The 72,089-nt window shown below is 45.0% G+C and overlaps 1 protein-coding gene across 4 annotated transcripts; it reads left to right on the plus strand.

Annotated features, from left to right (window-relative positions):
- Positions 1–35,881: 35,881 nt before the first annotated feature.
- Positions 35,882–42,099, plus strand: Myc (MYC proto-oncogene, bHLH transcription factor). Of its 4 annotated transcripts, none has more exons than XM_052747888.1 (3): positions 35,882–37,757; positions 39,317–40,088; positions 41,135–42,099. In XM_052747888.1, exons 2-3 carry the CDS (start codon positions 39,332–39,334, stop codon positions 41,692–41,694), a joined length of 1,317 nt encoding a protein of 438 aa, XP_052603848.1. In that variant the 5' UTR covers positions 35,882–37,757; positions 39,317–39,331; the 3' UTR covers positions 41,695–42,099. The 4 variants fall into 4 exon arrangements, with proteins under 4 accessions (XP_052603848.1, XP_052603849.1, XP_052603851.1 ...); XM_052747889.1 differs by having other exon boundaries at positions 39,320–40,088; XM_052747891.1 differs by lacking the exon at positions 35,882–37,757 and adding an exon at positions 37,767–39,109 and having other exon boundaries at positions 39,320–40,088.
- Positions 42,100–72,089: the final 29,990 nt, after the last annotated feature.

Genomic DNA, 72,089 nt, shown 5'->3' on the forward strand with positions numbered 1-72,089 from the left:
ATGATGGCCTGGAACCCCTGTCCTCTTGAATTCCTCCATGCTTGGCTCATGTCAAGTGTGGGTGTGTCTGTCTGACTGTCTGTGTCTGTATGACCCAAGTGAGCACAGATGTATGTAGGGGTTCGGGAGTGTTATGTAACAGTCTCCCCTACAATTAAAGCATTCCATCCTGCAAGGAGGTCAACAACAAAATAACAACAACAACAACAATGCAAATAGTTTCAAGAACTCCTTAAAACTGACTGAACACACTAGAACCTTCCCTGCCAGAGGAAGCACAGCCCAGCTGCAAAGAAGACTCTGAGATTAGACCAGAAGTCTGGAAGAAGCAGAAACCAGCTGAGCTGCCTACAAGAGATTTAGACTAACTGAGGCACCTGGAAAGGACATTCTCTGACCTACTGAGCTGCCTGAAAGCTGTACAGTGTTGCTCCAGGTTTCCTAACTTTCGTGAGCTGTCACCTGTGCTGGGGTGGGCCTTGATGATGCAATTGTCTTTGAGTCATTTTTGCTCCTGTAAGTAATCCCTCCCTCATATTCTTATAAGTCACCCCATCACCCATATTCCTGTAAGTAACCCCAATAAAACTCATCGGTTCACTAAGTTGGATTTGGGTGGTTATCCATACTTTGATCTGTCACGGGTTCCCTATCTGGGGTGAGTAGATGAGTGTGTTTCATCTCCCCAAGAAAAGTTTTGTTATACAATAAGGGGGTGCACTTCCATTCAGAAGCCAGAGGATCATGTCAGGTGTCACACCTCAGGAGACATCTACTTTGTATTTTGGAAACAATGGTCTCTCATTGGATTAGCAGTCACTGATTGGGCCAGGCTCGCAGGCAAGTGAGCCCCAAGGATTCTCCTCATCTCCACCCCTCTGACACTGGGATTACAAATCCAAGCCACCATACTGGGCCTTTTTTTATGTAGCTCCTGGGGATGGTCCTCGGGGCCTCATGCTTGCAGGACAAGCACATTATCACTGGAGCTATCTCCCCAGCCCCCTCATACTAAATTTTATTCCTACAAATTGCAGAAATAAAAAGAGGGATCAGCCAGGCGGTGGTGGCGCATGCCTTTTATCCCAGCACTCCGGAGGCAGAGGCAGGCGGATCTTTGTGAGTTCGAGGCCAGCCTGGTCTACAGAGTGAGATCCAGGAAAGGCGCAAAAGCTACACAGAGAAACCCCATCTCAGAAAAAAAAAAAAAAAGAGGGATCAACAATACCCAGCTTTCCTTTTCTTGGGTTAGTTGATTCCTCCAAGAAGAAGCCTTTTTGATCATGACCCACACAAGGAAGTTTACTCAAAGTGCTGGCAACACACATCTAGTCCATGGCAAGTATGGAAATCAAGTGAGGATGTTTTGATTTCTTTGGAAAGAATTGTTCCCCCATCCAAAAGAAGATATTTTCTCTTCTCTTTTTTTTTAAAAGAAGTTTTTTTTTAAGATTTATTTATTTATTATGTACACAGAAAAGGGAGCAAGATCTCATTACAGATGGTTGTGAGCCACCATGTGGGTGCTGGGAATTGAACTCAGGACCTCTGGAAGAGCAGCCGGTGCTCTTAACCTCTGAGCCATCTCTCCAGCCCCCTCTTCTCTTTTTTTTTTCTTTTATGCCATTCCTTTCTTCTTTCATTTTGGTTTTTGAGATAGATCTCACTATGATCTCCTCAAGCCAAAGGTATCCTCAAACTCAAAAACTTTCTGCCTCCACCTCCTGGGAGCTGGGAGTTACAGGCATTTGTCAGCACACTCAGCCAGACAGGCTTGCTTTGTGAACCTTACTCATTATCCTTTTTACTCATAGCATATTACAACAATCACAGAGTATAGCATCCCATTACAACTGAGAGATTCAAAGTAACAGCCACTATATGCAGTGGTTTTCAACCTGTGGGTCACGGCCCCTTTGAGTCCTGATACTGGATATCCTACGCATCAGATACCTACTTTACGGTTCCTAACAGTAGCAAAATTACAGTTATGAAGTAGAATAAAAATAATTTTATGATTGGGGGGTCACTGCAACATGAGAAACCGTATTAAAGGATCACAGCATTAGGAAGGGTGAGACCCACTGCTCTGACAGCTTGTGGCTTTGTGCCTATGGAATTAGGATTGGCTCCTCTGGCCAGCTCTGGCTTAGGATCTCATTAAGGCTACAGTCAAACATCTTCCAGGACCACGGTTATCATAATGCCTGACTTTGGCTGGAAAATCTATGCCAAAGAGGACTGTGTACATACGTAGCAAGTTGCTGCTGACTTTGGCCAATTCTGTATAATGTGGTCTCTCAAGGACTCCTTGCATATCCTGATAATGTGGCAGCTGGCTTCCCCAGAGCAAGAAAACCCAGAGACCAAAGCCAGACAGTCACAGTGGTGCATGCCTTTAATCCCAGCACTTCAGAGGTAGAGGCATGCTGATCTCTGTGAGTTTCAGGCCAGCCTGCTCTGTATAGCGACTTCCAGGACAGCCAGAGCATAAGGAGAGAGAGAGAGAGAGAGAGAGAGAGAGAGAGAGAGAGAGAGAGAGAGAGAGAGAGACTAAGTTATAGTATTTTACCTTTCCTGAGAAGCCATGCTCTGTCATTCTGTAGTGCTCCAGATAATCAACCCTGATTCTCCACTTGAAATTATACAGGACCAGATTATTCAATTCCTTTGCTGAGATTCTACTTAATATTAAAAATGAAAAGAACTAAAAAGCATTGGGGTCTCCTTAAGATTTTTTTTCCCTAGGGCCATGCAAACTAATAGACCTCCTGAGTGTAGAGTTACAAAAGATATCAAAACTTTCTATGAACACCTGGGTTGACTATATATATATTGCTTTTGTCCATATCACTGTAAGAGTGAGTGATGAACTGCTTTCAAAATAAAAATAGCATTAGTTCCCATATTAAGGTAACAGGGAAGGAAATCGCAACTTTCTTGAGATTGACATCCGTCTTTAGGTTGTGTGGTCATGTCCAACAGACATTAAAGAGAGATAATGTCCCCACAGCAGTGGTGTCTGATCTCATCTTTCAGTAGTCATTAAGCCAAGCCTGCTGTGCTGGATACATAAGGCAAGGCAGCAAACAAGACACATGCCCTGTCTCCAAAGAAACTGCCACCTAACTGAAATTGCTTATTCAAATTCTATTTATTTCTCTTATTAAAAAAATTATCAGGACCAGGGACATGACTGAGCAGGTAGAAGTGCTAGCCAGACACACAAGCCTGACCCCCCCGAGTCTGATCCTGGAAATCCCCATAAAAAGCTTGATATGGTAGCATGCACCTGAAATCCCAGCCCTCCTGATGTGAGGAGTAAGGCAGAGACAGCAGAATCAGCCAGAGGCATACAGAACAAGCAAACCTAGGATATACAGCATAGCAGAGGAAATGTGAAGACAGACTCTACCTTGCAATAAGGTAGAAGTTGAGAACTGACTCCCAAAAGTTGTCTTCTTAAACACACACACACACACACACACACACACACACACACACACACACACACACACACACACACTTAGCTGCCATATACCCAAGTCAAAGTTCACACCAAGATTTATCACACTGTTCCCTTTGCCAAGGAGATGTGTTTAAGTGAAAACTAATGGTGGCATGAATTCTCAGGAGAAACAGGCAAGGCTTCCTGAAGTTGTATTCACTGCAGTTGGTGTAGGATGCCTGCCCACAGTCTTTAGGAGCTTCATGGTACAAAGTATTCAGTACTTCTCTGGGGGATTGTCTTCAGGAGGATTTCTGAAATATAGAATGAAAAAAAAAGTGGGTGACAAGTTGTAACCCATTCCCCACACTTGACTTAAGGAAAAACACACTAATCCCTTGCCCTGCTCACTCAACCAGGACAAGCCTCTCCATGGTGTGACTACATTTTCTCTCTCCCTACCATGAGTCTAAAGCTGATGTGCATGTTTTCAAAGAGTAAGTTGGCAATGTGCCCATCTCAATGTAAATATCTTTTATTAAGTATAAACTATGCAGGATCCCAAAACACATCTAAATGTGCTCCTACAGATACTAGACCAGTTAAAAATCCCCAAATCAAAGTAGCTACCCACTTCTAAAAGGCCAAGGAGAGGACTATCAGACAAGGTTTCTGTTCAATAGCCAGTATCTGAACAGGGCATCTTACTGTGTGTGTTGGCATAATTTGAAGAGAATGGCGCTCTTCTGATTTTTATTTTTGGTTCACTTAAAAGGAAAACATTACTTTTAGCCTTAAGTTTCTCTGCCCTGGTCTCTATTCTGAAGACCACATCCTCTTTGAGGATTTGGACAGTTTCTGTGGAGCCATGTTTAAATTGAGTGAGTGAAAATCTAACTGCCTTTCATAAAAGTAGCATTGTTTTGCAGTCAGGTAATTCCAAGCTGGTTCAGCTTTTACTTTCCATGGGAATAGTCATTGAGGAAAAAAAGGACCTTTGTTGAATTTTGTTTTGTTTTGAGACTAGTCAATTGGTTCTTTCTACCTTTCATTTGGGGGTGCCAATCTTTCTGAAAACAACCACAAAATCCAGGCAGAAGTACTGAAAAGGGAAAGAAAGAAGGAATCTGTACACAAATCCAATTTGTCATTATCTGGAATTGATTTGTGTTTCCTGCCCCCAAACCTAGTATATAGTGGGATCCTGCCCAAGTTCTTATTTTATACGTTCTCAGTGTTCTGGATGCAGGGGAGTACTGAGGGAGCCATGGTGCCAAAGTCCTCTTTCCCAGCGGACACTGGGAACCCTGCTCCCTGAATTTCTTCTCAGGTGACTTCTTACCTGCAGACTTTCTGTGCCTATTCCTGTTTGGTTTCAGATAAGCCACTGAGGTAGCGATTGCTCTCAATTGGTCTGTTTATCAGTGCAGCTGTTTCAGCTTTCTGTAAGACACGGGATAGGTTCTCCGTTTATCTGTATATTGGAGTGTGTTCTTCAGGTGTGGACTTAACTTTGCCCTCCATTTCCGGCAGCAGTTCACCTTCCTTAACTTGGGTGTACATTGTTTGAGCATGCAACACACTCACAGAGAGAGAGAGAGAGAGAGAGAGAGAGAGAGAGAGAGAGAGAGAGAGAGAGAGAGAGAGAGAGAGAGAGAGAGAGAGAAGGGGAGAGAGGGAGGTACTCAGAGCTCAGCTTCAAAGTTTCTCCTTTCCCAGCTCACAAGCTCAACCACAGAAAGAGTCTAGGTTCCCTTAAAAGGAAAGGCATCCTAGACTGAGTACAGTCTGGGGAAGGAAAAGGCAAGGAATAAAGACAGAGAGACAGTGAGAATAGGGGAGCTCAGTGAATTAGAGAGCCAGAGACAAACAAGGAATAGAGTGAATGACCAGCATAGGGCTTTGCTCTTTCATCAGCCATTTACCTTCAGAGTTCAGTGGCACTTGAGAGCAACAGTTGCTGGTCTATCTGCCTCAAAAGACAACCTCCAGTTTTCCTTCAATCTGCAATGCGAGGATTCCAGAAGAGAGCTTGGCATCACGTAACTAAAATAACACGTGCTGTAAATAAATAGAATTGCCATTAGTGAATAAAAGCTGCAATTAAAGACTAAGTGAGTCGGGCGGTGGTGGCGCACACCTTTAATCCCAGCACTCAGGAGGCAGAGGCAGGCGCTATCTCTGTGAGTTCGAGGCCAGTCTGGGGTAGAAGAGTGAGTTCCAGGAAAGGCGCAAAGCTACACAGAGAAACCCTGTCTCAAAAAAAAAAAAAAAAGTGAACAAATATTGATACGTAATCCCTATAGGAATTTCAAGATGTTTAAGGATAAATACATAAAGTCTGGGCATTAATTGTCAGAGGAGTTGTTTCTGTCTTCAGGAATTGATATTCACTCTCTTAAGAGACTCTTAATTAAAGCAACATATAGAAACACAAAAAAAGTAAAAATGAAATATTAAAAAATAAAAGGAAATGCATAAATAAGGACAGAGTATGCGCTGTAAAATAAATTCTCTTACTTTCCCAACTGTGGGATACAGAGAACATTATTTTCTCTTCCTAACTGGAGAGGAGATTGGAGTTTGGACAATGAAGAGCTTGCTTAAAATTTTGTGAGTGTTTAGTAATAGACTCTCCTGTGACACCCACTCATTTTTCAATTAAAAAAAATGTTTTAATGTGATGGTTATCACCATGGTGCACAGGTGAAGAAGAGCTTTGTGTACTCAGTCCTCTCCATCACCTTTACACTGCTTCCCAGAACCAAACTCAGACTGTCATTCGCACACAGCAAGCATCTTTACCGATGGAGCCATCTCACTGGCCCCATTTGCCATTTCTCACAAATGAATGGGAATCCAGCACTGTAAAGCGACTCCCTCCAGGCTAGTGAGTGAACTAGTAGCAGACCTCTCTGACTCAAGCCACGCCTGTTGTGCCAAAATGATTTCATGGCTGCACTGAAAACTCAGAAGTCAAAAGGTAAATAAATGCATAGAATGAGATGATGATCATCTAGGCCATCAGCCATGCAAGTCCTCAAGCGCAAAGGAAATACACATTTCTATTAGCCCAGATAAGCTAAGCTCTGCAGCAGCACTAAATAGATTGAGGTCTCCATGGCTTCACACAAATTCTTGATTCCTATTGACAAAACATAAATTGGAGGCCAAGCAACTCTAAACAATAGTTTTCTTTGGTAGCTAAAGATCTTCCCATCCTTGGAATGAGTCCATGTTGAGCCTAAATATGAAGAGAACAGAGGAAGGCCTGTGCTTTCCATTACCTGGACTTGGAAATGGCCTGCTGACCAAAGCTAATCACTGGCCCCTGCCTTTCTGTGAGGGAAACTGGAGGACATGCAAAGCCTCAAATACTAGCTGAGAAGGACTGCTCTCTGTGTTGTATTCTGGCTTTCCTTTCCATCACTGTTAAACTTTTAGTATCTGTGAAAAATGGACACTATGGAATTCCCTTGCAGCCACTGGAAGGGACCACTGCTAAACCAGTTGCAAAACACTTTCCACAGCTCAGATTCGTCACATAGGAATCTACAGAGCCCGCTGGGTCACCACTGCAACCTCAGAGATAAGGAAATGCAGGGCTTCCCATTACATTTTGTTTTGTTTTGTTTTTCAAGACAAGGTTTCTCTCCTGACTGCCCTGGAACTTGCTTTGCAGCTCAGGCTGGCCTCAAACTTTCAGAGATCTCCGTGCCTTTGCCTCCTGAGTGCTGGGATTACAGGCATGGGTCACCACACCCAGTTTCGCTCTCTACTCAGAAAAACTGATCACATCTGCCTTTTCAATCCATTGTACCTGACAGGAAAATTCTCATTTAAATTGTTTTAAAACTTTTTACTACTAATATTTTCAATTCCCAGTCACCTTCCTTTGTCAAGTCAGACATGCCCAGGGAGGATCTCCAAGAATAGTTTTCATGTATTCATTGGTAATTTCATACATGTATGCAATGTATCTCAGTCATATCTAAGACAAGGCACCCGCTCTCACTCTTCGATTTCCTTCAATGTCTCCTCCTCCCAGAGAAGGATCTTAGTAAGTCCTTGGGAAGATGTGCATCCAGTTTCAAGGGTCAAGTCACTGTAGAGGGTAGGACTTCTCTGCCTTGCCAACTTGATGCTTTGGAGATTCATAAGGCACTTGTAAGAGCCCTCTGGAAACCATGACAGAGGAGCACAAGCTGCTACTACGGAAAAGACATCCCCCTCACCCGCACTGTCATGAGAAGACATGAAGAAGGGGTCTTAGAAGAAATGATTTCAAGAGTAACAGCTTGAAGGCATTTGGCTCTGCATTTAAAAAGATAAACCCCCAAGACTAGAGAGATAGCTCAGTGTTTAAAGCACTTGTCATCTAAGAATGAAGCAGAATTCAGATTCCCAGAATCCACGTCAAACATGCCAGATGGGTGTGGCAGCCCACCTGTACTTCTAGCCTCAGAAAACAAAGACAGAAGGTCCTCAGAACAAGCTGACTCGTGGGATGAGCCATCCTGGTGAGCCCTGGGTTAGATTAAGAGACCTGCCTCAATGAATAAGATGGAAGAAATTGAGGATGATTCCGAACATCAACCTCTGGCCTCCACAAGCACAGTCACATATAGGCATGTGTGCCTACATATGCATGTATTCATGAAAACATACACACACACACACACACACACACACACACACACACACACACACACACGAAAATGGAAAAAGAAAATAATGAGGCACCCCCTTCCCAACAAAACATGAAACAAACACAAAGAAGAAAGAATCCGTAAGTGAACATGTGAATGGATTCGAGGACTCCCTAAGACAGAATTCACAGATGGTTCACAATGGGGAGATGACAACAAGAGACAGCCAGGAAATAAGGGAAGAAACTGCAGTTTCTTAAAGAAAGTCACTTGGAAGGAAGATGGTTAAACAGAGAAGCTACAAAGAAAACCGCGATGATAAGTGGAAACCCAGCCACGGCATTGCTGATTGGCTAGCTGATCTTGAAAATCAGGATACAGCACTGGAGTATGTCACCTACCAGTGTTGGTCCACAGAGGATGAGACAACCAGGTGCAGAGCTAAGGGAGACCTGGCTCTTGGAGGATTTCCTTTTACAGATGTTTTGTGTGTGGGAGATGGGATATTGTTTCACACTCTGTCCTGGTAACCCTAAGAGAGTCTATGCTGGTGGTGGTGGCTCTGTGGAATATTTTAATAGACAGATTATCCTGGAGATAGAATTCAGATCCAATGTTCACAGTTGGCCACTTGGCAAAGGGGATGCACTAAGAAAAGGAAGAAATTCTGGATGGGCTTACACTGCAGAAACCTAATGCAAAAGATCCCCAAAGATGTTCATTGTTTACAATGGTAGTACTATTGCTAACTACAAACTCATTGTTCCTTTCCAAAATAGTCCACCTCTGCAAGATGGAGCTGAGCTTGGAGACAAGACTGTGGTGTATTTTCTGCTCTGATGTTGACGAAAAAACTCAGGCTCCTACATTCTATCAAGGAGAACTTTACCACTGTTTGGAGGAAAGTATGGGATGATTCAACTGCACTCTCTAGAAAAACATTTTATTTGGGGGCATTCTCCACATATCACTCAGTCTGACTTCAAACTCACAGTCCTTCTGCCTCAGGCTCCTAGGTGCTGAGATTATAGGCATGTATTTCTGTTCTTATTTCCTTTCTACTATTGTAATACAATGGTCTGAACAAAACCTACTTGGGGAGGGAAAGACTTATTTGACTCACAATTCCAAGTCACGATCCATCATTAAGGGAAATCAGGGAAGGAACTCAAGACAGGAACCTGGAAGCAAGAACCACAAAGGAATTCTGATTGCTGGATCACTATCTGGTTCACTTAAAGGCTCATGCTGAGCTAGTGTTCTAATATAGCCTAGGATCCCCCTGCTTAGGGATGGTGCTGCCCACAATGGGCTGAGCCCTCCTGGTATATTAATTATCAACACAATCCCACACAGACAAGGCTGATCTAGGCAATTTCTTCATCAAAGTTTTCTCACTAAATGACTATAGGCTATTTCAGTCTGCCAAAGCTAACCAGAACAACCTCCACGCCTGTCTAAAAATGTAATTTATGGGTGTCAAGCTATCTCAGTGAATAAAGGCCCTTACCTTCAAGACTGACAGTTTAATTTTGATTCCCTGAACCCACACTGTAGAAAGAGAGAACCAGCTCTTCAAGTTGGAGAACCACATCCACTTGTACACTATGGCACATACCCACAAACACACGCAGACACACGCAGAAACGTACACACACACACACACCAAATATATAAACATGTCATCTTTTTAAAAGTCAAATCATGTCTTGAAGTGTACCATCCCTAAAAAAAGCATACAGTTTTGCATTTATAGGTATAAATTTGCATTTATAATTTATTATTAAAGTGTATTTGGTTTTATTGCTTTCTTGATCAGAGTATCAACTTATTATAATAGAAATATATTTATAAATTGCTACAAAATCTGCAATTTTTAAATTTAAATAGAAAATTACATTTTCTATTTTCTTTTTATTTATATATTTTTATTCCGTGCATTGGTGTTTTGCCATGGGGGTTGGGTCCCCTGGAACTGAAATTACAGACAGCTGTGAGCTGCCATGTGGGCTCTGGGACTTGAACCCAGGTCCTCTGGAAGAGCAGTCAGTGCTCTTAACCACTGAGCCATCTCTCCAGCCTCCTACATTTGCTATTTTCTTATTTTTCCAGAAAAGCTAAGTCCTTAGACCAGGGCTTCAGGGTCAAGGGGTCAGTGATGAAGACAAAGCAGAAGATGAAGAATTGCCTTCCACCCCCGGAAGCTTCATTATTTTCATTTACCCACATATAGCCAGACTCCGGTTAGGAGAGAGACCTCCAGTACTATTTCATTGTTTGCAGGCAACAAAAAGCTCCAACTGGCTTCAACTGTTTTGGCTCAAGTAACCAGAAACAACCACATAAGAAGAGTCTGTCTAGGGAGGAGGCCAACTCACAGGTCTGGGAGGAGGGGCAGAGTTTTGATGAGCTGACCACACACCTTGATCCATCTGCGCCTGAAGGAAATATATGATGGTGTAAGCAATAAATCCAAAGACTTTTTAGTGCGTTGTATCATGTGCTGTTTGCTTGGACAAGCTAGATGTTAGTTTCTATTGTTTACAGCTAAAAGAACCCTGGCCAGCCATAGGCTGAAATGCTTCTGCTTGGCTTACAGGCCAGGAGGAGCCATGGAAAAACAAGACTCTGAACCAAAGAAGGACAAAATCAGATGTTCCCATTAAAAGCATCAGGGTTCTTGGTTTCTTGGTCTTTCTGAAATGGCATTCGTTTATTTATTCCACTAATATGTGCCGTCTACTACATTAGTGGGGTCAGGTGGAAACACTTGAGAAGCAACAGTCAGGAAAGGTCTCTGTAGTGAGGTTTATATTTTAGGATAGGAAATAAAGACAATAGGGTTGGGGAGGTGGTTCAATAGGGAAGAGTGCTTGTTGCGCAAGCGTAAAGACCTAAGTTCAAATTCCTGAAATCTGCATAAAATAAAAGGTCAGGCGTGCCTTCGACCTCAGTGCTGGGGGAGGCAGAGACAAGAGGATCCCTGGGGCTTGCTTGACCATTAGCCCAATTTCAGATTCCATGAGAGACCCTGCCACAAGGGAATAAGGTAGACAGTAACAGAACACCACACCTGACATCCTCTTCTGGTCTCTATGCCTGTACGCCCACAGGAGCACCCACATATATACATATATACATGCTCATACACCACACATACATAACACCACACACACACACACACACACACACACACACACACACACACACACTACACACACTACACACCACACACCACACACCACACACCACACACCACACACCACACACACACACACACACACACAGAGAGAGAGAGAGAGAGAGAGAGAGAGAGAGAAGTCAAATTATAAGAAGTCTGGACATTGACCAAATGAGAAAGTTTGGTGAGTACAACTCCAACTTTCCAGGGGAAACCAGTTAGCTCCATAGTGATAAACCCTGAAAGAGAATCAGGCTCTTCCCAGATGCCATCTGTTTTCCTAGCACCAGTCCTGAAGGAGTGAATTTCCACTTGCCATTGAGGTGGGTATGCCATTGATTTTCATTAGCTAAGACATCAATAGACAGACTGAAAAGAGCTGAAGGAAGGATGGAGTTCCAGCTCTATCACCACTGAACCACCCACCCCTCAGTGTTCCTGAGTCATAATACTTCAACAACAGAAGGGGTTAGACAAGCAATACCTGCTTTCAGTGACTCCAAGAGCAACCAAGAGCATCATCAAGGTCTCCATTGTAGACACTGACCACTACTATTCTCTCTCTCTCTCTCTCTCTCTCTCTCTCTCTCTCTCTCTCTCTCTCTCTCTCTCTCTCTCTCTCTCTCTGTGTGTGTGTGTGTGTGTGTGTGTGTGTGTGTGTGTGTATGTGTGTGCTGAATTTGTTCTTAACTAATTCCATAGCTAAGATTTGTGAAGCAATTCCAATCCAATAGTTCTATCACATGAATATGTTCATCAGAGAAGAAGGTATTTCTTTTTTACTATTAGGCTTACTATTCATTTCCCTCTGGCTAGATTCCAGAGAACAGGGGTTCTCTCTGGTTCATCTCCTGGCCCAGGGTCTTGAAAATAGTCAGGCTCTTAGTGCTCAGCAAAATGAGGAATGAGTAAACGGATTTCTAAAGTGTGTACAGGGGAATCCAAGTAAAGTTATTGAAAACAGACATTTGATCAGAACTCAAGCGGGCTCTAAGAACTACAAAAATGGCATTAGAACAGTTCAGTCTGGAAGGAGTGGCGACAGATTGTCAAGGTAAGAGACTGTAGTCAGAAGAGAAGTCGAGAACCAGATTTAAAGTGGCATGGACAGGGTTTGGGAACACTCCAGAACAACCATCCAGCAAGACGGCTCAGTGGGGAAAGATGCTTGCCACCAAGCCTGATGGTGGAATTTTAGTCCTTAGAACCCACATGGAGGAAGGAAAGAGTTGACACCTGCAAGCTGTCCTCTGGCAACCAGCCAATCCACCAGTCTAAAAAATAGTCATTAAAATCATCTGCTGCGCCAGTCGGCAGTGGTGCACGCCTTTAATCCCAGCACTCGGGAGGCAGAGCCAGGCGGATCTTTGAGAGTTTGAGGACAGCCTGGGCTACAGAGCAAGATCCAGCACAGGCACCAAAACTAAACAGAGAAACCCTGTCTAAAAAAAAAAAAATCATCTACTGCACATGGCATCCCACCCCCAAGCACAGGGTTCTGGAGAAATACATTGCACAAACCAGACAAGCACTTCTCTAACCAAGTATTCAAACTCAGCATCATCAGACACAAGTGCACTCAGGTGTATGAGAACAGAACTTCATATCCACAGTATATTTCCCAAAACCTCACTATCTCACTATAATTGTGGGAAAAAATAGACATAAGAATGGAGGGAAACTCTACAAAGTACTCCTTGAAACTAAAATTCACAAAAAAAAAAAAAAAAAAAAAAAAAAAAACCTGGAAGACATTGTAGTATTTTGACCTGAACTCTGGAAAAGCAAAGGGACACTAATGCAAGGCCATTAGATCCTAGAACTCATGTGCAGTTTAATTAATAAGTGATGTACCAAGGCTGGTCTCTTAGATTTGGCAAACATACCACAGCAGCCTTATGGAGAATGAAAACAGGACAGGAAGTATGTTAACTTTCCAACTTTTCCATAAATTTTAAATTATTCCAAAATGATTTGAAATTTATTTTAATTAATTTCTTTAGAAAGCCAGGTATAGTGATGCACATCTGTAATCTCAGCTCTAGTGTGCTCCCCAGGTGAGGTGGAGGGCCCACTCTCCCATGTACTTCAATCAGTGAGGGGCAGGGCTAGCTTTCCCATTCTCATGACCCTGGAGCCAACAGGTAACAATCGGGAGGGGGGTGGGGGGTAGGGCATCTTTCCCTTACTCATGCCACCACATGGCAGATGGGGGAGGAGGGGCAGGACCAGCTCTCCTGCACTCACTCACTCCTGGCTGGCTTACCTGTACCCCTGCCAAGAGGGTCAGTTCTACTGTGCTGCCTGGGTGAGGGGCAGGGCCAGTTTTCCCACTCTCATAACCTCAGGGTCAGTTCTCCCATCTGCTACAGACAGCGAAGGGCAAGAGAAGGGGGAGGTCTTGTCTTCCTAGCCCACTCCACAATATGGCAGATGAGGGATGGGGCCAGATCTCTAACACACTTTCATGGGGGCAGATCTCCTGTGCAGCCAGGGTGAGGTGCAGACTTTCTCTTCTGAGTGATGCAGCCAATGAGGATCAGAGTCAGCTCTCCTACTCTTGGGACTCCATGACCAGCCTTGGTAAGGGACAAGCAAAGAGGGGGGTATCTCCCCCTTGCCCACACCACCACATGAAAAACAGGAGCTAGCTCTCCCACTCTCACGTCTTCACTCACGCCTTCCCCTGCACCCAGCCAACAGGGGCAACTCTATTGTCCTGAAGGAGCAATTTTTACACAGGAAGTTTACAACTCTCTCAGATATCACAGACCTGCTGGCAAGGTCAACTCAGAGCAGGTTTGGTCCCAGTGGGGCTTCTGAAAGGCAAAGTCATTTGTTCTCTGAACAGTCTGAATGGGAAAGCATGTCTAGCATCAGCCTTCCTCTTTTCTTAAAACGCTCATTAGGAGGCTGTTGCCATGCAAACTTCATGGAGAGCTAGACTAGAGAGCAAAGGGTCACAAAGTACCCAAGTGAGAAAACAGTGAAGTGAACCTGATTGCTGGATCCTTGGAATAATCTTTTTAAGTTTAAGAATAAAAATACGCATCCATAAATCTCTTCTTTGGAACTCAGCTTTCTCATCCATCCAATGGGGGGGCCTACAGGATACTGTCTTGTCCTTTATAATGCCATCTCTGTCACCCACTCCCCACTTAATAACAGCCTCAACTCTAAAACATTACATCCTTGGCATGGACTTGTTGCCCCAGGGACAAATTCTGCTGCTTCGGTCACTAAGGTTCTAAATTTAAAACTCCAGGTACCTCTCACCCTCCCCAGTGGAACTATTCCAGCACTGTTGTTCACACTACCCGCCTCCCTCAAGAACTATAGTTGTTTAGAAGCAAATCACTAGGGAGCAAGATAATGAGGCTTTGAAATTACCAACATTACTCAAGCTCAAAGCTCAGATGGCTGCATTCAGAGCTTCCCACTATGGAATGAGAGCGGCGTGGAGATGCCAAATGCTACACTTCCAGGGCTGGAAGGAGGGAAGGGCAGCTGGACCATTGCCGTCACTGCACAGATAGAAGAGAAGATGATGGCAGGCAAAGTGGGCGTGTCTACAGAGCCGTCCAGAAAAGGGAGCAACCCCCAAACCGTTTGGGTTCCTTACTTACCTGCACCCAAATGAGGACTCTGTGAGGTCATAGAACACAGGTTGTTGTTTTAGAAAGAGAGATTGAGTCTGTAGATTGTGGGCACCCAGAGTGTGGGTACTAAAGAGACTGATGCGTCACCCAGAAGGAGAAAGTCTTGTGTCGCCCAATTGAACTCCAGCTCTTGACTGGGTGTCTAAAGGCAAATCAGAACTTTTCTGCACTTCAGTTTTCTCCTCTACAAAATGGCTGCAAGGTAATATAGAAAAGGGATTTTTTTCCTCAGTCTCCACCACAAAGGAATAACAAATGCAATGATATGTATGTATGTGTGTGTTTGAGTGTACATGTGTACGTACGCATGCATTTGTGTATATGTGTGCTTGTCTGTATATATATTTATGCATGTGTCTGCATATATATGCTTGTGCCTAAATATATGTGCATGTGTCTACTTATGTATTTGCATATGTGTCTTTGTGTGTATGTGTATGTGTGTGTATATATACATGTGTGTGCACATGTGTGTACATATGTCTTTGTGTATATTCATGTGTCTTTGTGTGTCTGTGTGTATATGTATATATGAGTGTATGTATGTGGAGGCCAGAGTAGGACTTGGTATCTTTTTCTATCACTCTACTTTATTATCCTAAGACAGGAACCCTCACTAGAGCAGATGCTCACCATTTTTGGCTAGGCTAGCTGGCCACAATCTACTTATCTCTACCCCTAGATGCTAGCTTTGGGCAGCGTGGAATGCTGGAGATTTGAACTGAGGTCCTCATGCTTGCAGGACAAGTGTTCTTCCCCACTGTGCCACTTCCGCAACCCATTACTTCCTGCAGTTTGATCAATGTACAATGTACTCTTGCAGCTGGGCATGGTGGCGCATTGCCTTTAATTCCAACGCTGGGGAGGCCAAGTTGGGTGGATCTCTGAGTTCCAAGCCAGCCTGGTCTACAGAGAGAGTTTCTAGACAGCCAAGTCTACACAGAGAAATCCTGTCTCAAATAAAAAACAAAAACAAACAAACAAAAAAAAAAAAAACAGTGTATACTTGTATCAAAACATCAGACTGGATCTCCAAAACCTATACACAACCAAGTGTCAAATAAGTAAAAAAGGAACCGTGGTATGGATGTGGTGCTGGATCATGACACACAGCAGCCTACAGGTGAAATGAAAGAAGACACCAGGTGCTTGACACAGACCATGCCATTGAGCACATGGATACTGAAAGCTGCGTCAGGGACTGGCTTCCATTCCGCTCCAATATTTGACTTAACAATTTCTCAGTAGCCTCCCCGGAGCACTAACAGCTCTTGCTTGCCTCCCTGGTTTCTGGGCAACTCCCTTCCTCCCCCTTCCTTTCATTTTTTATTTTCTTTCCTTCCTTCTTTTTTCATCACAGGAAAAGTGTCAGGGTGTCACTTCAGACACACAACACTTCTGTGTGAGCAGCAAAGAAATCCATAGATGATTTGCTCCCAGAAGGTGACCTGCTAACTCAGGCACCTTGCTTTATGACCCATTCTTTACGGCTCATTCAGCTTAGCTTTACTCAATCCCCAGAGACAAGACCCAAATGCTGAGGGTGGGTGGGACTGTTTTTCCTTTAGGACAGAGATCCTCATGTTGATCTGAAACAGCAAAGAAATGGTAACATCCTAGTACGAACCGGTAGGGTGATGGCAGACGTCTGGTTTTGCTGTGCTTCGTTTATTATAGGCAATACTAAAGAACCTAATTCATTCTCCCAGCCAGGAAGACTTCATTTTGTTTTTCAAATTTCTATTACATGTATTTAGTGTGTGTGTGTGTGTGTGTGTGTGTGTGTGTGTGTGTGTGTGCCTTCACACCTATGCATGTAGACTATAGCATGAGTGTGGAGGCCAGAAGACAGATGTGTGGAGTTGCCTCCCTCCTTCCATCCTGTGGGTCCTGGGGACTAACTCAATACCTTTTTAGATACTACTTATTCTCTTTTCCCAGTGAATCCCTTTCCCCTAAGTCCAATAAGCCTCATAGTTACACTATTCCATCTTTCAAGACTTTTGGCGGGGGGAAGGTCAGTGATTCCACTATATACACCAAGCTGGCATCAAATTCAGAGACCCACCTATCTCTGCCTCTTTGGCCCTCCACACCTGGCTTCTCTAGTGTTCTTATCCATAAACGTGTTTGATGGCAAGAAGGCTTTGTACCTACAAATTCCAGCTCTGCATTTTATTTTATCTTTTTGCTGGGTCATCCAAAGATGTGTCTACTGGCCTGTTAGGGTACAGATGGGGTTAAGGAGACAACTATTGAAAGAAACATGGAAGCATGTGAGTAGTAAGAAGTAGCGTTTATTGAGCACTTAATATGTAGCAAACAATGTAAGAATGTCACAGGAGTTATTATCTCAGCCAGCTCTCTCAAGAATTCTACAAGCTAGTGATGGAGCATGCCTTTAATCCCAGCACTCAGAAGGCAGAGGCAGGTGTATCTCTGTGAGTTTCAGCCCAGCCTGGTCTACAGAAAGAGTTCCAGGATAGCCAGGGCTACACAGAAAAACCCTTTCTTGAAAACAAAACAAAAAATGACAGTCCACAGTCCTACAAGATAGATAGATACTGCTGTTGTCTTCCCTCTAGGGAAGCTCAAGCTTCCCCCGAAGCTCTGTGTTAAAATCCTACCACTGCAGTGTCTGACTGCCATCCATTACAGATGTTCACAGTACCCGCTGAATGGGCTGCGAACAGCAGTGTCCTGTGGATTCCTGTATGTCCTGTCTCTTACAAGAACAAGTGACAGTCTCCTATTCTGCCTTACCATCCACCTCCTCTGCCTGCTCCAAATGCTGTGCTTCATTTCAGGAAATCAAGGCTAGTTACTAGATATGCTCATCTTTTTTTTTTTTTTTTTGGTTTTTCGAGACAGGGTTTCTCTGTGTAGCTTTGCGCCTTTCCTGGAACTCGCTTTGGAGACCAGGCTGGCCTCGAACTCACAGAGATCCGCCTGGCTCTGCCTCCCGAGTGCTGGGATTAAAGGCGTGCGCCACCACCGCCCGGCTGATATGCTCATCTTTTAAGAGAAATTCTGATTTAAAAAAGAAAAGTAAGACCAAGCCAAGTGTGGTAGCACACATCTGATAATTCCAGCACTTGGGAGGCTGAGGCAGATGGATAACATGTTGGAGAACATCCTCTACTACATAGAAGTGTCTAAGATAGTTTAGAGTATATGAAGGGACATTGTCTCAAGGTGGGGGAGGAAATGAGCCACATTTCCTCAGTGACTATCCCATAACCATGCTTCATGCTCTCCTTCCTACCCTCTTCAGATCTCCATTTACCATGTATTTGATGCTAGGCAAGTTTTTGCTTTGGTTTGGTTTTGTTATTTGAAAAACAAAGTCTTTCTATGTAGCCCTGGCTGTCCTGGAACTATGTAGACCAGGCTGGCCTTGAATTTACAAAGATCCACCTGCCTCTGCCTCCCAAGTGCTAAGATTAAAGGCTTGTGCCACCATACCCACCCACTAGGTGAGTTCTTAAACATGCCCAGGCTGTGCTTAACTCCTTGAAAACACATAAAGAAGAATGTGATTCTTCTGAGAAATAGATGAGATCTACATGAGCAAACTGGGGGTAAGGGGAGTAATGGAGGGCAAGGAATGGGGGATGAGAACATAAGGGAATGGGAGGTTTGAGCTGGGACAGGGACAGAGTGGGAGAGCAAAGAAAGAGGTATCATGATAAATGAAGACATCATGGGAATAGGGAGAAACAAGGTGCTAGGGAAATTCCCAGGAATCCACAAGGATGACCCCAGCTTAGACTACTAGCAATAGTCGAGAGGGTGCCTGAACTGGCCTACTCCGGTAATCAGATTACTGAATACCCTAAATGCCATCATAGAGCCTTCATCTAGTAACTGATGGAAGAAGATGCAGAGATCCATGGCCCATTGACAGGCCGAGCTCCAGGAGTCCAATCAATGAGAGAGAGGAGGGATTCTATGAGCAAGGGACACTGAGATCATGATGGGAAAACGTACAGAGATAGCCAGCCAAACTAGTGGAAACACATGAACTGTGGACCAATAGCTGTGGAGCCCCCATGGTACTGGATTAGGCCCTCTGGATAGGCAAGACAGTTGTTTAGCTTGAACTGTTTAGGGGGCCCCCAGGCAGAGGGATCAGGATCCATCCCTGGTGCATGAGTGGACTTTTTGGAGCCCAGTGCCTATGGTGGGACACCTTGCACAGCCTTGGTGCAGGGGGAAGGGGCTTGGATCTGCCTCAACTGAATGTACCAGGCTTTGCTCACTCCCCATAGGAGACCTTGCCTTGGAGGAGGAGGAAATGGGGGGGAGGGTTGTGGGAGAGGGCTGGAAGGTGGGAGGAGGGAGGAGAGGGGGATCTGTGGTTGGTATGTAAAATGAATAGACAATTTCTTAATAATATAAATAAATAAGCAAATAAATAAGCAAGCAAGCAAATAAATAAATAAGTGGGTGAATAAATAAATAAATAGAATGTGATCCTTCTGATTAACACATGTAAGTGTGTGGACAGAGGGCAAATGCTGGGAATCTCTCTGACCTCACAGTATGTCTCTGGGTCTGAATTTATGCCATCTGAACACCATAAGCAGTATCTCAAGACCCTTTGCACATGAAAGAATAGACCCCATCACTCTCCTGCTTCTCGAAACATTCCACGCAGCATGTTCTAACATAACGTTTTATACAGAGAAGAAAGTCTACCTGTAAACTAAGCTGAAATAAACATAAGCTGGAACAACTAGTCCCCCAGCACTTCCCAAGGCTTCTTTAATGGCAGCTTTCATTAGCTTAGGTCCTACACTGCATAGACCAGGAATGAGCCCTTTTGATTGTATTGCCAGCTCTAACCATCATTTACAGGGGGGTGGTCCCTGTTCTGACAATGCATAAGGAGGGGACGGCTAAGAACTGATAGTCTTAGCATATGACAATGGGAAATCTGCAGATCCCATTGTCAGCCGTTTTATTGAGGACATTCCAACTGCACCATTTTTTAATCCTCACCAGCAAATGCTTTTACTCAATCTTTCTTGAGATCCGTTAGAAAAATGCACTCATAATGTAGCATCTATTTTTGGCTAGTGTACCAATTAAGTTTTATTTTCACTCTTCTCTTCGTGTAATTATTATATTTGTACTCACCACCAATCAAAAAAACACTTTAAAAAGTGAACTGTATGTTTTAGAATGATAGTAAGCCCGGTGCTGACAGGGGTCTGGCTAACCTAGCCCTCTTATATGTCCCAGAGACAAAGCACATACCTACATCTTCCTTCCCTCTAACATTAACACTGTATATCAGAGCCTTGTTAATGTTTTTGACTTGGTTATTCTACTTTTTTTGGGGGGGGGGGGGGGTCGAGACAGGGTTTCTCTGTGTTGTTTTGGTGCCTGTCCTCGATTTTGCTCTGTAGACCAGGCTGGCCTCGAACTCACAGAGATCCACCTGGCTCTGCCTCCTGAGTGCTGGGATTAAAGGCGTGCACCACTCAGCAGTTATTCTACTTTCAATGCTACTCTATGATTCAAACAGAATCCCCAAATACTACTCTATGATTCAAACAGAATCCCCAAATACTGAAGAAAAATTTTGTGCTTGAAGATGTTCGTGCCAGTATTATTTACCAAAGCAAATCTACAGACAATAAATAATACTGGCACACTACTTTTTTTGACCAATTTCAGTTTATGTGCCTCTGAAATGAGCACTAAATATTACTTTTTAAAATAAAGTGGTTACATGAGTTATTTTCAATTGTCATTAAATAATTTCATAGCCATTTAAAATTTTGTCTTCAATTATACCAACAAATTTTATAATGTAGTGTTAAATAGAGAGGGAGAAGGATATAAATGTGTGTGTGTAGGACAATTATCACTACTTTAAAATCACAACTTAAAAGAAAATTTAAAAAACACAAACCCATGCTGTTTTGGAATTCATATAGAGTTGTTCTGATATAAGCAGGCAGGTTTGGAAAGCCTCTCAGAAAATCCAGAAAATGAAAAAAGTGTGTCACTGTAGGGGTGGCACTGAGATCTCCTATACTCAAGCTATGCCCAGTGTCACAGTTCACTTCCTGTTGCCTATGGATTAAGATGTAGAACTCGCCGGGCAGTGGTGGCACACGCCTTTAATCCCAGCACTCGGGAGGCAGAGCCAGGCGGATCTCTATGAGTTCAAGGCCAGCCTGGTCTACAGAGTGGGTTCCAGGAAGGCACCAAAACTACACAGAGAAACCCTGTCTCAAAAAAAAAAAGTAGAACTCTTAGCTCATTCTCCAGCACCATGCCTGCCTGCATGCCACCATGATGATAATGGACTAAACTTCTGAAACTATAAGCCAACCCAATTAGATGAAATTTACAGGTAAATGAACAGAACTAGGGAAAAAAATGAGGTAACCCAGATTCGGAGAGACAAATATAGTATGTATTTGCTTATATATAGATATTAGAACTTAAGTCAATGATAACCAAGCTACAATCTGTAGAGCTCTAAAGGTTAGGTATAGAGTAAGGAATGGGGGAGGGCAGATACATATCTCTAGGAAAGGGAAATAGAATAGATAATTATGGGTAGGTGGGAGGGACTGGAATAAGAAGATTAATTGAGAAGTGGGAGGAGAGAGGGGAACAAAGGAGGAAATATAGGGAGAGACGGTTAAAATTAAGGGCCATTTGAGGGGTAGTATGGGAACCTAATACAGTACAAACTTCCTAAAAAGAAGATCTACATGAAGGTGATCTAAATGAAATTGCCAAATAATGGAGGAGACAGAGCCCCAAAGCTGGCCATCTCTTGTAAGCAAATGAAGCTTCTAGTACTGAGATTGGGTTGTATCTAAATGAGATGTTGGCCAAAGGCAGTCCCACAGGACACCCCACACACACACCCAAACAACTAAGACTATTGCCAAGACTATAGGTGGCTCCCCACACACTGTCAGGAAGGCCTCATTGCTGAAGACAGCACCTATACAACTCATTGAGCATAGAGAAATTGAACTGGTGTCCACATAGAGCCTTCACCCCTCTGTGCTAGCTTCTTTGTTACAGTAACTCTGCATGGTACCAAAGAAGAAACACAAACATCCAGTCACCAACCTTTTGGTCTGCAATGGTGTCCTGGCTGCAAGATACGCTCTAGCAAAACCACCCAACGTCTGGTTTGATGTAAAGCCCACTCTGCGAGACAGAATCCATACCCAACACTGCTTGGGTGACCAAGAATATAAAACTAGATAGCCCAGAAACCTAGGAAAGAACCAGATACTACTGTTCTAAAACAAACAAACAGACATAGCAATAAAATGGCTCTTAATGACATTCTACTGTATTCATCTATCAGTGATTTGTTTAGCCATCATCAGAGAAGCCTCCTCCTCCAGCAAATGGTAACAAATTCAGAGACCAACAGCCAGACGTTATGCAGAGAGTGAGAGACCTTGGAACACTCATCCCTAAATGGTATGTGTCCATCAAATCCTTCCCTTGGGGCTCAGGAAACCTCACAGAAGAGGAGGCAAGAAAAGTGTAAGAGCCAAAGGGGATGAAGGATAGCAGGAAAACAAGGCCCTCTAAGTATCACCAAGATGGATGCACACAGGAGCTCACAGAGACGGTTGGTGGCATTGCACAGGGCCTGCACAGGTCTGTACCAAATGGGGTCCTAGAGTTCAGAGAAGTGGACACAAGTCCTCACCCCTAACTCAGAAGTAAACTCAAATTGATAACTACTTGCGAATGAAAATTTCATTTTCTCCAAGGAAGTCTCACTGGGAAAACAAGCTACTCTTAAGGGTAGGCCCCTTGGCCAGCAGTAGATGGCCAATAGAAAATGAAATCAATAGCATCTTTCTTTGGTTTGTCTCATGCTGTCATGACAGAGCTTTTTTTAAATTATTTTATTTTTTTAATTTATTTATAGACTTTTCTTTCTTCTCTCTTTTTACCCTGCAGTGCAGGTCCTTGGCATACATATTGTGAATTCCAGCTTAGGGTTTTTACGGGATTCCTGGTTTTGTAAACAAGTGGGCATAGCTGGAGTTATCTCCAGTCCTGCCTAGGGTCCCACAGCCACTCAGACCCAAATAAACACACAGACGCTTATATTACTTAAACTGTTTGGCCTAATGGTTCAGGCTTCTTGCTATCTAGTTCTTATATCTTAAATTAACCCATTTCTATAAATCTGTACCTTGCCACATGGTTCATGGCTGACCGGTACTTTACATCTTGTTTCTCATGGCGGCGACAGCTGGCAGCATCTCCTGACTCAGCCTTCCACTTCCCAGAATTCTACTCTCTCTTTGTCCCGCCTATACTTCCTGCCTGGCTACTGGCCAATCAGCACTTTATTTATTAACCAATCAGAGCAACACATTCACAGCATACAGATATCCTCAGCAAATGGGTCTTGGTTTCTTGTGCCTTCTTTTGGGCTTTTGTCCTCCTGTGTGTTTGTCTTGTCCTTTTCCAATGTGTCAGTGTTTATTTGATTGTATTATATTTTATTTTATTATCATCCCTTAGGAGCGTATTGGCTTTCTAAGGAGAGACAGAAAGGGGTGGATCTGGATGGGAGGGGATGAGGAGGAACTAGGAGAAGTAGACAGAGGCAAACTACAAACAGGTTATATTATGTGAGAAAAAAATGCTATTTTCAATAAAAGGAAAAAATTCTAAAAAAAACAGATTCTTTCTTCAAAGAACAAATTTAATTTACAATTTTATATCTCTCATGAAGTTAGTTTTTCATCGTTTCCAGCACAACATTTAGGTCTACCGGCCAGAACTCCAATATGTTCTTATTTAGTGTTTAATCCTCTAACACAATCCAATTAATTACTTCAGTTTTATGGCAAACTGTCTTCGGCCAGCATCCAAGCCTGGACGGACATTCCATGCCTCTCCTCCTCCCAGTCAGCTCCTGAGCTCGGGTGACGTCCATGTCATTACTGAAGAAGCTAGAAAGGTAAAAGCCAAGGAGGAGGAAGGAAATGGCCCTTGCAATACTGTGCCGTGCTTCACCAGCACCATTCCTTACATAAATTATTATTTATCCTGAAATGGAATTCCCCTATGCCTATTACTAAATCAACCCCTTTTTAAAAATTCTTTGTTGGGCCTGTGAAGTCAGTCCCCTGGCCACTTTTTAACCTCCACTCCCTCACCCCACAGCCCACCCAGCAGAACTACAGTGTGAATTCAATGAGAGCCCACAGGTCACAGGCAGAGTCCCAAAGGTATCCAAGTTCAAAATATAGCTCCAGAAAGAAGCACCCAGAGTGTTCTGTTTCTTATGCTGATTGGAGGCTGAATGCAATGACCATGTGGTCACACAGCTAACTAGCATCCTTGCCCCATTTGTTCCCTCAAAGTAATACTCTCCAGGCTGGCAAGACCCAGGCATAGCCATATGATCTAGGTTTGGAGCACACCTTTGATCCCAGCACTTGGTAGGCAGAGGCAGGTGGATCTCTTTGTGTTCTAGACCAGCCTAGTCTACATGGAGAGTTCTAGGACAGCCAAAATTACATAGAGAGACCCTTTAAAATAATAATAATAGCCGGGCGGTGGTGGCGCACGCCTTTAATCCCAGCACTCAGGAGGCAGAGGCAGGCAGATCTCTGTGAGTTTGAGGCCAGCCTGGTCTACAAAGTGAGTTCTGAGAAAGGCGCAAGACTGCACAGAGAAACCCTGTCTCAAAAAACCAAAAATAAATAAATAAATAAATAAATAAATAAATAAATAAATAAATAAATAAATAAATAAATAAAATAATGGTCAGGTGGTATAAGCACCTGCTGCCAAAGCTGATGGCCTGAGTCCAATGCCTGGGACCTACAAAGTGGGAAGAGAAAGCCCAATCCAAGAGAGTTATCTTTTAAAACACACACACACACACACACACACACACACACACACACAGAGGAGAATCAATAGGTATATAAATAAATGTAATTTTAAATTAGAAATAGCTAAATAAGAAAAAGTACTCAAACATAACTAACCTACAATAGACTTTCACATTTTTCATGTCAGCCCGTCTGTGAAGACACTGACTGTAACTTGGAATGTTGATTTCACGACCTACTAACAGGCCACACCTCTCTCCTGGGAAACTGATAGTGTGAAATTCAGCCTAGCTTTTACTGCGGCGTTCCCAAAGCCCCCTTCCCTCTTTGGCTCTACTAGGATTTTCTTCTGGTGACCTGCAGTGGTCGGTGTTCTCAAATATTGCTGAATGTGGACTGGTATCTTCTTTGTTACACTTGCGTTCAGGTGAATGAGTCCAACGCCATCCCTCTAGAGCAAAGATTCTCAACCTGTTGGTTGTGACTCCTTTGGGGGTTACATGTCAAATATCATGCTTATTAGATATTTACATTATGATTCATAGCAGGAACAAAATTACAGTCATGAAGTAGCAACGAAATAATTTTATGGTTGGGAGTCATGAGGAACTGTATTAGACCGTCACAGCATTAGAAAGGTTGAGAACCACTGCCCTAGAGACTGTCTCACCCACATCCCTTTCACAAGTGTTTTGGTACCCAGCTTTGTTATCCGACACTTATAAATCAGGTCTCCTGATGGGCAGCAACAGGGGATGTGTACTTTGGCACATTCCTTGACAAAAGTGAGGAGTCCTTCTTAGACCTTCCTTCTCTCTTGGTAGAAACTGATCTGGCATTCTTGTAGCCCTCCACCTAATGTCACCCATTCTGAGATGGCAATTGGTTGAACATTCTATCAGGCTCTAGACCAGGCACCCTGCAAATGGCACCCTGGGATTATATAACACAGGGACTCTCCTCACAGGTAAGAACAGAAATGACATGATTGAAGCCAGCCTCAGAAGATGCTGAAGGCATTAGAATTAAAACCCACAAAGGCGCTGGGCAGTGGTGGTGCACGCCTTTAATCCCAGCACTCGGGAGGCAGAGCCAGGCGGATCTCTGTGAGTTCAAGTCCAGCCTGGTCTACAAAGTGAGATCCAGGACAGGCTCCAAAGCTACACAGAGAAACCCTGTTTCAAAAAAAAAAAAAACAAAAACAAAAACAAAAAAGACCACAAAGGCAGCAAACTGTTAACACTGAAAGTGTGAGTGAGAAAATACTTAATCTTCTCAGGAGAAGTGAAGCAACATGGAAGACTACAGAAATACACATCGCCTGAGCCATGGATGGAGGCTTGGAAGTGGGGCTCTTAAGCCACACCTGCTGCTGGCTCCTTTGACTTCTCCAAGTGAATGATTTTTGTTAGTCACCAACATTTTAAAACCTGGATTTCCACATTCCCTGGAAAGCCTGAAAGTGCTGCTAACAGTAGGCCTAGATTGCAGGGCCACCAACAACCAGATTCTGAGCCACAGGTACCAGCTATGGCCAAGCAAATTGTCCCCACTGTGCTGTAGTCCCCTGTGTTCTGGAGAGAGTTCCTCAGCTGCACTCCTTTCCAAACCTATGTGTGTATCTAAGTATGCAATCATCGATCTATAATGGTAATGGAACTGTGGGTTAGAAGCTAGAGATAGTTCCTGAAGGTGGGTGTTTATCTAGATTAGAAGGGAATAGATTTTTCCAACATGTATATCATTTTACCCTTCTCAGGGTAAAAAAGCAGGGACCAGCCAGGCGGTGGTGGCACACGCCTTTAATCCCAGCACAAGGGAGGCAGAGGCAGGAGTTCAAGGCCAGCCTGGTCCACAGAGTGAGTTCCAGGACAGGCTCCAATGCTATACAGAGAAACCCTGTCTCGAAAAACAAACAAAGAAAAAAAAATCAGAGATAAGTACCAGGGAAAGCTGGTCAAATATGCAACCAAGAGGCTGCCCTGTGCCACAGCCTTGAGTCCACAACCTTGTAGGGTAGCCCCAGACTTGTCAACTCAGTTAAAACAGGGAAGACCTAATGACATGCCTTGATTCACACTTAGGGACAATGACGACCTCTGCTTTCCAAAACGTCCAGAATGTAACTGACCCTCAGAGGAGCAAGCTACATCAAGCCACTGAAGACAGCAGTGAGCCTGATAGGGTCAGATATTGTATAACTAAGAACCTGGGATTCTCTGCCTTGGTGTCTCATCTGGCCCAATTTCTATCAAGAGAGAAGGAAGCTCTAAGGACTCCTTGTTTTTGTCAAAGAATGTGCTAAAGTACACATTCCCGTTACTGCCCACAGGGAGACCTCATTCATATATCTCCAAATAACATCCAGTGGTATGTGTCTGTTCATGATTTTTTTTAATAATTTAAGACTTTTTTATGTACATGTTTCACCTGCAGAATGTATGTGTACTGTTTTCCCCATGCATGAGTCCCCCAGAGATCACCAGGAGTCCAAACTAGTATGCAAAAGCAGAGTCTTTACTGCAAGATTGAGTTTGGGCTTCCCATCTCTTCTGATACAGCAGTTGGATCAGGGAGAGCCTTGAATTTAGTTATGGCAGGGTTTTTAAGGAGTAAAGGAGTTGGGGGTGGGGGTAGAGAAATTCCGGATTCAGATGGGAGTTGAACTCCTGATTGGGCAGGAGTGAGGTAACAGAAGTCTTGTGAAACAAGGATTGGTACTGACATTGCCACAAGGAAATTGGCAACCTATATAGAAGTTATGTAAGCTATCCTTTATGTCTTGGACCATCTAGTATTTGTTTGTCTCGATTCTGATTGGTTCCCCTGCAGGGCACAGTTTGTGACTTTTCCTGGTTATTGTAATGGTGAGGCCTAGTCCCAGTGTTGTTAGCCTGCAGCCTGTCATGGCTGCACCAATGTTAAGTTAGGCTTCTTCATGTACCAAGTGTGTGGCCTGTTCCTGACAGGTCAGAAAAAGGTGCCAGATTCCCCAGAATGATAGTTGTGAACCACCATGTGGATGCTGTGAAACCAAATCAAGGTCATCCGCAAGAGCAAAGGATGCTTTTAACTGCCATGCCATCTCTTCAGCTCTTGCTCAGAACTTTTCATACTTAAAGAAGTGATGCCGGGCAGTGGTGGCGCACGCCTTTAATCCCAGCACTCGGGAGGCAGAAGCAGGTGGATCTCTGTGAGTTCAAGGCCAGCCTGGTCTACAGAGTGAGTTCCAGGACAGGCTCCAAAGCTACAGAGAAGCTCTGTCTCGGAAAAAAAGAAAAAGAAGAAGAAGAAGTGATGACTGAGCAGGACAGCGGTGGTGCACACTGTTAATCCCAGCACTCAGGAGGCAGAGGTAGGCGGATCTCTGTGAGTTTAATGCCAGCCTGGTCTACAGAGTGAGTGTTTGGGGACAGCCAGAACTACTCAGAGAAACCCTGTCTCAAAAAAGAAAACAAACAACAAAAGCGATGATAGACATAAATTTAAAATAACCCAACATTCACTTTTTCTGCAAAGTCTGTGTCCCATACTAACAATACTGAGAATATGCTGGGCGGTGGTGGTGCACACCTTTAATCCCAGCGCTTGAGAAACAGAGGCAAGCAAATCTCTGAGTTCAAGGCCAGCCTGGTGTACGTAATGAGTTCTAGGACGACCAGAGCTGCACAGAGAAACCCTGTCTCAGACAGACAGACAGACAGACAGACAGACAGACAGACAGACAGACAGATAGATAGATAGATAGATAGATAGGTAGATAGATAGGTAGATAGATAGGTAGGTAAGTAGGTAGACAGACAGAGCCTGTCATGGATTTTTCATATTAAAGTCTACTTTAGTCAAAAAATGTCCTGGATCCCGAACTGACAACACACCTTTTTATTTCAGAATGGTTTAGTTAGAAGTGTCTTCTAACTTCCTCAGCCTCCGAACTTTTATGTTACCTTAAAGAGAAAAAAAAGTCTCCCCAGAGAAAAGGAAGGTTTAGTCTCACAGAGAAGAAGCAACACTTAATCAGGGAGAGGCCAGGAAGCTGGGAAACTGAACCAAAGTGCTGAGATGGGAACTGGCATGTCCCTCTGAGTGACTGAAAATAGACCTGTGTCCCTAAGTGTAGAGTTGCTGGGAAATAGGGGGAGATAAGGTGGAGACCAGATGCACTGGAGCTTGAATTCCAGGCTCATGAGGTAGGACCTCATCCGGGGGGCCATTGGGAGCCACAGAAGAATTTTAAAGGAAGAGGCAAGTGTGCCTGGATGCAAGCTTAGTGTAAATGGGGTGGCAGAGACTGGAGACAGCAGGAAATTCTGCAGCATGGCTAGGGAGACAGCTCGGCAGGGGACGCCAGTGGCCCAAACCAGCCTGACAAACAGCTAGCTGAGAGTCCATAACGCAGCAGCGGAAAACGTGGGGAACTGTCCCCAACAAGAAGGCGGAAGAAGAGAAGCTACTCCTGAATGCTCTCCACATCTGCACACGCGCTGGCACACACTGGTGCATGCGCTGGCACACACTGGTGCATGCTGACACACACTGGTACACGTACACACACACACACACACACACACACACACACACACACACACACCTAAATAATACGTTTTCAAGAAATAAGGATTGCATGATGATTGAAGCAACTACAGGCCATGGGAAAAAGGGAAAGAAACAATGGAGCAAAGAGAAGAGCAAGCTGCACACACAGGAGGAACATCAGGAAAATGTAGTCACCCAAGTGTTCTCAACCTCCGCACGCTGGCATCCAGGGCCCAGCCACCCTAAGGGTATTGGCAGCATCCCTGACCTCGACTCACTAAATGCCGGTAGTAAAAAGCCTCAAAGCCCCACCACTTAATAACAACCCCAAATGTCTCCACACACTGCCAAATGTCACGTGGAAGTGAAATGACCTCTGATTGAGAGTCACTGACATCTAGCATCAGAAAGCTTGATTATTTCCAGAAGCGTAAGAGTAGGCAGCCAAGTCAAAGGGGGGGAATGGTCACAAGGCCATTGGTTGTGGTGAATGGCAGTCTCTGAGCATCTCAGGAAGGCTCATTCAATAATGAAGTCCAGGTACAGGAGGTCATGAAGGAAACCGGCAATGTGAAACGAAGGGGCGAGCAAGGCTGAAGCTGCACGAGAAAGTCTGCCTGCAGAAGTGAAGTCCTAACCCAGGTTTGGGGTCTGTGTTGGCCAATAAGAGGCACAGGCTTCTAAATGGAAATCAAAGTTTAAGAAGCAAAAATGTCCCTTCACGTGTCTCCTCCTCAGGCACCTTTACCCCCTGCTCAGCAAGGGTCCATCATGGAGACAGATGCTGCCCAAAAGGACCATAACAAAGACGGGGGCCAGTGACCAAAAGTGTGAGATTGACTTGGGTTTGGCATTTGCAGAACAATAAACGAAGCCTTTGAAGCACTGTTAAACAAAAGCGCCATTTGTCCTATGCTGGCAGCTACAAAGAAAAACAGGATTGCAGCAGAGGACTAAGAAAGAGAAAATGCCAAACTGGGATATGCCTAGGGTTTTCCTGGGTCCTGCCTGAGACCTTATGCCAGGATCCAAGGTCTAAAAGCCAGTGGGTAAGAAAACAATCAAAATGTATTTAATGCAACACAGGAAATGTAGGCTCTTGGGTATTGTGTTTAAAATAACTATTCATTTTTCCCCCTTGTCAGCTCCTTTAAGTTATGCAGTATGGGAAGGGACCGCATTAACAACAAGTACAACAGAAGATTGTGCGCTTTTTAAACGCACAGAGATTGCATTCACTGCCTGCTCTGTCTCTGTGCCTACGAATTAGGGGTGCTAAATTTTATTTATCTCACTTTCTTGTGTGTAGGGGTGGGGGGGGGGGCGCATGACTATGTTCCTCGAGGTGGCAGTGTGCCTGACATTATTTAACATGCTTGTGAGACCTTCGTTCCCTTTAGCATTCCGTGTCTAGCTTGCTTTTTAATCTAGCAGCCCTTCTCTCAAAATGATCTCTCCGCTGCAGATAGATATTTATCCACTCGCTGCTCTCGTCACTCCCTGACAGGACTCACAGGAGCTGCAGCCATTTGGAAAACCCAGCGCAGTCTTAGGGCCTGCTGCTTCTCTCCCACGTTGTTGGAGCTGGGTTTTGGATCACTTAGGTCCAGTTTCTTTGGATTTTAGTAACTGTTCTCAGACGCAGAGGGTGAGCTCAGCAGGGGGGCTTTTGAAAGGGTGGCAGACTTGCTGTGGCAAGAGGAACTTGAGGGAAGAGTTTGCTTTGGCTCACAGTTTGAGGGGGAAAGTGTCATGGTAGAAGTCACGGGTGAGAGCAGCTGGAGGCTTTGGCATCTGGAGCCTGCAAAAAGCCTGGTCACACTGTAGCCAAGGTCAGGAAGGAGAGAGAGGGAGAGAGAGAAAGAGGGAGAGACGGGGGGGGGGGGGGGGGGGGGGGGGAGGGAATACTGACGTTTAGCTCTTTTCCTGGTTTAGGACCTTATTACCCACATTGCAACTCGATCTAGTCCATCGGTTGACACTGATCACATTAGGGAATGTCTTCCTTCCCGACTCAAACCTCTCCAGTAATATATACACAGATAAGCCAGATGTGTGTCTCCTAAGTGATTCCAAGGCCCATCAAACTGAGAATCAAAATGAATCATCACGGCAGGCAGTGGTGGCACACCACCTTTCAATCCTGGCACTCGGGAAGCAAAGGCAGCAGATCTCTGAGTTCAAGGCCAGCCTGGTCTACAGAGCAAGTTCCAGGATAGCCAGGACTACAACATAGAGAAACCTATCTCAAAAAAACAAACAAGCGAATGGTGGGGGTGGGGGGGGACGACACCAACAACAAAAAACAGAATTAACCATCACAAGGAGACAGCTCCTGGTATTTTATTCAAGCCATTTATTTGGAACTCTTCTCCTGTGTCTTTGCAAAGAAAAAGAGAAGTTGAGTCAACTTTTCATTCTAGTTGGGGGTATACAGCTCAGTGATAGAATGTGTGCTAACCGGTCCGGGCGGTGGTGGCGCACGTCTTTAATCCCAGCACTCGGCACTCGGGAAGCAGAGCCAGGCGGGGTCTCGAAAAACCAAAAAAAAAAAAAAAAAAAGAATGTGTGCTAACCATGCGGGGAGCCCCTATATCAATACCCAATCTACACCCTCCTCCCCCTCCCAAGAACCGCTCCTTCTTCCTTCTTACGTGTAAGAGCAGCAGGGCTGCTAGTGTGAGACAGTGTGGTGACAGGCACTGTTTGATTCTCAGATGTGTTTCACTGTAGGAAGGCATGTACTCTCTGCCACGGGATAAAGGTATGGGCCCGCTTACCGGAAGTCTCACCTGACTCAGGGACAATAGCAGGGTCTTCTGAGAGGCCTGTCTATTTTTGACACTCCACTCACACCCAGCAGCATCTCTCACAAGAGAACCTTAGAGTCCCAATATTCCAGAGGGACAAACCATTAAGTACCATCTTTCACTGTCTTCCAAAAGGAAACTTCACAGCAGAACCAGCAATCACTTCCCTTAATAGAGTGATGCATGTCTGTCTTCCCAGTGCTCCGGAGCCTGAGGCAAGAGGCTGGCAAGTTCAAAACTAGATTGAGCTGCTTGGTGAGGCCCTTATATCAAAACACCACAGGCTAAGGATATGGCTCACTGATAAAGCACGTGTCTAGTGTTTGAAAGGTCCTGGGTTCCATTCTCAACAATGACAACAACAACAACAACACACATACACACACACACACACACACACACACACACACACACACACACACACATACACACACAACTCTAATTCCAACAGTAGGGAGCCTGAAGCAGGGGATCTTTTAGTTAGGAAACCATCCCAGACTACATTCTCAACAACAAGAAATTCCAACAACCACACCTCGTTGCCAAGATTAGAAACTTGTGGTTTTCTTGTCCCTTTTTTTAAATTATTTTTCAAAAACTTATTTTACAATGAATAGGGTACCTATTTGTTTCCTAATATGTAAAATGGGGGTGGCCCCTACCTTCCTGTTACTTGAAAGTGACACCACATGCTGATGTCACCAGGCTCGGATATAGTTTGGGTAAGTCCCCAAACCTCAGGCCTATTCTGCTATCTGGGTTCACACACCTACACTACACTGGCATGATTTGGGAGTAAGACCTTAAAATAAGCCATAATTATTCATTTTTAAAAAATACCTTCTGAGGGTCAGCTCTCCTCACTCTCGTATTTGTCGGTAGTATCTTGTGTTTGGGGAGAAGAAGAGGGTAGCTTCTGACAGAATAATGTAAAAGGTGGTCAAACCCTAGGAAATCTGCCCAAGAGTCTTCCTCCAGGAGAAGGCCACCCCTGTCACATACGCTGAGGACCTTGTCTGTTGATCGGAAGCCATTAAGAATTTTCTGCGTGGCCGGGCAGTGGTGGTACACGCCTTTAATCCCAGCACTCTGAGAGGCAGAAGTAGGCAGATCTCTGTGAGTTTGAGGTCAGCCTGGTCTACAGAGCAAGTTCCAGGACAGCCAAGGCTGTTACATGGAGAAACCCTGTCTCTAAAAACTGGGGGGGGGGGGGGGGGGTGGAAGAATTTTCTGTGTGATGCTAAGACATTCACAACCACTGAAGGTTGTACAAAATTTCTTTGTATAATACCCTTCTTCTCCTCCTTCTCCTCCTTCTTCTTCCTCTTTTTTCTTCCTTCTCCTCCTTCTTCTTGACAGAATCTCACTATGTAGCTCTGGCTATCCTGGAACCCACTCTGTAGACCAGACTGGCCTTGAACTAAGAAATCCACCCTCTTCTGCCTCCCAAGTTCTGGGATTAAATGTGTACACCACCATGCCCAACTTATACCCCATTTTTAAAATGAGTAATTTGTTTTTTTTATATCTAGTTTTTCAGTTCCTTACATTTTAGATAGTAGCTCTTTTTTTCCCCCCCAGAGCTGAGAACCGAACCCAGGGCCTTGCACTTGATAGGCAAGTGCTCTACCACTGAGCTAAATCCCCAACCCCTAGATAGTAGCTCTTGATCAGATATATAGTTGGTAAAAAATCTTTTTCCATTCTGTAGACTGCTACTTTGTCCTAATGATGCCGTCCTTTGCCATCCAGAAGCTTTTGTGTTTCCTGAGGTCCCATTTATTGATCTGCATGCCCCTGCCTCTCGAGCACTGGGATTAAAGACATGGACCACCATACCTCACCTGGCCCAGAACTTCCTTCCATACAACAGACTAACCTAGACCTCAGAGATCCTCTTGCCTCTGCCTCCCAGGACTGGGATTAGAGGCACTCATCACCATACCTGGCTAAAATTTCAACCTTTTAATAAATTAATCCTCTAAAATATTTTGGCAGTCACTGGGCGTGGTGGTGCATGCCTTTAATCCTAGCACTTGAGGGCAGAGAGAGGCAGAAGGATCTCTGTGAGTTCAAGGCTGGCCTGGTCTACAGAGTGAATTCCAGGATAGCCAGTGCTATTACATAGAGAAACTGTCTCGAAAAAACAAAAATACAAACAAAACAAAACAAAATTTGGCAGAGGATTCTCAGTCTTCCTCTGTACTAACAAAACATCAGGCCATTGGTCACCCACCCCATTTATTGCAAGTAATAAGCACGGAGCTGAGGATCAGCTCACAGAGAACATAAAAGCAGGGTGTGGGGGCTCAAGATTCAGTTCAGTTGCTAGAGAGCTTACGTAATATGCCCCACCTGGATTCCATCCTCATCATGGTATTAAAAATCCCGGTGCGGTGGGATATATCCCGCGATACTGAGGGTTGGGGATTTAGCTCAGTGGTGGAGCACTTGCCTAGCAAGCGCAAGGCCCTGGGTTCAATCCTCAGCTCCAAGGAAAAAGAAAAAAAAAAGTGTATCATAAGGAAAAAAGAAAAAAAGAAGAGTGCATCATATCCTGCGATACTGAGGACTTGTGTGAAGAAGGAGGAGGAAGAGGAAGAAGAAGGAGCAAAAAACTGGGTGAGTTTCTGGCTAGCAAACGTAAAATCTAAAATCCCTTGCACAGTATAGAACTGTCCTGCTTTGACACTCGCAGTTTAGAACATGACAAATGTGTGAAACACGGGGGCTAAAGCTTGTACTAGTGCTTTTTGGTTCTGTTAGGATTTTTTTTTTCACATGTTTACCTGTGAATTATTCACTTTTCCCATCCACAACTAGGGCTTTCCCTTGGGTGACTGTAGTAGTGATGGGTTCGTTTTCGACACCTCAATGCAATTGAGTAGCTACCTCTGAGCCACTTTTTCCTTAGTAATTTCTCTTCCTTTTGGCTCCTTTGCAGTCTGAAAGAGTCATTAAAAGGTGCCCTGGAAACTTATCTGAGGCAGCGGAGCGCCTACCCTGGAAACCCCGCGGGCAAAAGCCCTGCCCCCACCCGACCTCCGCCCTCGTTGGCTTCCCAAAGCCGGGATCTCAGTGGCCAGTAGAGGGCACACTTACTTTACTTTCGCAAACCAGAAAGCCCGTGCAGCCCCGGGGAGAGGAAGGGGGAAAGAGTCTTTGCAGCTAAATGCAGCCTAGGGATTGGCGGCTCTTGGCGTTTGAGGCAAAATCCTAGAGGCTGTAGTCATTTTGCAATCCTTAAAGCTGAATTGTGCAATGAGCTCGATCTGGAGGAAGATACTATCATTTAACAGCTGAACCCTGAGTTGCAAACTCAATGGATAATAACTACCTTGAACAATGTGCACACTATACACTCTATACAGTAGTTTTTTTCTTCTTCTTTTTTAAGGGGATATCAGTGGGAGGTTTCTTAAAATGCCTTGGAGTGAAGAGTCATGAATGAGATTACTTCGGGTTTTGATGCTGTGGGATAAGAAAATCCCAAGGGAATTTTTCATTATATAATAAACCTAGAGCAGAGTAAAAGACTCATGTTTCAAATTGGTTAGTAGGCTAGGTTATCATATATATGCATATGCATATCTATGAAGTGTGTATGTGTTTGAGGATTGTATGTAATGCACAGCAATGTATTCAGGGGAAAAGTAAACTGGGAAATTAATGTATAAATTAAGTCAGCTTTTAATTAGCTCAAGCCACACACAGACATAAATAAAAACTCAAAAACGTAACATTTCTTTGATCAGATCGGCGCCGGCTTTCTTTTTTTAAGTGCCTAATTACAATTCCAGTAATAAAGAGGAAAGAAAGACTTGGGTTTGTTCGGGGAGGAAGGGGTTAACAGTTTCCTTTATTTTAGGGTCTTCACAGGCTCCCCAGATCCAGATCCGAGTTGGCAAGTTCTACTCCTCCCCCTTTCTGGGAAGTCCGGGTGTCCCTCCTAGCCACCCACCCACTGTGTATTCTCGCGTCTAGCGCCTTGATTTCCCCCAACCTCTAAGCCGGAGTCTGGTGCAACTTGGCTCCACAGGGGCAAAGAGGATTTGCCTCTTGTGAAAGCTGGCTGTGGAATAGGAACTCTGAGTGAGCGCGGGTGGGATGGGGTGCAGACCGGCAGAGACTCGACCTAGAGGATCCGGGTGGAGCGCACCCACCACCGCTCCCCTACTGTACTCCAGCTCTGGAATGCGCAGGGAGACCTACATGGTTAGATTGAACTGGGGGAACAACCGCCTCCCACCCCTCTGCCTGGTGGAAGTCGGAGCCAGAGGTGCTGGAGTGTGTGTGTGTGTGTGTGTGTGTGTGTGTGTGTGTGTGTGTGTGTTTTTTAATAGCAAATTGGGGGATCCATTCTGGAAAGAATGTATCCAGTCAACATAGCTGTACGTCCAAAATGCATAATGCCCTCCCCAAAAGATGCAGTGGGTGTTTATTTATAAGTGGCTCTCCAAGTATACGTGGCAGTGCGTTGCTGGGCAATTTTAATAATTCCAGGCATCGTTTTCCTCTGTAGACCTTGTCTGTCATTGATTCCCATCTAACACTGCACACACTGAACAGGGGCTCATAGATAACCCATTCTTTCTTCCTTCCCTTTTCTAAATTCTGTTTTCCCAACCTTAAGAGAGGCGCCTGGCCGCCCGGGACGTGCGTGACGCGGCCCAGGGTACAAGGCGTATTGTGCCGAGCTAGGCAGCTGTTCCACCTGCGGTGTCTGAAACACGCAGGACAAGAACATAGTTCACCAGGAGCGGTGCGCCCAAAGAACAGTACGGAAAGGGAAAGGACGTGCGCCCCAGCAAGAGAAAATGGTCGGGCGCGCTGTTAATTCATGCTGCGCTTTACTGTTTACTCCCCAGGAACTGGAGTACTGGGCTGCAGGGTTGAGGCTCCTCCTCTTTCCCTGGCTCCCCACTAGCGCCCCTCTCGGGTTCCCAAAGCAGAGAGCGGGGGGGTGGGAGGGAGAGAGAGAGTCTTTGGCGGATCCCCGCCCACCAGCCCTTTATAATCCCGGGGTCTACGCGGCCGAGGACCCCTGGGCTGCCCTGCTCTCGGCCGCCGCCGCCGCCGCGCCCCACTCTGCTCCCCCCTCCCTGCCTCTAGAAGGGCAGGGCTTCGCCGAGGCTTGGCGGGAAAAAGAGCCGAGTGGGAGGGATCCTGAGAGTCGCAGTATAAAAGAAGCTTTTCGGGGCGTTTTTTCTGACTCGCTGTAGTAATTCCAGCGAGAGACAGAGGGAGTGAGCGGGCGGGTTGGAAGAGCACAGTGAGCAGAGCCGCGCTCCGGGCGTCCTGGGAAGGCAGCTTGGGGAGTGAGAGGGGCTTTGCCTCCGGGCCTGCCGCCCCGCGCCCCAACCCTCCGGCTGACCTAGCACCAGAGATCGCAACCCTCGCCCCATCTGGGAAACTTTGCCCATTGCAGCGGGAGGACACTTTTGCACTGGAACTTACAATCTGCGAGTGAGGATAGGACTCCCCAGGCGCCGGGGAGGAAATTTTTGTCTATTTGGGGACAGTGTTCTCTGCCTCTGCCCGCGATCTGCTCCCCTGAAAGGAGCTCCTAAGCGCTCTTTGAAGGCTGGATATCCTTTGGGCGGTGGAAAACCCGGTAAGCACGGATCTGCTGGTCTTCTCTTGTATTTTCTCTGCGTCTTGAATGCAGCGGCTGCTTGTCAGGGTAGTCTTTCTTCCATTCCTGTGCTTTTGACACTTTTCGCAGAGTAGTTGGGGTAGGCCGGGGTGGAGCTGGGGTGAATCCGAGTCTGGGTAGAGAGACTTGTCAAGATGACAGCGGAAAGGGGAAAGGAAAAACCGGGGTGCCTTTTGAAATTGGGTTCCAGAGGTTACTCTGAGTTGACACTGACTCTGTCCTGTTGGACATTATTGCTTTACTACATTAATTGCTATTTGTGTCCTTTGGGGGGTTGGACCCGGAGGTCGCTTCTCCCTGGACAGAAAGTCCTTCGTATCCTGAGGTCTTTGGAGAAGGCTTTACCTTTTGCGTGTGGGATAGAGAAGGCTCGGCAGCCTCTGACTTTTCCCAGTCTCTGGGAGGGCATTTAAATTTCGGCGTAGTCCATTTCTGACAGCCGGAGACCGACTCAGATGTGCGTCCCGCCCGCCAATCCCCGGCGGCGATTCCAACTTGCCCCTGTTCCTTTTAAGAAGTTGCCATTTGGCTTTAAAAATAGTGATAATAGTAAAATTTCAACCTGACCTCCACGGTATTAGGACTTGGTGCTGGGCTAGCGCAGTGACGGAAGGCAAAACTGGGGCAGGGATGTGACCGATTCGTTGGGGGAAACCAGGGGGAAATCCTCACATTCCGGATTGGGATCCGCGGGTATCCCCGCGCCCCTGAATTGCTAGGAAGACTGCGGTGAATCGTGATCTGGGCTGTTCCGTAACAGCTGCTACCCTCGGCGGGAGAGGGAAGACGCCCCGCTCAGGGTGCTGAATCGCTGCGGGGTCTCTGGCGCAGTGGCGTCGCGGTATAGAGTGTAGAAGGGAGGTGTCCCTGTTATTATTTGACACCCCCTCCCCTTTTATTTGGCGAGGCTTGTTAAAGCGGGAGGCTGAGCTCGCCCCTCTAAGCCAGCAATCGGAAAGAAAAGCCGGCAGAGGAAGGAAGGGGGGCGCGCTGGGGGTGGAGAAAGAGGAGGGCGGAGAGGGGCGGCGGCGCCGGCTGGGTAGGAGCGCAGCGACGGCGCAAGTGGGGACCCGGACCGGGTTGGCGGCGCAGAGAGCTGGTGCGGGAGGGAGCCTAGCACCGCGGCGCCTCTCCCCTTTCTCCTTCAGGTGGCGCAAAACTTTGCGCCTTGGCTTTTGGCAGGCTGTATTCCCTACAGTCGCCTCCCTCAGCCTCTCAAGGAGGCCAAGGCCTATGGCGATTCCTGGGCGTCTGCAGGGCTAAGTCCCTGCTCCAAGGAGGCGGGGACTCGGAGCAGCTGCTAGTCCGATGTGCGTTGAGATAGTAGGGAGTGAAAGAGCGCTTCCCCCCAACACACATACACACACACACACGCGCGCGCACACACACACACACTTGGAAGGACAGCACACTGGAAGGGGAGTGGTTCAGGATTGGGGTACGCGCTGCGCCAGGTTTCTGCATCAACCAGAGCTGGGTAACTCTAGCCTTGCCTCCCCCTTCTGTGCCCCCTCTAGCAGACAGCCGCCACGATGCCCCTCAACGTGAGCTTCGCCAACAGGAACTATGACCTCGACTACGACTCGGTGCAGCCCTATTTCATCTGCGACGAGGAAGAGAATTTCTATCACCAGCAACAGCAGAGCGAGCTGCAGCCGCCCGCGCCCAGCGAGGATATCTGGAAGAAATTCGAGCTGCTGCCCACCCCGCCCCTGTCCCCCAGTCGCCGCTCGGGGCTCTGCTCTCCATCCTATGTTGCGGTCGCTGCGTCCTTCTCCCCAAGGGAGGACGACGACGGTGGCGGCGGCAACTTCTCCACCGCCGATCAGCTGGAGATGGTGACCGAGCTGCTTGGAGGAGACATGGTGAACCAGAGCTTCATCTGCGATCCTGACGACGAGACCTTCATCAAGAACATCATCATCCAGGACTGTATGTGGAGCGGCTTCTCCGCCGCCGCCAAGCTGGTCTCGGAGAAGCTGGCTTCCTACCAGGCTGCGCGCAAAGACAGCGCCAGCCCGAGCCCCGCCCGCGGGCACAGCGGCTGCTCCACCTCTAGCCTGTACCTGCAGGACCTCACCGCCGCCGCGTCCGAGTGCATTGACCCTTCGGTGGTCTTCCCCTACCCGCTCAACGACAGCAGCTCGCCCAAGTCCTGTACCTCGTCCGACTCCACAGCCTTCTCTCCTTCCTCGGACTCGCTGCTGTCCTCCGAGTCCTCCCCACAGGCTAGCCCCGAGCCCCTAGTGCTGCATGAGGAGACACCGCCCACCACCAGCAGCGACTCTGGTAAGCGGGCCCCCTTGTGAGCAGCACAGAACCGGAGAGGTTGGATAGACCTCCTTCTCCACTGCTCATTGGCATTAATTCAATTGACCCCTGGGCTCACCCCGTCTTTCCCTTCTCTGTCTAAGGGCTCTTCATCCCTGGATTCCTGTGCTTCAGCGATTCCCTCCCTCCCCTTCCCCCCAGACCGCCCTGGTTGTCAGCCTCTTTCCCCCCCCCCCCCCCCCCCCCCGCCCTTCCCACCCCTCAGGAATTTCATTTGGGTTTTTAAATCTTCTGGCTTATCTTTCAACTCAATCCACTCCCTTTTACCTCTCCTAAGCATTTTAATTACCCTGGGAAGGGTGTGAATGAGGATAAAAGAGAATTACCTGCTTCTTCTCTTGACTTCCGGAAAAAATATTTGAATTTTAATGGATAAGTTTATACAAGACCCAAGTGAAGCCACAGCTGAAGCTGGACACCCTTTAGTCTCAGTGCCAGGCGCTGGTGAAAGTTCCTAAAGACTTGAGATGGTCATTTTTTTTTTCATCCTGTTTTGAACACTTCAAAGCCAATCCTGCCCAATTTGGATTTCTTTTTTTTTTTCTCCCCCCTCCCACACCCCTACCAGGACGTTTGGCAAAGCTGCAAGACTTTTTTTAATTATTGTGCTGACGGTAAAATAGGGAGTTGCTAAAGTCATACCAAGAGATTTGCAGCTCTCACTCACAGCACCTGAAGGGTTCTTGGTAAAGTCCCTTAAAAATAGGAGGTGCTTGGGAATATGCTTTGCTTTGGGTGTGTCTGAAGCCTCATTAAGTCTTAGGTAAGAATTGGCATGGATGCCATATCCTGGTACATGGTAATTTTCTCACCTGTGCCCTAACCCTGTTCTCCTTCCTTTCTGGGGAGAAGGGGTAATGGTGTCTAGATCTGGGTTCTTACTTTCTTCAGCATCTTTTGTGACAAATCAGTATTTGGTATTTGCATAGCATTGGTGAAATCCTATATAGTGGCTGGGTTTAAGGAGGCATTACTAACAGTGCTCTTCCACTTCCTTCCTTCAGAGGAAGAACAAGAAGATGAAGAAATTGATGTGGTGTCTGTGGAAAAGAGGCAGCCCCCTGCTAAGAGGTCCGAATCAGGGTCATCCCCATCAGGAGGCCACAGCAAACCTCCACACAGCCCACTGGTCCTCAAGAGGTGCCATGTCTCCACTCATCAGCACAATTATGCAGCGTCCCCCTCCACGAGGAAGGACTATCCAGCTGCCAAGAGGGCCAAGTTGGACAGTGGCAGGGTCCTGAAACAGATCAGCAACAACCGCAAATGTGCCAGCCCCAGGTCCTCAGACACCGAGGAGAACGACAAGAGGCGGACACACAACGTCTTGGAACGTCAGCGGAGAAACGAGCTCAAGCGCAGCTTTTTTGCCCTGCGTGACCAGATCCCGGAGTTGGAAAACAATGAAAAGGCCCCCAAGGTAGTTATCCTCAAAAAAGCCACCGCCTACATCCTGTCCATCCAAGCGGAGGAACACAAGCTCATCTCAGAAAAGGACTTACTGAGGAAGCGGCGAGAACAGTTGAAACACAAACTCGAGCAGCTTCGAAACTCTGGTGCGTGAACTGACCTCGCGCGCCGCGAGGAGGAGCTGGGATCGCTCGTGTATTCTCACTCCTTACTCAGGGAGAGTAAGGAGAACGGTTCCTTCTCTTAGAACTGATGCGCTGGACTTGAAATGCATGCTCAAAGCCTAACCTCACAACCTTGGCTGGGGCTTTGGGACTGTAAGCTTCAGCCATAATGTTAACTGCCTCAAACTCTAGGCATAAAAGAACTTTTTTTTATGCTTCCCATCTTTTTTCTTTTCCTTTAACAGATTTGTATTTAATTGTTTTTAAGAAAAAAAAATCTTAAAGTTTACCCACTTTTCCCATGTACATAGGGCCCTTAAATGTAAATAACTTTAATAAAACGTTTATAACAGTTATACAAGATTTTAAGACATGTATTATAAACCATAATTTTTTTTATTTAAATACATTTTCATTTTTAAAGTTGATTTTTTTCTATTGTTTTTAGAAAAAAATAAAATAATTGGAAAAAATATAACTGAGCCAACTCCTACGTTGTGTTTTGTTTCCTCTCCCTCTTGATTTTCTCTTCCTCAATTACAGATTAACAGAATTCGACCATTTTCACAAGGTGGGTTGACAAAGATGGGAAGAGTTAGCGAAAGAAAGGCAAGGGGTTTTCATTGTTAAAATGGGGTTGGGGGCCTCAAGGCCTTTAAATTCTCAGGGTTAGGAGACACTTCCTACAAATGGTGATAAGAACCAGAGTTGATAGTTAGGAAAGGGCAAAAGGCAGGTGAGAAGGTTAGATGCAGGAGAAGGAGAAGCAAGAGGTTAAAAGATAACAGTTAAATATACAGAGAGGGAAGGGATGGCAAAATCCCCTGCAGTTAACTGAAGCCATTCCCCCTGTTCACTTCAAGCCAGGGACTCTGCCCTGCAGAAGAGCCGATGGGGGAAGGGAGGGAGCCACCTCTTACTCTTTGCTTATGGCTCCCAGGTTGCGGCAGTCCCTTCCCCTCACTTATCTCCTAAGCCTCAGAAGAACTTGAGGAAGAATACTACCACTGCTAGGCTTAACCTGGTTTCCAGAACAAAGTATAAAGGTTCAGAGAGGGGTGTCCAGCTCAATGCGTGATGACCCAGAACAAAAATCAGAAGGCATGCTGCCACACCTTGGTACACCACACATCTGGGTGTCCTTAGCTGGGGAAAGCTGCTGGTTAGGGGCCTGAGAATGAACTCCACTTGGACCATGCACTGTTCTGAGCTTTGACTTAGAAGTCTAAGGTAGTGCCATAAAAGAGGTACTGGGATATCCTCATACTATACAGATAGAAACAAACATGAAATGACCCATCTGTGCACCCAAGGGATTCAGCATCAATTAACACTTAGTTTATCCAGTAAGAATAACCCTGCTACCTATGAGAACAGGAGTCATTTAAGTTTCAGTATTCAGACCTATTCAGGCATCAGTTCCTCTCTTTTTGTTGGTGGGTTTTCTGAGGTTTTGTGGGGATTTTGGGGGGTGGGGTGGGGGTTATGTTGTTGACTGTTACTTAGTCTTTTACTCTGAGAATCACATAGCTCGTTCACCTTGGTCTTACCCATTTTTTTTTTAACACATCAGAAACCTGCTTGCCCCTGGGAAGAAGCCAGTTTGGAAAGGCTACTGTTCAGATCATAAAATAAAACATACTTAGGCTTTGTCATGTGAGTCATTATTTTAGAAATTGCAAGCTCTCCTTCCTCCCAAGCACTTTCACACACTCATGACACATGCTCATCATTAGTCCATGAGAAGGCATGTTTGAATGGGTGTCTTATTAATTATAAGTCTCTGAAAACCCACAGACCAAGCTAGAAACTGGAACACATCAGGAGAGGCCACAGGAAGGTACCCTAAGCATTCTAAATGACTTCGTTGTCTCAGAGAAGGTCTCTAGCATCCTGGAGTGTCTTTGGGACTTGAATCTACCATCACTCATAAACCAATAAGTAATCCTGTCTTTGGCCTCCTAAAATAAATCAATTCAAGCATTTAATGTTCAGTTTTTTTTATCTTTCTTTTGGAATCTTTTAAACCCACCCTCAGCTTCAAACTGTCAAACCCTCTCTCCTAAATTCAAAGGAAAAGACAAAACCCAGACATTGAATAGTTCAAAGGGTAACAAAAGTGGGGGTACTCTTAAACAGTTCCCTCTTTGCCCCTTTGTGGCTCTAGACTGGAGTGCAGCCCTGGCATGACTCACTGGAGAACTGGGAAGATGGTAGGTGAATCACTACGTCTAGGCAAGCCCAAGGAATGGGAGAGCAGTCCTCGTTAGGAAAACAACTCCCTGTTCCAAATGATCAGGAAACAAGCTTAAGGATTTAGAGTTTGCCTGTGGGGGAAGGAAGGGAAGTATCCCAGGTGCCTATCAGGGTACCTCTCAGCTTTACCACGCCAGGGAATGAGCTGAAAAACAGGACATCAGCCAGCTTCCTTCCAGAAAGTCAGGAAAGCTCTCATAGCCAGTCTGGATTCCCAGGGGTCTGGGACATTGTGCAATCAAATTAGTACGTAGTAATCAACATGAAGGGTGAAGGGGGAGGAGCTTTCGACTCAGCCTGGATTATGCAAAATTTAGCTAATCTCCGTCATTTGGCCAGGACATTGGGATTGAGGGCTCCCCCAGAGGATTCCTGGGATGGTGTTGTTCAGGGATAGACTGGACAAGGAAGAAGGAAGGGCTGTTTCATGCTGCCATTTGGGGGCAACATTGGAGACCAACATTAAAAAGCAGTCAATCCAATTTGAAGATGAACAAAGTTTTCACAACCCCAGAACAGGACTTGGATCATTCCAAGCTTGGATATGTAAGCAGAGTCCTCTGCTGGTCTTTAAGACGAACTTTGGCACCAAGTTTGGAAAAGAGGACCAAAAAAAAAAGTGAGGGGATTTTTCTGTGGCTTGTTTACAATAACCAATGACTCATTCAGTTAATAATTTTTTAGCATGACTGTTAAGGGACCCTGAAGCATTTCTTCCCTACAAAAACTAATCCTTAGGTTATAACATGCTGGAAGATGGTCCTCAAGCCTGTCTGTAAATATACCACTAGGTACCTTGGGGGAACAAATGTTTCACTTAAGGTTAGAGAGCACTCTAGGTCTATTTCAAAGGAGGGGAATGTAGAAGTAAAGTTTCAAACGGGACAAGAGCAGGGGCTTATTTTAAACAATGAAGCCTGGACTGTGGTTGTCTTTCATTGAAAAGACGCTTACTTGGCATGTATAAGGACCCATGCTTGATCCCCAACACTACAAAAATAAATAAAACTAGACTAAAAGGATATCCCTACTCATTACCAGACTCTTAGCAAATTTTTGTTGTTGTTGTTCAATCTCTTTGCGGAGAAATGCAACAAACCGCCAGTTTAGGGACAACACCCAGTGACCGAGGCTTTGCCAAGCTGGTGTAAGTTGACTAAATGACTGAGTGGATTTCCCTTTTGAGTTTTATTTCACTCACTCTTAGGCTACACTAAGCTCTTTAGGAAGACAGGGTTGAGGAGAACAAGTGTTAATGGGATGTAGATCTTCTGAGGCTGAAAAGAATGTCCTTTGTTCCTAAACAATGCCTAGGGGCTCCACCACAACCCCCAACACTCTCTTCCAGTTATCCCCACAGCATCCCATTAAAGGCTGAACTCTCCAGTGCAGCCAGAGGTCTGTAGAGTTGGCGACTGGGAGCTCTAGGGAAAGCTATGTTAGAATACACCTGCTGTCTGCAGGACCCCACAACCAACTCAGCTGGAGGACAGTTATTGAATGTGACAATACTGAAGTTTATACACAGACATATTAAATTGCTAGCCCAAAGTCACATAATCACTAGCAATAATAGCAATCAATGTTTACTGTGTGCTAAAAATTTGACATACATTATCTCATTTTATTTCTAAAGCATCTCCTTTTGTTTGTTTGTTTGTTCATTTGGTTGGTTGGTTTGGTTTGGGTTTTGGTTTTTTGAGACAAGGTTTCTCTGTGTATCCCTGGCTGTCCTGGAACTTGCTCTTTAGACGAGGCTGGCCTCGAACTCAGTGAACTTCTGTCTCCCAAGTGCTAGGATTAAAAGCATGCACTATTATGCCCAGTTTATCTCAAAACAACACTTAGGAAGTAAATTCTGTTTCTTTCTTTGGGGGGAAAGGGTCTCACTATGTGGCCCTGACTGGTCTAGAACTGAGAGAGCTACCTACCTCTCCCTGCTGAGTACTGGGTTTAAAGGCGTATGCCTCCCGACCCAGCAGTGAGTTCTATTTGTAAAGCCCTTGTTGTACACAAGACCAAGACTGGGAGCTGTTGATTTGCCTGCATTCACAAAACTGAAAAACAATGAGAGCAGATATCATTTAGATTATTTATTTGATCGTACATATTTGAGTCCCTACTACGCATTCATACTGTGCATGTGTGTGTATTGAGGGATGGGGGGATAATAATAAATAAGCCATAGCAGGTCCTGCCCCAGGTATTTGTAATCTGGCTGTGAACAAATAAAGCAACAAACACGGAGGCGCTAAGTCAGTTTATTGCCTTTTTCAATATGCTATTTTTAATTTATTGCACTGGGGGTAGACTCTAGGGCCTCGTGCATGCTAGGTAAGTGCTCTATGATGAGTAACATCTCCAGAGACTGTGGAATTTTTTTATTAAAAGTTTCAGGGCACTTCGATGGAGTAGGTGGGAGTTCAAGTCCTGGGAACATGGAGTGAGGACAGAGTCTGGGAAGTTTTGAGAAAGAAGCTAAAGGAAAGGCATCAAGAGCAGATTGCAGGGAAGCCCAAGTGAGGGAGAGCGAATGCCAGAAGGATGCTTTGCTATTTGAACTGTATCTAAGGCAGCAAGAGGTACAGCGAGGATCCACTGGATTAGGCAAGAGGATGCTTCTCCAGGCCACTCCTTCTGTCTCCATCCACCCAACCACTATCCTCCTGCTCCTTCATCTGCTTGAGACAACAGCCTATAGTTAGGTAATTAGCTGTCCCAGCACCCAGCCCTCCTGCAGTACTTTGGTTTTTGTTTGTTTGTTTTTTGAAACAGGATCTCACTATGCAGGCCAGGCTGGCCTCAAACTCTAGAACCTCCTGCCTCAGCCCGTTGAGTGCTGGGATTGGTTTCAGTATTTTCTCCAGGAATTCCCACTGTATGGTTCTCAGATGCAAAGACAGTCATATTCTCAGTTAAAATCCTATTTTTGCTTTGTTTTGTTTTGTCGTGTTTTGGTATGTGGTTTTGTTTTTGTTTTGAGATAGAGTACCATATTGCCAAGAATGGACTTGAACTCACTGCAACCGAGGAGAAATTCAAACAGCAGGAGCTTCTACCATCTCCCAAGTGCTAGGATTACTGACATTCTACGCCAACTCTCACAGAAAATGTTCTAACGAGCCCTAGGACTTGATGAAGTCTGAGAACAACTGTCTCTTCCACCACAACGAACCCAGCCATCTTTTCAAATCCTAGATACACCAGGCCTTTGCTTATCGTAAAACTCCTTAGTGGATTCCTGCTGCCTACTGGATTAAGTTTAAAGCCACCCTCCCATCCTCTCTGGCACTAACACTCACCACCTACCCATCCACAATCGTGGCAGCCGGTCAGCCTGTCACACCCTTAACTCAGCCCTCTATGTTCGCCTTTAGTAACATTGAGACAAGGCCAGTTTGGGGATTCTACTTCCATCCTTCCAGATCACATGTCCTGCTCATCAGGTCCGTTCATGGACGAATAGAACCTCATCGGTCTTACTCAACAGTGCCTGGCCTGAAAATGCAATTCAGTAATTCTTTAAATGGCTGAGTGAAGGGTTGTTTGATGGCTTGATGACGCATCTGACCTGAGCAGGAGGTGAAGGGGAAGCAAAGTTGTTTTAAGATGCACAGCTGGAAAGGGAAGGGAAGAGCTGGGTACATCGGGTGAAGGAAAGGATTTTGATTAGGCATGCTTTGCTTGATGTGATTTTGAGCTGATAAAACAGAGGCATAATTGGTTTGCATGATGGTAGGCTAGACTCGAGAGGAGAAGAATTACAGACAGAAAAGAAAAGGAATCCAAGTGGCCAGTCATAGGTGAGTAACTGGAGGGTAGCTTTGCTTTGCTCGCTCGGTGTCGGGAGCTCTTTCTTAGCTGTGTGTAGAGTATGACTGACCAAGTGCAAAGGAATGCTTTCCTCCCCTTCTCTACGTAAGGATTCTGCCAGGTGGTGACCTCACTGGCCAGGCTGTTCTCCTTGGGATCCCACAGCTCTCTACCTGCACCAGTTGCCATGTCTGTCTTTAGAGAAATACATGTTTAAACCTCTTTCCCCTCCCCTCCCCCCACCCCCCAGCTTTTGAGATTGGATCTCTCCATTTTGTAGCTTTGACTGTCCTGCAACTCACTGGTGCAGACCAAACTTCCCTTGAACTCAGAGATCTGCCTACCTTTGTCTCAGGAGTGCTGGGATTAAAGATGTGCACCACCACATCTAGCCTTGCTAGAATTTTTAAGAATAGGGAGGGAGGGAGGGAGGGAGGGAGGGGAAGGACAGATGTTAGTTTATGCGACCGAGACATGACTGTATCCAAAGCTCAAACACGAACTTCAGTATCCTCTCCGTAGTTTCGTCTCAAACACAGTTGTCTCACAGCTGCCAGCAGCTGTAGGCCGTTGTGGATTCCTTTAAAGATTTAATTTTATTTTTCAAATTTTTATTTGAGTTTTTTTGGGGGGGGCGGGGGGGGTGGAGATGGAAGAGTTGAGACTGAGTCTCACTCTGTAACGCAAACCGCCTGCCACAGTCCGGTTTCATCTTCCGAAACGGTGCGCTGACTTGTTGGCTTTTGAAGAATGAAAACCCCTCCCTTCCAGCCAGAAGAAAGCAGCAGTAAGGATTGTGATTGGTCTTCTGGAGCCACGTGCCCACCTTTAAACCAGCTAATAGATCTGGTTGCCAATGTCCCGCCCCTCCTGTGATCGAGTTGGGATCCAATGATTGTCAGCCTCTAAAGTGAAGGGAAGCTCTTTCCAGGACTTAAAAGTCAATATAAGAAAAGGAGAAGCTGGACAGTGGTGGTGCACACGCCTTTTACCCCCCCCCCCCCCCCCCCCCCCCCCCCCCCCGCACTCAACAAGCAGAGCCAGGCAGATCTCTGAGAGTTCGAGGCCAGCCTGGTCTACAGAGCGAGTTTCAGGACAGCCAGGGCTCCACAGAGAAACCAAAAATAGAAAAGAAGGATTGTCCTCTAGTTGGATTCTAGGTAAGGTTTTGGTTCTCGATGCTCAGAGATATAAGGAAGAACATGTGGTTTAAAACCCTGATTGTTTATATCCGGAGAACTTTGTGTGAAAGAGAAACTTTCATTGTCCATCTTAGAGCTACTGAAACAGTCTGAAGGGTGAGGCCTAGAGGCCTGTGTTCGTCCCAAATTCTGTGAGTGAGAGGTTTAAGAACAAATACAGCTAAAGTTCTGGGTTGATTCAGTTGTGCCCACAACTAGCTGCCTGACCCATGCAATCACTATTGTTTTGAGCCAACCCAGCCCCCCGTAATTTGCAGTAGGGTGGGAATTTAAGAGACAACCAGGGAACTGCAAAAGGTACACCCCGCCACGAGGGATTTGCAGAAAATTAAGATTTGAGACCCATTCCAGCCATAGTTCAGTAAGGGAGAGTTTTGCTACCTCTCCTCACTTCCTCCCTATATGTAACCCATCACTAAGTCCCTCCTGGCTGTCAGCCTAAATGCTCATACTTCTTAGCTCTAGCCACATGTCTCCTTGCCCATCTTGCTTCTGTCTCTTGATATTTTTCAGTCTGGGACTCTATAGTTGATTCCACTTGCCTGTCTCTCATTTGATTTCCTCAAAGGCAGAGGAGTGGTCTTCATTGCCTGGCTTAGGAAAATTTAGTGGTTCTCATGCTCTGCCTATAAAATACAAATTTGTGGTACTAGTGATACAGATGTGTGATCCCAGCTACTTGGGAAGCTAAGGTATATGGACTCCAAGTTCAAGGTCTACCTGGACAACAGTGAGTGCTGGGGAAGTCTGTAAAAACTGTCTCAAAATAAATGCCTTCTTAAAAATGGTCCAGGGAGCTGGAGAGATGGCTCAATGATTAAGAGCACTTGCTGCTCTTGCATAGGACCCAGGTTCAGTTCCCAGAACCCACATGGTGGCTTGTAAGCATCTGTAACTCTAGTTATGATCCCCTCTTTTGAACTTCTCAGCCCCAGGCATGCACATGGTACACATACATACATGCCAGCAAAATACTCATGCACATCATGCACACACAATTAAAAATAGATAAATCTTTGTGGGGAGGGGGGAGAACAGCCAGGATATAACTTAAAGAGGGAGTGCTTGCATGGGATGCTAACAGCCCTGGTTTCCATCTCCAGGCCACAAAAACAAATAAATTAGAAGTGTCTTTGAACCTGTCCATGAGCCACCCCTCAGATACATGTTCACCCTTACCCCTGCCACAACACTCCTCTGATCTATGATCATTAAGGCACTTCTAATTTCTCTGAAATGCCAGGCATGTTCTATCCTTGATCTCTAATCTGAATCCCCCATCTGTCTTCATCCTCCCTGCCTTATTTCTAGTGGTACCTCTTCACAGAAGGTCTCTCGCATCTTGCCTGGTACCCCCTTCTCCACTTACATCTTGCTCCCGATGCTAGTGAATAATTACCCAGTATGTCACCCTTCTCATTTGCCAGAATCTTCATTTGTCGTATTAAGGTATTATTAGCTGTACCCTTCTCTCATGAGGTGATCGCACACATGCGCACGCATGACTTTACATGTCAGGATACTGAGAGCAAGAGTCAGCGGGTAGCTTTCTCAACGTCATCTAAACAGGGTGGTTTGATACCAGGGAGAGCATCTAGGGTCTTTCTCATTGACACCCAGCGTCTGCACTTCTTGCTGCCTCTCTTCAACCCCACTATATTGAAATTACCTTCTTCCCTCTCTTGCATCCCCATTGGAACTGAGGCTTAATGAAGCTGGCTACATGACCTGATTACCTCCCATCACATGAATGACTTGCTCTCATGCTGTGACATCTCCGGTGTTTACCAAGACGGGACATACAGTTAAATAAGTGCACTCTACAACCACGACCAGAAGAGCCGGCACATTAACACAATTTTATCTGCCCTCCTCTTAAAGGTTGAACCATGTGACATGCAGCTGGGCAATCTTGGCCTCAGTTTTTCAAGTGAATCTTCTAGAGAAGTAGCAGTTTTCCTGGGCTGGGGATATGACATAGCATTCATGAAGCCAACATATAGCACACCAGAGATCTCTCTACTTATTTGTAGCACAATTGTTTTAAGATATTGGGTATTCTAGGAGATAAGATCTGTTCCCTTACTTTTCTGAAACCCAAAACGTAGCACTGAAATGGGTCTTCCAAACTGATCCAGACTCTGGCTCTGTACAGATCTTGTCTTCATATCCAAGAACTCACCAGTCAATGGATTATGCACAAATGCTTCAGTGTGGAATACCCACACTCCACCACTTAGCAGGCAAGGCATACACTGAACAAGTATTTACACAAATAATTAACCAGATTATTTTCAGAACACAAAGTAATGGGACAAGGACAAGGCATGGCATATCAAGTTGCTGTGGGACTAAGCTCCTCCCCTTGTATTAAGGCTGAGCAAGGCAACCCAGTATAAGGAATAGGTTCCCAAAAGCTAGCCAAAGTGTTAGGGACAGCTCCTGCTCCCATTGTTAGGAGTCCCACAAGTAGACCGAGCTACACAACTGTCACATATATGTAAATGGGTTAGGTCAGTCCCGTGCAGGCTCCCTGGTTGTCAGTTCAGACTCTGTAAACTAACAGAACATCTGATAGCCTCAAGGTTCAAGGAAAGTGTTCGGCCAAGACATGGAGGATGGTTGTTAATCAAGCATGTTAAATATCTTGAGGCCCTGTTATGAGAGAGAGTGAAACTTTTAGGGGAACAGAAAGCAAGCAAGGATGTAAGGAGTAGGAAGAACAAAGGGAATTCCACCTTTGGATGAGACACAGAGTGATCCCAAACCTTGCGGGGACTTGGACCATTGTTTAAAAATCAACTCCAGAACGGGAACATTCACATCACTCTCCTGGAGTCTTCTGGGCCAGGCGGTTACGCTGGCAACCTACCCACAGTCGTGGGTGTGTGATGCAGTGGGAAGCCAAGACACTGAAAGCCAAGACACTGTGTTGCCTGTGCTGCTGTCTCCTTCCCCGGACCCCAGTGCCCTATCTGTAACCAGGGTCAAAAGGCACAGATTAGCCAATCATAAACACTGTGGGGGATATAACCATGAAAACAAAAACACTAGCCCTGACATTTGCAGTGTTTTCCAGTGCGATGCTAAGCACTTCATATGGATTTCCTCACCAATTCTTTTTTTTTTTTTTTTTTTTTTTTTTGAGACACAGCCTTTCTATGCAGTCCTCCTGACTGTGTTAGAACTCACTATGTTGACTGGGTTGATCTTGAATTTACAGGTCCTCCTGCATCCCAAGTGCTGAGATTATAGGCATGCACCACCATTCCTGGCTTCTCACCAATTCTTTTCTCTTTTTTCAATTAAATTTATTTATTTATTTTACATCCTGAATGTAATTTCCCATCCCTCCTCTCCTCCCATACCCTCCCTTTACCACCCCTCTGCTCCCCACCCCCAATCCACTCCTCCTCTATTTGCATTCAGAAAGGCGCAGGCTTCCCATGGGTATCAACAAAGCATGGCATGTCAAGTTACTGTGGGGCTAAGCTCCTCCCCTTGTATTAAGGCTGGGCAAGGCAACCCAGTATGAGGAATAGGTTCCCAAAAGCCAACCAAAGTGTTAGGAACAGCTCCTGCTCCCATTGTTAGGAGTCCCACAAGTAGACCAAGCTACACAACTGTCACATATATGTAAATGGGCTAGGTCAGTCCCATGCAGGCTCCCTGGTTGTCAGTTCAGACTCTGTGAGCTCCTATGTGCCCAGGTTAGTTGCTTCTGTCCCACCAATCTTTATGACAACGTTTGAACAGTTGTGCCCAGTTAACAAATGAGAAAGGTTCAGAGGAGTGAAACAGTTTGCCACAGCACTTGGGGCAAAGAAAAGAAAGAATGAAATTCAAGCCCAGATCTGCTCCGCCACTCCCACCTGCCATCTCACACTGACCAGATTCTTGACAAAGTCGTGGCAGCTTGTATCAGCCTAACCTCCTCTTTGTTTATTTGTTTGTTTGTTTTTAGACAGTGATTCTCTGTATAATCCTAGCTGTCCTGAACTCACTCTGTAGACCAAGCTGGCCTCAAACTCAGAGATCTACCTGCCTCTGCCTCCCAAGGGCTACAGCCTAGCATTCTGGAAAGGCACTTACTGTCTCACTGAAAATCCTCGTGCACAAGTCTCCCTCCCAAACCACCATTTCCACCATCAGCCTGGAATCTGTCACAGGATGCCTTCCGGACTGGTCTTGGGAACTTTGCCACCAGCATGACACCTTAGAGAGAGAGAGAGATTTGTCCTCTGTGGGTGGCAGGTCTGGAAAGCCAAACGCATAGAAGTGGGAGCTCCTGTGAGACAAGGGCTGTCTGGTTGGCAAGGTGATGGATTTATCTTATAGATGAAAGAAGGCAGACAGGGTATGGGCCATGCACGGGGCACACATCTCCAGAGCAGACTGCGACTGTACTTGTGTCCCTCAGGCACACTTGATGTAGCACTCCTGGCCTTCCAGTTCTCTGTCCTCTTCTTTGATGAGGCTTCCATCTTCTTGTGGCTTTCTCCCCCTTTTCCATCCTTTTTGTTTTGTTTTATTTTATTTATTTGTTTTCTTTTTCTTATTTTTCCTCCCTCCCTCCCTTCCTTCCTTCCTTCCTCCCTTCCTTCTTTCCTTCCTTCCATCTCCCTTCCTTCCTTTCTCTCTCTCTTTCTCTCTCTTTCTTTCATTTTTTAACAAAGACTCATGTATCTCAGGCTATTCTCAAATTGTCTACATAGTCGAGAATGACCTTGAACTCCTGCTCTTCCTACCTTCATCTCCTGAATACTAGGATTACAGGTCAGTGCTGGCATTATAGGCATGCACAACTACAGCCAACCCTTCCTGCAGTCCTGAACTTTGAGCATGCTAGCAGGCATCCCACCAGAGTCCCTCCTTTTGGCATTTTTTCTTGCCAAAATGGGAGTGGGCTGGGCCAGCCTGAGAAAGCACCATGCCCTCCTTTAACCGGGAATTGTCCAGCAGACAACAAACTGACTTGAATCTTCACTAGGGTGACCGAGTGCTGAAGATGCTCCTCAGTGATAAAGTCTGTGCTCAGCAAGTTCTAGGTCCTGGATTCAAACCTCAACACAAAAAAAAAAGCAAAAGCACTGTAAGACAAAGACACACCTCCATGGAGTGAGCCACAAGCAGAACCCAACAGTCCAAACACACCCTTTCCGATGGATCCCTGGAGACATCAAATTGTGTAGCTCTCTCGACACCTGGCAATTCCAAGCCTGTTCCTCCCTAACTCCCCTGACTCCACAGTTCTGAAAATCACTAGTGCCTTTGAACAAACTTCTTCCCGTACTGAATGAACCAGGGGGACTGTCTGTTCATTCCAACCAAAAAGTCCTGAAGGAGGCAGAACGTTCCTCGCATTTTCTTTTTTTTTTTTAATTTATTTATTTTTATTTTATGTGCATTGGCATTTTGTCCACATATATGTCTGTGTGAGGGTGTCAGATCTTGGAGTGAGAGACAGTTGTTAGCTGCCATGTGGGTGCTGGGAATTGAACCTGGGTCCTCTGGAAGAGCAGCCGGTACCCTTAACCACTGAGCCATCTCTCCAGCCGCCCCCCCCCCGCCCCCCCCCCCCCCCCGCCTGTTCTTCACATTTTCACTGCAGTGTCTCCCTGTCTTGCTCCGGGACAAGACAGGCAGGAATAGGAAAGGTCATGGCACAGCACCGCACACGGGTTCCTGGTCCAAGGCTTGTTTTCAGCCAGTGTTGTTCCTCAGCTTGCACAGTTTGTTCTTGCACTATCTTCAGTTAGGGTTTGTGTGTCCTGAAGGTCCTCCCACAGTCACAGCTGACGGTGGGTGGTCTGGCCTGGGTAGTGTCTTGACTTCTACCGCAGAGTTTCTGCTCCCACTGTCTAGAAGTTTACTTCAAACCCAAATAAGCTTTGAACAGTTGAAACACAAATTCTTAGAGCCTTTTAGACTCCTGCTTGAGAAATCTGTATTTTGTGGCCAATGTTGTTCTAAGGTACTTTTTTGTTGGTTTGTTTGGTTTGGGGGGGGGGGTTGGGGGAGTTTGTATGAATCATCATCATCTTAGTAATTCTATGGATTGCACAATATGATTAGTTTAATTGCATTCATAAGAAAAACTGGTCTTCAGAAATAGAGTGGTTGTTCATCAAATGCCAAGGTCACATTGGTAATGACCTCATACAATCCCAGTGTTGGCTGACACCAGAGACCTGCTTTCAGATCCCTAGCCTGCACTGCCTGGAAATGTCTCAGTGACACCCAATTCAGATGGTTCTGAAATAACAGAACACCCTGGAAATGGAAAGGCTGAAAAGCAGAATCTTCCAGGGAAATTATTTTTTGAAATATATAGTTAACATGCTATGATTTCAACTCTAAAAAGTAACAAGTCAAAACCCGCCTCACCTATTTTTGCTACAAACCAGGACACCTTTGAAAGTGAAAGAGGTCATTTTAAACATCTAGGTCTTCAACTTCCTAGATAAATGAGGATATAGGTTCACCATTTCATAGGGGAAAGGACACAGGCTCAGGAATACACAAACCTCAAGGCAAGCATATGCAAGGTACCGAGACCCTAATAATAGTAACAGCGGGACCCAAGGAGACTTTTCTGACAAGCCTATGTTCTTCCAAATCTTTCAAAACCTTATCAAAGTTCATTTATGCCACTACTAAGCCATCTTTTGAGTAACCTTGGTCTCTTTTACATCTGCTAAGTGGGTTTTTTGTTTGTTTTGATTTGTTGGTTTGTTTGTGAGATAGGCATCTCCTGTCTTTCAGGTTGGCCTTGAACTCTCTTTTTAGACACAGATCCTCCTTCCTCTACTTCTAAAGTGCTGAGATTACAGGCTGGGCCACTGTTCCTGGCTTCCCTAAGTCTTCTGACAGAGGATTGTACTGCTCTTTCATAATTTTCTCTTGGATCCAAACTGCATCTGCCTCTTTACAAATGGGGACTTCACCTCAGTTCCCACAGAACCCTGGCAGATGAGGACACCATTCAGTTGTGCACATGCCACCATAAGCACAGTGCTACGAAGTAAGGAGTGCCTGGTTCCGTCTTCCATTTAAGATGGTATGTTGAGGCCGGGCGGTGGTGGCGCACGCCTTTAATCCCAGCACTCAGGAGGCAGAGGTAGGCGGATCTCTGTGAGTTCGAGGCCAGTCTGGGCTACCAAGTGAGTTCCAGGAAAGGCGCAAAGCTACACAGAGAAACCCTGTCTTGAAAAATAAAATAAAAAAAAAAAAAAAAAAAAGATGGTATGTTGATTTCCTAGTATCCCCTCTCTCCTTAGCACATTGCCACCTTTTGCTGACTTATACCAACAGTGTTTTGTTCATATAGTTCTAGAGAGCAGAAGTCTGAAATAAAGGTATCAGTTCCATGGGAGGGTCCTTCCTGCCTCCTGTGGCTTCAGCAGGATGCCAGCAATCCTCTGCTCTCCTTGCCTTGTGGCTATAGCACTGAATTCCCTGCTGCCTTGTCCCCTTCTTTCCAGTCTGTGTATGGCCCTACAAGAATAGCCTCTCTTTTTATGTTTAATGTTTGTGTATATGTGTGTGTATGTGTGTGTGTGTGTCTGTGTGTGTGCATATGTATGTTATCATCTGTGTATGCATTGCATATTGTGTGTGGATATGTGTGCATGTGTGTACATGCACATGGAGACCAGAGGACAAGCTCAGGCATCATCCTCAGGAATGCCATCTACCTCCTTGGAGACAGGATTCCTCGTTGACTTAGAGCTCACCAATTAGGACATAATGGCAAACTAGACAGTTCCATGGATCTTCCTGGTTGTGCCTTCCAGCGCTGAGTGAGAAATTGACAACAACACCCCCAGCATTTTTGTAGGTCTTGGGCATAAGGTTCAAGTCCTTATGGTGTGAAGCTTAAAGCACTTTACACACTGACTTGAGCCATTTCCCCAGCTGAGACCCCTCTTTTACTGCAGACTTGGGATCATTAGATTTAGGACCCACCCTCATCGAGCATGACCTCATTTTAACAAATCCTGTCTGCAAAGATGTGGTTTCTAACAACACAGTATTCTGAAGTTCCTGGTAGACGTGATTTTGGGAGGATAAGTCCATCCTGTGCAGATAGAAAAGCCTCTGGGGCTTAAGTTGAAACTCAGAACAGCTCTATGATCAACCTCTAATGGGGAAGTGCACATAGTAGGTGCTCAGTAATCCAGATTGGAAGCTATGAATGCACGTGTGCGCGCACACACATACATACACACACACACACACACACACACACACACACACACACACACACACACACACACACACCTGTAATCCCCACATTTAGGAGCTAGAGGCAGGAGAATTGCTGGGAGTTCAAGGTCAGCCTGAATTACATGGTGAGTCCCAGGCCAGTGGGGACTTTGTAACAAGACCCTGGCTCCAAAGCAAATCATCATCACCACCACCACCATCGCCATCATCACCATTACCATCCTCATCCTCATCATCTAGGTTAGACTTCTTCATGAGGGTAAAGGAGCTCAGATTGTTGGAAGAAGTTTCCTTCCTGCTTGAGGTCCTTTGCACATCAAACCACACCCAAGCCCCCTTCCTTCCCTTTTTGACTTTGCTTTCTCTTCCCACTCTCTACCCACCAATACCTCCTCTTCTCTTTGGCTCCTCCTAGTAGCCACGAATGTCAGGGCCTGACAGCAGCTCAGATCCCATGCCCCCCCCATCTCTCTCTCTCTCACACACACACACTTTCTCTCTGTGTGTGTGTGTGTACATCCCACCAGCTGGGAGCACTCTGTTTTTCAACTCTCTTCTTCCCATCTCTCTGGTCTCCAGAAAGCTGAACTAAATCTGCAACCCTTAGTCAAATATCTTAGCCACATACACTTCAGACTGTGTTCTCCACAAGTCGCAAGTGAAAAGGTTCCTCATCTCAGCTCGCTCCTGAGTCTTCCTCTTTTTTGGTTTTTGGATGTCAGCTTACTGCTAATGAAAAATTGGCTGCCACCAGATAGGCTTCTTCTGTGTGCCAGGCGTCTGTGTGCCGTACATGTCTCATGCAAACGTCACACACTCTTTCTAGGATTCTCTTCACGGTTTGTCAGAGGTCATGAAGCTAATCCAAGGTGGGGCCCATCAGACTCCGGCATACATTTCCTTTACTCTGCCACAGGGTTAGGAAAATGACTCTCGGGGAGCTTTGATTCTTCGACAGACTCCTCAGTTAGCCTTTCCCCAAATACACAAGGCCGTTGGGTATGTTCTGCTTTCTCTTCTTTTGAAAAGGCTATTTTAAATTTTATTTTGTGACAGGATTTCACTGTAACTCATATGCTGGCTGTGAACTCAGGGTAATTCTCCTGTCTGAGCCTCCCAAATGCTGGAATGACTGGGGTAGGCCATCCCAACTTGGCTTGCTCTGTTATTTCCTTTAAGCTCAATAGACCCTTTTCCTGAATTCCCCCTGAAATCACTGGGGTAAGTATGGTTAGGGACTGCTGATAAAGAGGAAGATACTGTCACCCTGCCAATCATTTGTAAGATCACTTTGGAGTTTTTTTTGTTTTCATTTTTGGTTTTTATGGTAGTTGCTTTGAATTTCTCGATACGATCATTGAAATCTGAAACTACAAACTATTCAAAATTGAAAACTATTCTTCATTGGCACATTTCCATGAAGCTTGATTCAGCATGTTCTGCATGCTGAGGACAAGCTGCAAAATACCCTCAAAGCAGAGACACGAAATAGCCTCACACATTGGACCCCCCCAACTCGTGGCAAGCTTCTTGAACTTTCATGAACAAACCTGTTCCTTTCTGCCTCTTTGTACCTGCTGCTCTCTCTGCCAGGCACCTCTTAAATGCAACTACTGATCTGTTAGCGCATTCTCCAAAATATCCCAGCATCAAGGAAGGCACTCTATCCTCCTCTGTCCCGGGGGGGGGGGGGGGGCATGTGAACCCTAAAGCAGCCCTGGATAGCTCACATAAAAGCAGGGGAGGGGAGGATGTTAAAACCTGGGCCTGGTCCCAAATCGACTAGGTCAAATTCTCTAGGGTGGAGCCTGGGAAAGGCTCATCTTAACAAGTTCCCTCGGTGCTTGGGAAGATCCTGGGCTGAGCTTCCCAGAATTGAGTCATCACTTCATCTTCACAACTTTTATCCTGCGCTTGAAGCCAAGTGAACACATACTTCAGGGATGCTTACTCTGTGCTCGGCCCTTCATGTGTGACACACAGTCAGCTCATGCAATGGTTACTGTAACTCAAACAATGTGGAGACTCTTCCTATCACTATGTTGTTAAAGGGGAAACTGAGGCACGGAAAGATTAAGAAACTGGTCCAGGCCAGGCAGTGGTGGCGCACACTTTTAATCCCAGCACTTGGGAGGCAGAGGCAAGGTGGATCTCTGTGGGTTCGAGGCCAGCCTGGTCTACAAAGTGAGTTCCAGGACAGGCACCAAAGCTACGCAGAGAAACCCTGTCTCAAAAAAAGAAAGAAAGAAAGAAGAAAGGAAGGAAGGAAGGAAGGAAGGAAGGAAGGAAGGAAGGAAGGAAGGAAGGAAAGGAAGGAAGGAAGGAAGGAAGGAAGAAAGAAAGGAAAGAAAGAAAGAAAGAAAAAGAAAGAAAGAAAGAAAGAAAGAAAGAAAGAAAGAAAGAAAGAAACTGGTCCAAGGTCACTCTTCCAATAAGAGCTGGCTCCTGATTACCCCCCAATATTTCCCAACTTTGTGATATTTGTGGATTTCTTTCCTTAAAAATCATCTTGGCCGCCGGGCGGTGGTGGCGCACGCCTTTAATCCCAGCACTTGGGAGGCAGAGCCAGGCGGATCTCTGTGAGTTCGAGGCCAGCCTGGACTACCAAGTGAGTTCCAGGAAAGGCGCAAAGCTACACAGAGAAACCCTGTCTCAAAAAACCAAAAAAAAAAAAAAATCATCTTGCTTTAGCATGTATATAAATTATTTGAATCTAGTGCAAAATCTGTGAAAACAGAGACTTTGGGCTGTTTGTCCACTGTCGGATTCCCAGGAACTAGAACAATGTGAGACAGGGTCACAGTCAATACATATCTGTGAAATGAATGAATGAACATGTGAGCATCCAATATAGAGTCTGGGTGCTGGTTCCATTTATTCCCTCATCCTCACTAAAATTACACTGCCATTAAAATTTAAAAGCGTGTGTGCCACCTGATACCTGTATATCCCAGTTATGAAAACCTCGGACCTGGAATTGACATCTCACTGCGATGACTATGATTGATTGGAAAATTTCTAGCAAGGGTGTTAAGTTCCTGAGAACAGGGACTCGATTGATTCCTCTTACTATTGGGTAAAAGCCAACTGAGTAAGTAGTGTTCTTTTTGCCTCTTGCTAGAGAGCAGGTTACAGGATTCTTTCAAATGCAAGCTATAGATTGTTCATTCAAAGCCTTTGAGATCTCAAAGGTGGTGGCAGGATTTAGTGGATGGTAAAAAATAATGAGGATAAGAGACCTGGATTAGAGCAAAAGGAGGAGTTCTTGGCTTGCCTGTTAGGCTGGGGCATCTCAAGCTCTCCTCTGGCTGGTGCTTATGTCTCCTGTGTACTGGTGGCCTTTCTGAAGCTGAAAACTTCTTGCAGAGAAAGATGATGTCATCATCATTCACCAATGTATCTTTAGGATTTCACTGGTGCCCAGAAGAAAGATGTTCAATAAAAGAAACCGTAGGTTGCTGAGAGTGGTAGCACATGCCTATCGTCCCAGCTATTCTGAAGACTGAGGCAGGAGGATCCTGTGACTCCATGAGTTTGAGATTAGCTTGGGCAATGTAACAAAATCACAGTTTCAGTAAGTATATACACATATAATTTTAAATGTAGAATTTAGACAGTTTATTAAGAACACTCCTGGGAATGGGAGCAGGCTGGTGAGCTGGGGAAAGGCATACACTCAAATTCCTAATGTTTCGAAGCTGTTGTTTGTAGCCGAAGCTGACCTCAAGCTCGTGATCCTCTTGCCTTGACCTCCAGAGTAGTTGGAATTCTAGGCATGTGGTGCTATACTCTGCTTTAAACCCCGCCTCCCCCCGCCCCCCCCCCCCCCCCCCGTTTTGAAATGCAGTCTTATATAGTCCAGGCTAACTTTATACTTACTATGTAGTTGAAGCTGTCCTTGAACTCCCCATCTGCCTACATCCACCTCCTAAAATTTTAGATTATAGGTATACATCATCATACTTAGTTCTCTGCTCAAGAATTTTAAGAATATATTCACCTACTCACTATTTAAATGCTTTCACTCACTCGTGGTGGGGATATTTATTACATGGCAATAGAGAATTAATACACTCACTTAAGCATTATTTTATGGAGGCAGCAGTCTCTATACTATTGGACATGCCTTGCTTGCTTAGGCTCTGGATTTGCTTCCCCAGCACTGTGTTAGATCGTAGAGGACAGGCTGATAGGTAGGTAGGTAGATAATAGGCAGATAGATGATAGATAGATAGATAGATAGATAGATAGATAGATAGATAGATAGATAGATAGATAGATAGATAGATGAGAGAGAGAGGGAAAGAATAGATAGCTCCCTAAATATAGTCATGTGGTGTGTACTCTAAATATTTCCAGTTCTTCACACTGTTGGAATGTGGTAGGATTAACTTGCCTATCCCCCTTCATTAGGCAAGTGCTTGACGTGCCCCTCTGACATGCTTTGGCCAATGAAAGGTGAGGAGACCCAAGATTTGATGTTTGGAGGTAAATGTTTTCAGATGCAATACATGTACTCCCGTGGATGTGCCACTTTATTTCTTGTCTGACAGTCTGTGGCAATCCTGGAGCATCATCCCTGTGTCCTGGCTGAAGAGGACACAAAACAGACACATAGTTCGCCCAAGGGAAATACACATGACAAGGAAGAAATGGAACTTTATTGTGTGCCAGGAAGATTTCAGAGTTTTTTGTTACAGTGGCATTGCTTTCCTTGTCTTGACTGATAAAACCCACAATGTCTCTTTGACTGCTATTATTGCTGTTCTTGTTGTTATCATAATTCTTGCATTCAAATCCATGACGTTGTGCATGCTGCGTTACATTTCCAGCCCTAATAATTGCAATGAAACTCAAATTGTAATTAATCTCAACCTTTAGCTATCAGCGAAACACATTATCATTTTGTTTTCCTACATTGTTAGTAATTTTTACATATAGTCTAAAATATACCTCCTGCTATATAATGCTGCACAATAAGGATATCATTAAGGACTATCAGTTCATTAAAGTTACCTTTATGGCAATTCATGAGAAAAACTTCTACCTCGTTGCCAAATAACTCTGTCTTTGAGCACAGAGGCTGCAATTATTGTATTATTCTTAATACATTGATTTTATTTTAAGCTCTGGAAGTGTTAAGAACAAATAACTGAAAATGTTTTCCTCTTTCCCTAGCAGCTAGAAAGCTCTAAGGCAAGTTTCATCTCATTTACAGCAGGCATGTAAGACTTCATGACTCTGTTTTCAGTAATTAATATTGTCCTTAGCTTTCTGGTATTTTCCTTACCTTGATTTCTTATATTAAATAAATTCTTTTACATGTATTTACTTAGTCAGTAGATGGGTGTGTGTATCTGCCATAGCATGTTGTGAAGGTCACAGGAAAACTTCCTGGAATGAGTTCTTTCCTTCTACTACATGGGTTCCAGGAATCAAATTCAGGTTGTCAGGTTTGATAGCAAGCTCCTTCATCCACAGAGCCATCTCATTGGCCCCTTGGATGACTGAAATGAGAATTACCCCCATAGGCTCATATTCTTGAATGCTTGGTCCCCTGTCAGTGGAACTGTTTAGGAAGGATTAAGAGGTATGGCCTTGTTGGAGGAGGTGTGGCCTTCCTGGAGGTGTGTCACTGGGGTTAGGCTTTAAAGTTTTAAAAGCCCTGCCAGGTCCAGTCTTTCTCTCTCTACTTACTGCCTATAGATCAGGATGTAAAGCTTTCACTTACAGCTTCAATGACATGCTTGCTTGCTTCCCATCATGATGATCTTGTACTGACCCTCTAAACAGCAAGCAAGCCTCCAGGTAAATGTTTTCTTTATAAGAGTTACTTTGGTTACGGTGTCTCTTCACAGCAATAGAACAGTGAATAAGATAACCCCTCACTCTGATTTCTTTACTTAAAAGGGAGAACCTCACAGCCATTTTAATAAGAGGAGAAAAGTAAGGAAGTTCTAGACCAATACAGTGTTAAAGTACTTTCCAGTATAATATGTTAAGGCCACCAAAATGGCTCATCCAGTTTTAAGGGCACTTGCTGTAGAACCTGAAGACCTGAGTCTTGGCCCCACCCCACCATAAATAAATAGATTACATGAAATAAAAAAATACTTGTTTATATCATTGATGAGTGCTGGTCTCAGTCCTAACCAGAGGCACCTCTATTTGCAGTGAGTGATATCAATGCAAAGACTCCTAACTACTCAAAGCCCTGAGAATAATGACTGTTGGGTGCTCAGCATTAAAAACGGGACACCTGTGTCACCCCATTCAAAGCTCAGAGAACATCTGAGTGGGAGCAGAAAGAAAATCAGAGCCAGAGAAAGCAAGGAAGCGTATCATGAAAAGCTGTCTTCTTTTGGACATGACGTGGTCATTGTGCCCATGAACCCATGGTAGCAGTGCCTACCTTCGCAGGCATGCCTATCAACATCCTGTCATGGATCACGGAGAAGCTGAGCCCTTTCTCCTCCCAGAGACATTTAATGTTTGCTGGCAGAAAGAGGTGCAGTCGTACTTCTCAGTGCTGTGACCATTGGTAAATTGCCCTTGGTTAAGTAAATACCCCTCCTCCCCTCACACACCTTTTTTTTTTTTTTTTTTTTTTTTTTTTTTTTTTTTTTTTTTTTTTTCTCGAGACAGGATTTCTCTGTGCAGTTTTGGTGCCTGTCTTGGAACTCACACTATAGACCAGGCTGGCTTCGAACTCACAGAGATCTGCCTGGCTCTGCCTTCCGAGTGCTGGGATTAAAGGCATGTGCCACCACTGCCCAGCTCACACACCTTCTTTAGAGAAAGAATGAAACTAGAGGATAGAAAGATAAAGAGGAGGAAGAAGAAAGCAGGGAAGTAGATCTTAATCTCTCAGACCATTGTGGTGGGAGAGAGTCTCCACAAAGAACACTCTGTGCAAAGGGCAGAGGGGTCAAGAGTATGAGAAACATAATTTGCAGGTCCCAGTACAAAACGGAAACATATAGTTACTTGTTCATCTATTGATAGTTTTCAGTTGGCTACCTCAGAGCATTAAACCAGATGGCAGTCTTTCTGAGTTGGGGTCCTGTGTGACCACCACCCATAACGTCCTCCTGGGGACAAGTGCTATGCTGTCATAGACAAGGGGATGAAGTTGTCTTTCTCAGGCCACGCGCTGGATCATTATGGCTAGCAGGAGCCAGGTGTTTTCTAGTAGCTGAAGCCTATTTCCCGGAAGTAAACAGAGCCCATCGTGTGCGTTCTTCCAAATCCTGTATTGATACTAAGAAGCTGTGCAAGCCGAGGTGGCTTGGCCCAAGTTCTCAGAAGCCCTGCTGGGGGAAGCTCCTCACAGCTTCAGCAAGCCCTGAACAAAGCCTAGCCTGCTCTCAAAGGGCGGAGAGGCCACAGATCCTCCAAGGATCTTCTTCCCAGCTGGTCAATGCCGCTTCCGCCCGCATACCTGGGAACATAGCAATTTGTTATCAGCCCATAAGTGCTCCAGGTAAAACCTACAATTTCCGGGCTGTCTTCGGGGATAAGCTTAATTAGGATGTACATGTTTTGTATCCTGCAGTTGTGATGATCTCAGCCATCAGCTCAACTATAACTTTTTAAACGTTTTATTTGTTTGTGTGTTTAATGTGTGTGAGTGTGTGCATACACACTGGCGTGTGTGTGTGTGTGTGTGTGTGTGTGTGTGTGTGTGTGTGTGTGTGTGGTCAAAGGACAGCTCAAGGCAGTTGGTTCTCTTCTTTCACCTTGTGGATCTCGGGAATCAAACTTAGGTCATCGGGTTGGCAGAAAGCATCTTTGCCCACTGAATCATCTCACTGGCCCAGCTCAATTACATGTAAATGGCACATGTTTATGGATGGTTACTGGGGAAAACCCTTCTGGGTGTAATTTTACATGTGATGGGAGGGGGTGAACATGTGTTTGTGTGTGGGGGGTGTGGGGGGGTGTGGGTGTTCATATGTCTGTGTGCATCTTTTACATGTGTTTGTGTACATGTGTATACCTGTGTGTATGCATGTGTATGTATGTATATGTGTATGTTCTCATGCTCACATACTAACCCTTTTATGAGAATTGTCCATGTATGAATATGAAAAGGGAAATCACTCCTTTTACTGTCTCTTGTACACATCTGGTAATCCCAGACCCCTTGGAAGTTCCTTTCCCCCATAGAAACCAGCCTATTAAACAAGACCTTCTTACAGAAAAGAGAGAAAAGGAAAGGACATCCTTGCCTGGGCATTTCCTTATCACGTCAGGCTCAGTCACTCCTCCTGAGTGTGAAAATGAAGGTGATGAGTCAACCTGCTGCCATCACAGGCTGCTTGGAGAGCTCATGACACAGTCACTTTTGGGTATGCTGAGGCTTCTGGAAGACAGGAGCCCTAGTAGCTCCACCCACTTCTATTGATTTTCAAATGTCAAGAGCCAGACCGCAGCTCAAGAAGGTCAGTGGGCAAGAGCAACATGAGGAGGGAACCCAGGAGAGTCCTTGACCTTCCTTGACTGCCTCTTTTTGTGGACATCCTGTAGCTTGTCCTGACACTTGGTACAGCTGAGCAAGCAATGACAGCTGGATTGGAAGGTCAATTCTGCCATGTATCAGCTGTGGGACTTGGAGAAGTTATTTAAGTTCTTAGCGTCTCACTTTGTAAGTCGAGACAGCGGTCACCAAAGCGTTCCCCATGCTGCTAATGAGAGAATTTTTCAATGCATAAACTTTGTCTTAACAATTAGACTCGGAGATGTTTATCTAGAGGCTCTGTAGATGCAGTGACGCAAGATGAAAATGTGAATCCAGTGATGTTCTCTGATGGCCCCATTATTATAATATCCCACGCTGGGCGGTGGTGGCACACACCTTTAATCCCAGCACTTGGGAGGCAGAGACAGGAGGATCTCTGTGAGTTCAAGGCCAGCCTGGGCTAAAGAGTAAGTTCCAGGAAAGGCGCAAAGATACACAGAGAAACCCTGTCTCGAAAAAAAAAAAAATCCCAATTGTTTACAATATTGATAAATCTAAAATAACTTAGTGTATGACTGTATGGACTTGTTAGATAATTTTTCATTGCTCATGTTGTAATGTGCACAGGCATTTAAAATGGATCAGAAGATCTCTGCTTATTGAGTTAGCCCTTTACCTTCTTTATGATACTAATAGAGTATCTCTGGTGAACTCTATTTCAGGGGATATAGTGATACTGATTATCTTTGGTACCTTTTGAGATTTTTAGCCAGAAGTATTGGTGCATGCTTGTAATCCCAGAACTTGGTAGTCTGAGACAGGAGGATCAGTAGTTTAAAGCCAGACTAAGCTACAAAGCTAAACTATCTAAAATACAAAGAAAAAAAAAGAAAGGAAAAGAAAAGTCAAGTTTTTACCTTGTGTTTGGCCTAAGAAATGCTTGATTCCTATGAACCACAATGGTGACTAGCATGGCAATGGTGCCACTCACAACATGGTGGTAACCAACAGCTTTCTAATTGGACTTAGGACCCACTTAACAAGAAAGAAATGCTTAGTACTGGAAACCCAACCAGCTACCTAGGGCTAATGAGGTTATGGATCTTAGAGAAGAACCTACCACTGACACTTTACTAAACCAGCATAATTCTTAACTGCATTCTAAAACTTTTCCTAATATCCATGTATGTACATGAAGCACTCACCCTTCATCAAAGGAGCTTCTCTCTGCAGAGATGGAGACCATTGCAGAATCCACAGTTAGTTAAAATCAGATATCAACTGATCATGGACTATGCAGCCCCAGTGGATACATCTAAGACACAACTATACATAAGGCTCAGAGACCATTACAAGAGAGGGTAAGAAGATTTTAATAGCTAGAGGATCAGGAAGTCATTTGTGAGACTGTATCTCTTAGAAATGGCAGGAAAGCTGTACCTTGTGATATCTCAACAGCATGGATACCTAAACAATGATAACACCAGTAGACCTGCTAATGTGGAAGAGGGAAGTCTCACAGGACCCCATCCTTAGATGATAAACTACAGGGGACTAATGGCTACTGAGAGAGAGAAAATTAGTCTTCCACAGGAATAAGGCTCTAATTGGTTATCTAATACAAAGTGGTCAGTCCTGATATCATACACACAAGCAACACTAAGTGGGCTCAGCAGGTTGTATTTATATGTTTATGCATATATACATAAAAATAATCAAAGAAAAAGAGAATATGAATTTGAAAGGGAGTGAAGGGAGGGACATGAAAAAGGTTAGAAAAAAAGACATGGCTGTGGGGCTGGAGGGAGGAAGAGGAAGGAGGAAATGATGTAATTATATTTTAATTCATTTTTTAAAAAATTAAAATATAAAAGAGAATTTTTTGGTTACTTAAAATATATAAATATACAAAAGCACATTGCTGTGGGATGGTCTGTATGTGCTCTGATTGGTCAATAAATAAAACACTGATTGGCCAGTGGCCAGGCAGGAAGTATAGGTGGGACTAACAGAGAGGAGAATTGAGAGAACAGGAAGGATGGGGGAGACACTGCCAGCCACTGCCATGACAAGCAGCATGTGAAGATGCCTGTAAGCCACGAGCCATGTGGCAAGGTATAGATTTATAGAAATGGATTAATTTAAGATGTAAGAACAGTTAGCAAGAAGCCTGCCACAGCCATACAGTTTGTAAGCAATATAAGTCTCTGTGTTTACTTGGTTGGGTCTGAGCGGCTGTGGGACTGGCAGGTGACAGAGATTTGTCCTGACTGTGGGCCAGGCAGGAAAACTCTACCTACAGTACATTATTATATGATTGAAGACATGGCAATGATGGCCTTCATAAAATGACTCCTGACCTCTACCACAGCAAGTAATTTAAGAGATAGTAAGGCAGAAACCATAATACCTTTTCTGATCAAACCCCCAGAAGCCACACTCACCATTTCTGCCATAGGTTGTTGATACCTTTCCCATCTTGCATGGGAGAGAATACAGAAATGAATGAATACATGAAAGCAGCTGTCTTTGGGGTTGTTCTGGACGCCAAAACTATACACATGAAAAGACTTTTGAAAACCATTGGATATTGTCCAAATGAGAGGGACACTTGAATGTTGCCCTTCCTCTTTCCCAGGAAGCTGCATTCTGAGAGCAATGTCTCTGACAACTTGACCACTCGTTGTCTCAGCCTGTGTCTTCAAAGACTCCATGTCCAGCTCTTGCTTCATGGACTTCCCATACTGTGTCCAATGACAGTGTGTCTCTTACTGGGATAGTTGGTGGTGTTAGCTTGCCAGGATCTAGACTCACTTAGGAGTTGGGCCTCTGGGCATGCCTGTGAAAAATCATCTTGAATACATTAATTGAGGTGGGAAGACCCAACCACTATGGGTGACGTCATTTCCTGACTGGGTTCCTGGACCGTGTGAATGGAGAAGTAGAACTGAGCATCATCAAGCATTGATTTTTTTTTTCCTCTGCTACCTGAATGTGGATAGAGTATGTGACTGGCTGCTTCACATTCCTTGTGGTTGACTTTCCTCCATGACAGATTGTGAGCTAAATAAGCACTTTACCTAAGTTGCTTCTGTTGGAGTATTTTATCACACTAATAGGAAACAAACCCAGACATTTATTTATTTATTATTTATTAGTTCTTTATTAATTATCATTTATGGCCTTCACTTCTTTTGCATTTGTCCTTAGATGTCTTGGAGTATCCCCAGAAAAAAGGACAGAGGGCATACCAGACTCACCAACCCAGGAAGTCCTTTAGGCTAGAATCTCTGTGTGTTCTTCTTTGTACCCCAAGGGCTTAAGCACTGGCCTGCTCAGCAGTTGTTAAATACTTGCTTACTGTCTTCACTGAATACAGGGAAACCATGACATAGAATTGGATTTAAGGCCCACTCCACAAGATGGAACCTATGCCTGACACTTGCTAAAGTGCCAAGAACCTGAGATGAGAAAGGTCATGGTCCTAGGGGAAAACGTACTACTGTTATTCTGATAAAGGAATATGGCAATAAAATGACTCCTACTGACTTTTGTTATACCCAGAGTTCAGTGTGCTGTACAATCCTGTTAATGGATTAGACATTGTTAATGTAATTCTTGACTGTATACATTGTATATACTTATTGTACTTATTGGATATAGTTTTTCTTATATTAGTTATAACCTTCTTTTATTATTTTATACAAAATAAGGGCAAATGTGGTGATATATTGTGTCCCCCAATATATTGTGTTCCCCAATATATTGTCTACTCTAATAAAACTTATCTGGGGCCAGAGAACAGAACAATCACTAGAATAGACACAGAGGCCAGACAGTGGTGGCACATGCCTTTAATCCTATCACTTGGGAGGCAGAGATATGTTTGGATGTCTGTGAGTTCAAGGTCACACTGGAAACAGCCAGGCTGTGGTGGCACATACTTTTAATCCCAGGACTTGAGATCTTGTGTCTTTGCTTGGGAAAGACACACACATTTAATCCCAGGAAATGATGGCAGGAAGCAGAAAGGTATATAAGGCATGAGGACCAGGAACGAGAAACTTTTAAGCTTTCAGGCTTTTAGCATCAGTTCAGCTGAGATACTTTTGGGTGAGGACTCAGAGGCATTCAGTCTGAGGATTCGTGGTAACAGGATCAGCTGAGGAGTTGTTGAGGTGAGGTTGGCTGTGGCTTGGTCTATTCCTCTTTTCTTTCAACGTTCACCCCAATATCTGGCTCCAGTTTTTTTTTTTTTTAATAAGACTGTTTAGCAATTCATCTTACACAATCCTCACCAGAGATGAATGATTTCAATGAATGGTAATTAGCACAGAGACCCACACCTGGACAATGTGCAGAAAGTGAGAGACTTTGGAGTATTCAGTCCTAAACAGGATGTCTAAACAAACCCCTCCCTTCAAGGATCAGGTATCTACTCAGGAAAGGAAGTAGAAAGATTGTAAGAGGCAGAAGTGGTGGGTGATTGCTTCCAGACACAGCAGGCATGATCTACATATGAACTCACAGAGACTGTGACAGCACACACAGGTTCAAGCTAGACAAAATCCCACCACTGAGGAGGGAGGAGTAGACACAAAGTCCCATCCCTAGCCATGAAGCTGTTTGCAGTTGATGCCTGCTGGGAAAGGGAAACTAGTTTTCTCCCAATGGAGTATCACTAGGAGAACAGGCCCATGCCCAGGAGTCGTTGTCCAACACAAGATGAACTCCATGTTTTATTTGTTTGTTTGTTGTTTGTTTGTGGGCTTTGTGTTTCATTCTGTTTTATTTTGGCATGTTTTGTCTTCCTGATTGGTTGTTTTGATTTTTTTCTTTGTTTTGAGAGAGAGAGAGAGAGAGAGAGAGAGAGAGAGAGAGAGAGAGAGAGAGAGAGAGAGAGAGAGAGAAAGAACAAGAAGTTGAGTGGGTAAGGAGGTAGGGAGGATCTGGGGGCATTTGGTGGAGGGGAAAACATGATTCCAATACATTGCATGAAAAGAATTTTTAAATTAAAAAGAAAAGGTTAAGTGTGCTTCTGCTTGAAGAAGTACAAGTGACCAATGGCAAAAGTCATCTTTTGGCCTCATCAGAGCTTGTATCCTTTGTTCTCTCTGCTGTCATTCCTGCCTGACTGTGCTTCTCACCTCACTCTTTCCCCAATTCCTCTGGAGTGTTCTTCTTGGTCCCCTGGAGCAGTCATGCTTGAACTATTTGATTTGGGACAAGTCCCTTAATAACTCTGAGCCTCAGTTCTCCTATGTAAAACAGTAATGATTCCTCACAGCATTATTAATAGGCTGACATTAAGGCTGTCGAGATGGTTCAGCCAGTGAGTACGCCTGCCACCACACCTGATGACCAGAGCTCAATCCCCAGGACTTACATGGTAGAAGGTAAGAAATGATCTCCACAAGTTGTCCTCTGCCCTACCCACCCACAATAAGTATATAAATGTAGGTATTAAATTTTTCATAAATGAAAGTTAAAATTAAGAAACAAACCAGAAGGACTGGGGGCTAAGGCGACACTGAACACAAAACCCCATCATCCCTGTCTGTTCTTTATGGGGTCCTGAGCTGAGGGAACATTTCATCTCATGGTTTGCTTTTGCCATTTCATATAATTTTTGTGTAATTTTTGCAAGTAGTCACCTAGTTTTCCTAGCTATATTTTTTAATGTCAATGCAGTACTTTTTCAATTATTTCCATTTCACAGATGTAGCTAAAGTTTTCCTGCCTGGCCCACAGTCAGGACAAATCTCTCTCACCTGCCAGTCCCACAGCCGCTCAAACCCGACCAAGTAAACACAGAGACTTATATTGGTTACAAACTGTATGGTCATGGCAGGCTTCTTGCTAACTGTTTTTACAGCTTAAATAAATCCATTTCCATTAATCTATACCTTGCCACATGGCTCGTGGCTTACCGGCATCTTCACATGCTGTTTCTCATCATGGCGGCTGGCAGTGTCTCTCTCAGTCTTCCACTTCCCAGCTTTATTCTCCTCCTTGTCCCGCCTATACTTCCTGCCTGGCCACTGGCCAATCAGTGATTTATTTATTGACCAATCCGCAACACACTTAACATACAGACCATCCCACAGCACACAGAAATATTTCAGATCACTGAATGCCTTTTATAATGCAGTGTGTTACTAGTTTGTAGGCTCTGCTCGACTCCCTGGTCTTTCTGTCTCAGCCAGATGATGGCTAAGATCACAGGAGTGAACCACCATGCCTAGTTCAAAACCTTTTTTTTTTTTGAAGACAAGGTCTCATGTCTCCCAACCTAGACTTAAACTTCAGATCTTTCTGACTCTAAATCTCAGGTGCTGGGATTACAGGTGTTCACAACCACACTGCATTTATGTGGTGCTGTGCTGGAGATCAAATCCAGGGCCTCATATATGCCTTACAAGCA

This window comes from Peromyscus californicus, unplaced genomic scaffold, assembly GCF_007827085.1.
Source record: "Peromyscus californicus insignis strain IS unplaced genomic scaffold, ASM782708v3 Scaffold_20__1_contigs__length_68692818, whole genome shotgun sequence".
Classification (NCBI taxonomy): Eukaryota; Metazoa; Chordata; class Mammalia; order Rodentia; family Cricetidae; genus Peromyscus; species Peromyscus californicus.

Excerpts from the sequence above, each read along its gene's own strand:
- Myc (XM_052747888.1), top strand. The coding sequence starts at position 39,332 with ATGCCCCTCAACGTGAGCTTCGCCAACAGGAACTATGACCTCGACTAC. Across the intron at positions 40,089-41,134 it reads CACCACCAGCAGCGACTCTG|AGGAAGAACAAGAAGATGAA; the intron begins GTAAGCGGGCCC and ends TCCTTCCTTCAG.